Here is a 64409-nt window from a genome sequence, read left to right as displayed (position 1 = left end):
AGAAGGAAGTGTCTAATCAGAGCACGGCCGCCCATGACAGGAACCATGTCATAACAGGAGATCATGTTTAAAAGGGCAGACAGAGCTGCGGAAGACGAGTCCTCATCTCTTCCACTCGGAGACAGAGAGCATCTAAGAGAGTATCAAATTCTCAGCAGGTCCCTCAATCCTCCTCCGCTCGCCTGCCCTTGGAGGTTTGAGTGACTTGTGGTGAAGCTTGATGGGGATTATCGATCTGCCTGGCGCGCGCCTGCGGTTTGGGCGTAAGACTGACGACCTCACCAGAGACAGTTCTTGGCACATACCGGCCCGTCTTAGATCAGTGGTAGAGCAGCGTGGAGGCTGGGTCAGGCCTGTCGTGGCCAAAGTGTGCACTGTTTGAGCTCGGAGCCAGGTGATCAAGACATTTTTCTGTGTATTTAAATAATCTGGCCCAAATTTAGGCAGGAGATAACAATAAACATATCTGATTGTTTTTTTGGAGAGGAGTAGGTGAAATGAGTAACTATGTCTGCAGACAGCAGAGCCCGGGGGTATTTATGCTCTTGGTCAGACTTACTGGTTAGGTTTTCAGTTCCAGTTGCGGACCACATGAAATAATCCATGGTCACTGGAGAAGGATGTGGACACTGTGCTAATTATGTGAGATGATGATGTCAGGTATTGATACCTACTAGTGAGCCAGAACTTTCCCCTCTTTGCTGTGTTCCAATGTACATATATAACCGCACTGCGGTGACCACACTCGCTATACGACCACACTCACATCCACATGTCGGACATGTCTGGATCCTCAGCAGCCCTCACACATCCGCACTGTCAGGCGGGCGCTCACTTTATCATTCATAGTTGTAAATCATTGCTTCGCTTGTAGGAAACACACAGCTTTTTATTTTCCAGTCATAAACCATATAACCTGCCTCTAACACGAGTTATGATCCTTGGAGACTGAGAGGATGAATGTCTAAAGCAGAACCAGACACGATGGCGGGCATCCTTCATCCCCCTTTTTCGCCTGGCATCCCCACATTGTTATCCCACATGGCTATGGTCATGTGGTGGATTTTCCAAAAAGCCCCAACATGATCTAAATGTCACCAGGGTTGTGTGTCATTCAGCAGTGAACTGGATCTCACTGCTCTGAATTACCAGTCCATTAGTTCTCAATTAACACTTGCCTGATAAAATTTTAACAGCCCTTCATCTGACAGGAAGAACACATAAGGCTCCTTCATGCTTGAGTTTCAGGCAAAGATGGGGCCCCTGCCCAAATTTTTGAAATTTTATTGCCTGGCTGAAACCTATGGAAAAGGCCTGTTTTGCATGAATATTTGGCACCGAGCGGAGGTTTATCCTGTCTTATGTTCTGTGCACTCAGTCATGCTGCAACAGTTTGCCATTTTTTGACAGTTGAGATGGTGTATAATTTGAAACATTGACATGAAGCGGAGGCCTTGGACAAAGAGGCCTTTTGTTTGTGTGTTTGGTCGCTGTCCATGGTCCTGACACTCGCATTTTCACAGTAATTCCTTTTTTTTTTTTCAGGCGGTGTGGCCATGTCTCAGATTGCATAATATGAACTGGCAGAACTCATTAAATGTAGGCTTTTTACGTTTCATAAGTGCACTTTTCTCTGAGTTGCGTTTCACTTAGCAGCAAATGGTTTCATGGAATCAAATGTTTTCAAAGCAGGCTAAAGAAAAGGCATGCTTTAATCTAGTGATGAATAGATTCTGGTGCTGGATGTCAGGCCGCCTTACAACCTACCATGTCTGTGAGGTTCTGGGCTGCTGCCTGGATGCAGCTCGCCTGCCAGTTGATCATGTCTTTTATTACAGGTCAAAAGACAAGTCGTCATTTACATCTCCCCCCTCTCTGTGAGGGTGAAGAACTTTTCATATCTGATATTCATTTGTTGAGCGAACCCTTTGGTACAGGCTGGAGACAAAACGTGGGGTTTTGGAACTTTACCACTAACATAAAAAGAGCTAGTTTGGACACATCCAGCCTACCTTTGGCTGTATGGAACACCATATGGGTGGGCCCCTCACCCCGGTCCCTAAAGTTAAATAAAAAAGCCACTAGAGTGCGCCAAAGTACATGGTTATTGTTGTTTGAAATTCTCCTGGAGCAGGAGGGGGATTGCTCAATTACATTCAGATCAAATTAAGATCAATTTTGTGTGTTTTATGGTGGGCATGGCTTGAGCTCAAAGATGGTCTTCCTCTGAGACATTAAGGTGGCCCGTCGTCATTGGTTAAGATCAGATGACATCAGATTAGAAAGGTTCAGGGAGGTCAGCGCTTCAAACTGATTCGACAGGAGAGTTCTCTGCCCTTCCCTGAGTTTATCTAGGTACTAAATGAGAAATCAAGATGCATGAATTCCCGCAGAACACACACACACACACACACACACACACACACACACACACACACACACACACACACACACACACACACACACACACACAGAGCCCTGTGAGTGGAGACGGAAACATAGGCAGAGATATACAGCTCTGTGAGTGGTATGGGACCCTTGAGGATCACTTCCCGCTTGAGCTGCTCCTCTGAAATCATTGTAGAGGTCAAGTAAACAGTTTGCATGGGCTATCAGCAATGGGTTTGTGTGTGTGTGTGTGTGTGTGTGTGCGCACACACAGACATCTGATTGGAGTAGGTTTGTATCCTCATAAACTCCTGTTTGTATTGCTCTCTGTTGAGTGTATAACATAAGGAAGAGAGTGCAGTCTGCTGCTGCTGCAAGACTACTTACGACCTGGTATAAAAATCAAGCGCACATCATCGCTGGCATCATTCCTTAACCACCAAACTCAACGGAGACAAAAACTCTATAGCAAGCCCTCTTAAATGAGTCTGCCTCGGCTCTGCTGTCTCTCCCGTGCATGTAGGACATTATGCTAATTTCTCTGGGTGTCTGGGTCCCGTTGCTCCTCCGGAGTTCATTATTATAATTGCTAGACATGGCTGAGAACGCTGCAAATGTGAACCTGAAACCAGCTGGAGCTTTTTCCATGCAATCTATATTCAGGGAAATCCCGAGAATGCTCCCAATCTGAACCTTAAAAAAACACATGGGATGGTGGGATTCTCTTCTCTCTCTCTATTTCAGCATGTTTACGTGCGTGTGTGAGCACACTTAGATTGGCTCTATTATGTCTTGGAATAATGTAAAACAGCTTCCCTGGGTTCTCCCTGTCTCTGTTCTTGTCTGCATCTCTCTGGTTTCCCAGTGTACCTTTGAAATGAAGCCATGGCAGTGGCAGTGGCAGTAGTAGTCTGGCTGAGCGTGCCGGAGCCTCAGCCCGCCTTAGTCCCCGTCCAAAGACAATGTTGGTGCAGACGGAGCGGCAGACCAGAGATGACACCGCTAAATGTGCTTCCTCCGCACAACACGCTCGGAGATCCACTCGTTTCAAAAAAAAGATTAAACAAGTTATAACACCGCTGAATGTTCTTGGGGAATTACAGTGTGCTCAATGGTGGCCCATAATATTTAAATAGGAATCAGCAGACCGGGAAATCTAATCCAAATATCCAGAAAATATTGTTGATGAGCACGCATAAACTTTTGAAATTAAAGGTCCTGTCCAAAAAAGTTCAATTACCTTGGTTAAATATCCTAAAAGCACGTCTCAGTTGACTTCATAAAAAAAATTACAAATGTATTGTTGATTTGAAATCCTGGACAAAAGATGTCTCCTACTTCACTGAAAAGTAAATTCTCGGGTTTTGTACACTGGAGGCTTCAAGTTTCCACATCACAGTTGTAACACTTAAGTTGCATATTGGAACCACGATTGGATAGTTGTGATGTCACAAAATCCTGCTTGTATGTACACGTCTTAAATAGTTTTTAAGTAAGCAAAGAAACAAATAAATCTTCCCCTTCCAAGCAGATGAACTTGAAAACAGCCTTCTAGTGTCAAACTCTGCACCTACATCATTCATTTAATTCAAGTTCCAAAAAGCAAAACGCATATTTGAGCGCACTGGGGATTTAAATGAAAATTCAGCCGACATAAAAACGTAAACACTCAGAACATTTGGCAGAAAATCTCTATACACATGCATAGTGCCTTTTTTTTTTTTTTTTTAGATCAAACATAGCTGTTATCTCAGTGGAAAGAGGAGATTAAGAGGGAAAATTAAGTTACAAAATTCCTATTTTATTCTTAAAATAAACAAAATGTACAATCACAATGCCAATTTCACTCACTGTTGTCAGGTCTGTTTGTCCCTTTAAAAAACAAAAAAAAAAACTCACTTGATGGTGATATGAAACGTACCAGCAAAATCTAATGGAGTCTCATTAGTTTCAGTTTCCTGACAAGTGTTCATGAGAGAAGAAGCATAACAATAGACATAACAAGTAAACTTTACATAAGAGCAGGGTAAGGTATGGTTCCTGGATATCATACATGTTGATCATTAAATGAAACAAGGTTTTTGGTTGACAGTTTGTACGCAACATGTAACCAAAGGAAAGAAAAAAGGATGAACCTCTTGAAAAACACAACACAAACTAAAGCAGATGAGGACAAAATGGGATGTCAGTGCTGCATTGATGTGTAAACAGTTTTTAAAAGACCAAAAGTTTGGAAAGAAAGAGGCGGATAAAATAAATCCCAACAGATGTGCATAGTTACTATGGAGACATTGAATAAATTTGTAATTGGAAAAAAGCTATAAATCACAACAATCTAAAAGGTTTTTATTTGCTTACTTATGTTACACTGTAACAGCAAAAATACTTTTCGTTTGGGCTGAAGCAGTTGGGGAAATGTACTGTGACATGTTCGATTCCATTAAGTGAGTTCAGAACATCCTCTGCAGAGACTGGAAAAGAGGCACTGCGTGCAAACCTTCAATGAAAGCTTGAAGTCTGATCCTTGGACAGGGCCATGTTTTTCTCAGCTTTTTCAAATTGGGTTATTATATTACCTACATGTACTGAATATCATATTGTATGAAAGCAAGAAAAATGCCTTTTTTCAAACAAATACCGACTGCCTTGTGAGATCAGATTCAACTCTAATGTAAATGGCTTGTTTGGCCAAGTGTTATCCATTCTGAGTGTGTGTATGTGTGCGTGCGTGTGTGACTCCAGTGGCGTTATATCTGCACTGAGGACCAAAACCACGAGCCCTGCTGGCAGGCTGCCGTAAGTGCTGCTAGAAATAAAACAAGAAATAAGTGCTTTATGAAACAAACATACACAAGTCTCCCATATTTTTGGGTTACCAGTTTGCTGCCAGCAGCTGCATCCAATCACCTCGGTTTTTGCACTTTTTCCTTTAACTGCAACAATTATCTTTACTATATTTCACATAGTAATTTCAAATTGGAAAATATCAGACCTCCCCTCATGCCACATGATTTGTGACACCGGTAAGGGAGGACGATACAGATCCAAACCAGGCCGACAAAAGCAGGAAAAAAAAAGAGGAAAATAAATAAATGTCTGAAGGAATGTCACAGTCTCTTTTGTCTCTAAGTTAACTGTGATATTTCCTTTTCAGTCTCAGAGACTGAAGGAGAAAAAAAAGCAAAGAAACAAACAAAAAAAGTACCCGTGTGTGTCACACACTAAGACAAACTTTTTCAAAGCCAACTTTTTGCACATGATATGAAAGTTAGAACAGACTTGGCATGTTTTCCCTATAATCTTGACAGAGGATTCAGCCGGACTAGCTATGAAAAGAAGATTGCAGATTTACCAAATCTGTGGGATTTGAGATCATCCAGAGATTATTCCAGTCCTGAGGAGTTCATGTACCGTAAAAAATAACTGAACCTTAAAGTCTGACCTGCTGGGCGTGGCAGCGCCAGAATGACATGTGGGCTACATGTCAGTTTGTATATAAATGTACCATTTCTTATTTGGACAAGGGAATACATACAGTATGTATCTGGGCGCATGTCAGGCTACACAAACTAAAGAAATCAAGCAGAATTTCCCCAACATGTAATTATTTTTCCCTACTGAAGCTCTCTTTCATGGTATGTTGCCGAGAGGCACAATACGAGTTATTGCTCAATAAATACCAGAGGTTTAATTCCAAGCCAAATGTGTGTCAACGCCTAGCGAGGATGTTGGGCTCTCAACGTGCGGAGCAGTTAAACTGAAAGTTACACCAGAAGAAACATGTTGCAAAACATTTTTGGAAATTACATTTCATATTCGAAACGATTTAAATCTTTGGGTAATACAACAAAATTAAACCTCTCACTCTCTTAAATTACCTATAAAAAAACAATTTAACTTAGTCATATAGATGCATCAAAAATATTCAGATTACACTTCTTTGACTCAAGTTTCAAATATAATACATAATTTATGGCTTTATAAGTTAAAACTAAGAAAACGCCTCAATCTACATCAACGTTTCACCCACAATATACAAGTTAAATTAATTGTTTTAAAGCAAATTTAATGTCCATACCACTTAAGGTAACATATGTGTTACTCTCATCACTTGCTACTCAGTGCCTAACTTGCATCTTGATATTGTCGTAGTACAAAAACATGCTCTGCAAAAAGCCTTATTGAAATACAAACACTATACAAAAGAGGCAGTCTTTTTCAAATATTGTTGAAGCATCCCTTCGCTTGTGGATTATAATAAAAATGAAATAATGTCTCATCCACTTGGGCCGAGTAAACCAAAATTGTCTTTCTCATTATTGCTGTGAGAATGACTCCCTTTGTAGTGCCTTGGTCAAAACACATTCCAGGAAGACAAGTCCATACAAGTCTGATCTGATTTCTTTTTTTCTTTTTTAATCTCAACCTTAATTTCCAAGCAAAAGGTAGAGATAGCTGATGAGAGCTCAAAAATCCCCTTTTCAATAAAAAAAGAAAAAGGTTTTGTGCTTTCAAACCATGACATCAGTTGACTTCTAATCTCCGCCCCCTTGGTGTTCTTCAATATGGCCTCCAGACAGCTTCATCCATGCGGCCTCCAGAGTTGAGAACAGTCGGGGAGTTACTGTGGCTTCCGTCGCCGTCCACCCCTCCCTCCGTCTGGCTGGGCAGGTTGGGGTTCACCAGGGAGGTGCCCGTGGAGGCGCTAGTGCAAGGAGGGATCATCCGGGAGGGCGAACGATCCCCGCCGGGAACCATGGAGAACTGGTAGGAGCCGGACGAAGCGCCGTAGTAGAGATAGGGCGTGCTGCTGGTCTGGAAGGGTCCGCTCTGGCTCTGGGTGGAGCCCGGGTAAGGAGGGGGAAGGTAGGTGTGGTAGTGGGCGCTGCCCAGCGACATGGCGGAGGTGACGGGCGGGGTGTAGGTGAATGTGGCCGGGTAGTGCATCCGAGGGCTGGAGAAACGACTCTCTGTGAGGGACGAGAGGCCCGGGAACTGACGCTCAAACTGACCAGGGAATGGGCTCAGGTCAGAAGAACCTATTGACACATAGACACATTCATTTCTTTAGGATTCAACAGCACGCCAGATACCATCATACAAGCAGAAATAATGACACGTCTTCTCACCAGTTTGTCAGTTTTGATCATGTGAAGTGTTGCTTTGGACTCAAACTATTAAAGGGGAATTCCGGTCGGTTTCAACGCGTAGCTCTGTTGTTTGTAAATTTGGAGTGCTGTCAGTAGCGAGAAAAACGAAAACAATCTGTGCTGCCTACACCGTGTTATCCTCCTGCTACAGTTTGCACCCAGGAGGCTGAAACAGGGCAAGTTTTAAACGTGCTTTTAGCCTCTTAACATGTTCGAAATGTCATTAAAAGTGCCTACCCATGTGAAGTGATTCCTCCCGAGTGAACACAGTGAATCTGACTGCAGTAGATGTGAAAGAAATGCATGAAAGTTCTGCTAATTCAGCTCTGTTTAGTTCCGGTGTTGAGACAGCAAAACGAGTGCTTCGGGACCGTCTACAAAGTACAACACCGAAGAGAGATACAAAAATATTTTCAAAAATAGGCATAGGCTTATTTTTTAAAAGTAAGTGCTGTAGTACAACTAGCAGAAGACAAGTTATAATTGAGGTACGTTTTGAGACACTACCTTATTTAATCATTAAATTAATAAATATTTTTGTATCTCTTTTCGGTGTTGTAGTTTGTAGACGGTCCCTAAGTCTTGCCGTCTCAACAGCCTCTTGGGCGCTAACTGTAGCAGGAGGATAACACGGTGTAGGCAACACCGAGAAATTAAACACTAGTGAACGGAATTGTATGCAATCAAATATTCCGAGTCAGATATGTGTATTATATAATTTAGAACAGTGATTCTCAACTGATGGGTCGGGACCCAAAAGTGGTTCGCGGACACTTTCTGGGTGGGTCGCGGACAGCTGTTCAATAAAAAAATAAATAATATTTAATACACATCTGATTTTGGACTTGTCTTTAATTTTGAAAAAAAACTTTTGGACGGAAATGCATCAGATCTGTTCTGCAGTCTAGCGCCGTAGCCATGGTAACCATCATTTGATTAACGTTCACTTTAAGTTTGTGTTGATGTTCAGAGGCAAGATGGCGAAGCGCAAGTATGACCCGGAGAATTTAAAATGTAGATTTTTGTACATTGAGGATAAAATGTATATCTAATGTTGTAGCCTTATTTATTTTGTGCAGTTCTGATATTTAATTTATTTTAGTCACTGTTGTCCATGCAGTTGTCATGTTCCTCCTCAGTTTCCTTTTAATGGCTCTGAAATGCACTTTGCACATGTACGTATGTGTATTTATGTTTAAAAAAAAGATGATGTACATGTGTTTTTATTTAAATATTATAAATATTTTATATTAAAGTGCTCATATTATGCTTTTTCCCTTTTCTTTGTGTTATATATCTTTTTGTGTACGTTACAGGTTTACAAAGTGTAAAAGCCCAAAGTCCACCCCAAAGGGACTTACCATCTCCAACAGAAAACACTGTTCACAAACTGCTCCAAACAGCTCTGTTGTAGTCCAGCCTTTACTTCCGTGACCGTGTGCGTCACTTTGTAACACACGTTATAATGCTCGCCTAGCTGCTAGCGTGGCACGCCCTCATACTCTGCTTCTGACTGGCTAGTAGTCCTTACCTAAGTCCTGCGCATGTGCGACTCCCAACAAAGATGGAACAGAAGTGAGATGTCTCACTCTGTAGCTAAAACAGAGAGCTCAACACACAGGGTGAAAAGAGGAGCCGCAGCAATGTGCAGTACGACAAAAATATGGTGTTTTCTGAAAATTAAACCACATAAACCTATTCTGTTACAACCTCTAAATACAATTATGAACCTGAAAATGAGCATAATATGAGCACTTTAAAAAAAAGAAAGAATTTGCTTGGTTTGACTTCTATAAAAGTGGGTCGTGACTTAATGACCTTGGAAAATGTGGGTCACCGGGTGAGACCAGTTGAGAACCCCTGATTTAGAAGAATAGCATTCATCAACAAATATATTTATATTTATCAACTTCACTGTTTTTCACGTCAACTGTTGAGTTTTGATAAAGTTAACAAACACATCAGAGAAGTCCCACGCATGCATCTGCCTTAACATGTTTACGCCTCTGCATATTTATGTTTCTGTGTGTGTAGGCGCATGTGTATCTATATGACTGTTTATGCATGCAAAACGGTGTGTGTGTGTGTGTGTGTGTGTGTGTGTGTGAGGGTGTGTGTGTTTGTGTGTGTGAATACTGTATGCACATAAAAAAGCAGTTGGGATGAATCAGGAGCTGCACATGTGGAAACACTTTAAGCAGAAACAGTTTCCATGAGATCCATAATGAGGCAGGGCTGAGCTCTGATGTGGCTCCTCTCCTCGCCTCCCATCGGCTCCAGCGTGTGCGTGTATGTGTGTGTATGTGTGTGTCCGTGTGCATGAGCGCAAGAGAGAGAGAGAGAGAGAGAGAGAGAGAGAGAGAGAGAGAGAGAGAGAGAGCAAGAGAGAGAGAGAGCTGAGAAGGAGCTGCTCCATCTCACCATTCGTTCCTCTCTCCGCTTCATCCCTTAAAAAATACCCCAAAACCACTAACTGGCTGCGGCGAGCTTCGCGCTGGGCGCAGAGTTTAAGGAGAATAGGAGGTCCTCCCCCTCTCGCACTCTCTCCCTCCCTCCCTCCTGTCTCCTCTCAGTGGTTTAGTCCAGCCATGGCGCTCTTATCATAAATCACCAGGCGTCTTCCGTGTCACCATGTCTGCTGCGAGAGGACAGGGGGTGGCGGGGAAGAGGAGGGGGACGCAGTGTTTATGTGCAGGGGGGAATTGCGAAGCCGGTTTGTCGCTAGCGTCAGATAGCATATGCTGCCAATTAAGGCCTTTAAACTTCCTCTTTCCACAAGCTCCGTTTGATTCTAATAGAAATAGGAGGTGATTGTCTCCGCTGTAGAGGAGCAGTGTGATCTCAGACGGGACCGGCGCTGTTCAATAAACTCCTGACTCCTGCTTTTAACATTTGGAAATATTTGATTGCTAAAAGGGGCCCTGTGATGATGAGCCAGATTGAACTTTATTAGTTTAAATGTAACCAGAGTGGAACAATGTCTAAATATTTGGAAGGATTTTTACAAACTCTAGAGCATCACTTCCGAATTAGGTGTTTTACTTGACTGATGAACTTTTGCAACCGCTTCTTAGCAACTGTAACATTTCAACACATGAGCTGGATTGTGTGAAGGTGTGTGCGGAAGGGAGAGGGCGGGACGGTGCACAGTTTGCACTGGAGCATCCATATCAGCTTCTGCTTGTACTTGTCGGTATGTTCTGTGGCTGGATACTGTTACAGAGCAGCCTGGCAAGGTGTCAACATGATCTCCATAGATCTGAGAGCCTTAGTCACATCACTTAGAAGGCATTAAGTGCTCGAGGTGTGCAAGTGGGTGAAGGCGGGCGGCGAGGTTTGGGCCTGTGTTTATGTGTGTGCTCGCACATGTGCGCGTGTCACTTTGAGAACAAAGCCTGACGCTCAAAAGATGAAAGCTGAAGGGGAAGACCAAACTAATCAAGGCTGACAAGGCAGCTGGCTGGATTTTAAACCCTTTCTAATGCAGAGTCACACGGCCGCGTCGCGTAATCACTCACCCTCGCTCGGGGCGTTTATACACACACACACACACACACACACACACACACACACACACACACACACACGCACGCGCACACACACGCGCGCACACACACACACACACGCACACACACACACACAGTAGGGTGTAGTACGTTAGCAAAAGAAAACGGAGGAAAAAAACACATGGCAGTGAGTCAAACAGGTGTACGGGGGAGAAACTTGTCTGGCGGCATGTAGGGAGTTTAAAGGAGCTTTCACATTGGGGGAAAAACAAAGACAAATTAGAACACAGGCAAACAAACTGGCTAGACAATTACCCAGAATACCTTGTGAGAGAAGCGTATTGCTATAAAGACACTTTATTTGTCAGTCACGAGTCTGTTATTATCCCGGGCCTGTTATTACCCGTACTCATCTGGGATCAAAGGCTCGGAGCGAGGAAAAAACGGAAACAATCATTTTTTTCCTCTACTGTCATCCACGCCATCCAAACCACTCTCTGGAGAGACAGTCGGACTCTGACTACATGCCTCATTCCTCTCATTTGAAAATGAGCTAATAGCAGCTCGCCGTGTTGTGTAAGTCTCTGGTAAATACTAGCACATAGAGGGATTTTTTTTGGAGTCTTTGTTTATGTTTCTGCTTTTGCGTGTGAGCTTGTGTGCATGCACGTCCGTCTTTCTCTCTCCCTTTCCCCTCATTCTTTTGCATTAGAAAGAAATCTGGATTATTTGTGGCAGTTTAGGCAGTGCTGACGGAACAAGGAGACTGGGTGGTTTCACACAGTGGCAGAGTCGTGGTTCTACCTGGCAATCGTCTAGGCACGTCACTGATGGCAGGCAGGCCCGTGCCTCGGCTGGAGGAGAGGGGGGTGGTGGAGTGGACTGAGGGGGACGCCATGGGACTCAGGTAGGACGGGTACGTCTGTTCATACGACCAGGGAGGAGAGGACTGGGACTGACGAGGGTCTGATGGGGAGAAGGAAAGCAAGGGAAGGAAATGAGGAAGAAGAAAAATAGCCAAGAAAAACATACAAAGACAAAAAACAAAAAAAGAAAGGAAGAATAATTACGAGTGGCCCATCTGATGGTTCAAATGTTCTTTCATTTTTGCTAAAATGTGTAATAACATTAAAAACAACTGTAACGATTACTAGTGTCTCTGTTTCACTGTGCTTAGATTTTGAGGTAAGTATCAGTTGGACTAGTTATGCAACATCCTCCTTAATGACACATCTAATGTTTACCTCCGAAGAGAAGATCTTCCTGTTTGCCTTATAAAACATTGTGCTTGCAGCTGAGGCACAGAGAGCCTTGCTGGCACACAACCAGGGTGTAAACACACCAGCAGACAACCAAGAAAATAACCAAAGCACAGACACTTTATTGTGTTGCAACACTATTGTAGAGCATGAAAGTTGGCTTGTTGAACGCTATGTGTGGCGGTTGAGAGTTCACGAAAAGTAGTTAGCAACCGAGCAGAAGGATCAAAACAGTTGGCAAAAAAAAAAAAAAAAGGATAAATGGTTAAAAAAGTAAGCCAGAAGTATTGGATGAATGTTTAAAAAGTAAGCTTAAAGTAATGAAAAAACATTTGAAAAAGTTAGCTAAAAGTAATGGTTGAACGTCCAGCAGTCACTCCAAGCAGTACGTAGTAAGAATGCGAACGTGACCAAAACGACCTAATCATTGCCAGTTCAATTATATAAAAAAAATTATTATCTACTTTGATATAACTTATAGTCTTAAATAACATCCAATTTAAAATCCATTCAAAACCATTTGGAATGTGTCGGGTGGTAAAGGGGTACTTGGGTTTCTGTGACAGGGCTCTGGGGGGTACGTCAGACAACAAGGGTTGTGAACCACTGCTCTAATTAAAGCTGTACTTAGATATACAGTTCAAGCTTCACCTCAAAATATTTACACTTGAGAATCAGTTTGCTCACATGCAATTAATTAATGTACCAATCCAGTGGATAATACTCTCGCTCGTGGCCACACTGCTATGCTGTTTAGCCATCCCTAAGTAACACCTCAAAGCCATGCCAGAGAGTAACTAAGAACTAAAAGACGACCTGTGACGAGCCTCCAGAGGTGTGGGAGCGATCAGGTAGCAGCCGTGAGAGATGGTGTTACCTTCTAGGATGTGGATTGATATAGTGACGGAGTAGAAAAAGACAGATGATCTCGGAGGCAATGTAACATACTGCACTGGGCGTTCTGTGGTCCCATCAGGATATGCACATGGCTCCAATTGGGGTTTGATATTTCACCTTACATACAGTAAATGCTGCTTAGTTTGTGCCTGCTTGCTTATTCAGTGATGCCCTTTAGGATATTGTTCAGAAAAAGTGTGGTGCATATTTGTGCAGATGTTCCTACTTTATCAATGAATTCTATATTTGCATTTTCTTGTAATAAAATTGACGTAAATGGTAAGGCTGGCAGTCTGTCTGAAATACTATTAAGAATATGTTTTGATAATAATTAATTGCATATCAAATAATCAAATTGATGTTCAAAGCAATAAAGTGTGTTCCAATTTACAATTTTCTTGAAATTGTAAATTTTGCATCATATCATAATACAATAATAACGAAAGTCGATATATGTTGATCGCCAGCCTTAATTAAATGCCATGTATCATTGGAACCAGGCCATAAAAACATGATTTCATATATTGAAAGAAACCCAAGATAAGATAGGAGCACAGAAAAGCTATCCCAACAGATAAAGCCTAAAATGATTTTTATTCTAGATAAAAAATAGGTTTCATTGTTCAGTACAGGGATATAAGGTAAGACACCTCTGATGCTAACTACCTGCAAAGGTTTTGCAATAAAAATATGTTGTATTATAAAGTTACTTCAACGACAAAAGACACTTGAAACCCTGTCGACCCCTGACCATGTAATCCCAGAGGATCTTTTCACAGCGGGGTCAGAGCTTTAAAATCATCTACAGAGCAGTAAGATCCTGCTCTTTGACATTTCACCGGGGTGGCTGCTTGCTTTAATGGTGCTTAAAATCAATCTTTTCTGAGTCTGAGGTAAAAGTTGAGAATCACCTGTTATCTGCGTCTGTCCCTGCGGGTTGAAGGAGTTGGCCCCTGTGTTGAGATTTGGCCGGGGGCCTTGAATGGGAACAGCCACCCTCACCCTCATCCTCTCAAGCTCACTAAGGCGGTCTGAGAAGAGACCAGTCTTGGGAGGGTCCTCAAGTTTCTGACGATGTCCTGTGGACACACAAAAACAGTGTTTTATTGGTAAAGACGTTACAGGCTGCAGTAAGAAAGGATTTTATTTGATAATAATTATTTATTACTGCAGTGATGTTGCAAGCAAATGATCTCAATTTGTATGTTTGTTCTCTTGGCATGCAGCCTGTCAGTTATCCTTGACAATGTTTTAATGATTCAGTTCTTCCGTGTGCCATGCTTAACTTGGTAAACATAGTTTGTGCTCCTAAACAAAGAGGGGGTAAAGAGAGGCTTTTGGGAATGGGATGCTACATCCTGCTAATTAAGAAGGCAATTATCTCCGATCACCTTGCATGAAAGAAAAGGTTCGGCGTGAGAGTGAGAAGGTGCATGTATGTTTAGTTTTAACCTGAGGCTTCTTCCTCAGGTAAACACAAGCTCTCATGCCATCGCCCAATTATCCCCACAGGAGTTGTAACTCATGCCAAATATATTATATATTTTCCTGCATTCCTCTGCCAATACCTTAACAACCTTTATATCCTGATTTTATTCTCATCGCTCTTTCGGGCTGGTAACTCTAGACCCAACCAATATACAAATACAGTACACACACACTGCAAACACATCAATCGTGACCACAAACACAACACAATGTGTCAACTGCTCTATCTGAGCCAGCCCATCTCTATCCCTATTGGCCCTGCAGCTAAACCAGCTAAACAGGTCTCTGTCAGTACGTCTGTCTGGTCTCGCACTAGTTCTCCTGTAAAGGTGGTAAAGTAAATATCAAGAGTAGAGTAGAAACTCCTGCTGTGCTTGGCAGAGCTCCAGTTGGCTCAGGCAGAAACAATAAGCTACTTCAAAATTCTGCCCAACCTGCCTGTGCTGGGAACAAAGGCCTGGCATTACATCTACAGGACTGTGTGGGTGTTATGGAGGGAGAGGAGATCTTCAGAAAAATCAGCATTTCAAAGATCAAAGACCACAGAAAATTGCCTCACTGGGGGTCCTTGTGGACAAATTGTATAAAGGTGCTGACACACCAAGGAGATCGTCAAACCTCCTCCGCTTCTTTTCGGAGACGTCAGTGAGAGGAATCCATCTGATTGGCTATTCAGCTTAAGCCATTTCGTACATGAGAAGAAAAAAGTGAGGAAAGCAAGCAAACGACTTTCGAGAGGCCACACACAGAAGGCTCCTTTCATTTTGCATCTTCATCTCATCTTCATCAATCTGACGTTCCAATGTTCTTTCTAAAAAAACACAGCTTTAATATAATTGGAATATCTATTTTTGCCCATTATGTCCATAATACGTCAAACGTACAACAAGATACATAACTACTTGTGTAGGTATATTTATTTTTACATGTCTATATACCTACACATTACAAAATAAACTAATAAATAATGTCCTATAGGCAACTGCAAAACTTAAGTTAAAGACCATAGACCTCTCTCCCTCTGCACCACGGTTTTGTGCGAGACCCAGAGCAAGCAAGCCAGCTAACTAGCCAGCTAACTAGCCAGCCGGCTGGCTGGCCACTAGAGTAGAAAAATGTAACAACTTAATGTTTCATTTACACACTCTTGTCACAAGGTAGGCAAGCACATTGCTATGGCCAGATGAGTGACAACTATGTTTGGCATACTGTACTGTAACCAGTGTAACCAGTGTAGCATGAAGGCATGTTGGGTGGAATTAGCAAAAAAGCTAACCTGCCAGCCAGAATGGATGACAGCCCCTCAGATGGACAATCTGGTTAGCTGTGGGTTCTGTCTCTTGTCGTCCCGGTGGGGAGTGAAGCAGAGTTGGCTCTGTAAATATCCAGTTTCCCTTTTTAGATGACAAATAGATTACCGCCGCCTGCTGGTGTGAGCGTTATTTCCTGAACATACGTGCCAGTTGGTCGTTGACCGTTATCTTTGCTGTGTGTTCAAGTTCAACTTTTTGGCCAAGACACAGGCGATGAGAGGTGATGCCCCAGTCGGCCTTCATCGCCACTAGTTCTTGGCTGTCTGCCTGGTGTCAGCACCTTAAAATATGTACCAATGACCTTCCGGCTGAGGAGCTTTGTCACAGGCCATCCACACCTTTGTCTCTCTCGCTGCAGATTTTATGTCACTTTCACCATCAAACAAACACCAAATGACAACAAAATAATCTCTCAAAAATGGTCTCATCTTAAGTGTGTCATTTTTCCATTACTGCAAGTTTTTAAAAAAATATTTCAGCCACATAAATGCTTTTATGAAACCATCTGACTCTTCACCTCAAATTAATTTATTCTGGAACAACAATTTGAAAATGACAGGAGTGAAAATGCAGCCAGACCGACCATGATTTTTATTACAATGACGTTACTGGACTGGCATTGTCCAGTTCAAAACAAACAGACAATCTCATCATCCGCTTCTTTGCATAGTTGCTTTGGAACGCAAATAATATAGTCCACTTGAAAACCTCATCATACTGAAGTTTTTTGCTTTCTAACATAATTCATGGCCATATTTCATTAAAAATATTTCTCCATCGTTCCTGCGGATAATTTGTGCCTCTTGCTGGCATTCCTCATCTCTCTGTGCAAGCTGTGCCCAGTCAATCATAGCGTTTCCATTTTCAACAGACCGAATTTCTATTCTAAAAAAGCCTCGGGATACAGTGCGGGCTTTGTGCATAGCCCGTCTCCTAGTGATGGGAATAAATAGCAATGGGAGACCGAGGGGAGATGAGGGGAGACAGAGGGGGACAGACACGAGGGGGAGGAGGCACATGGAGAGGAGGAGACCCTGATGACCAGTAAATTAAGATCACTGGATCAGTCAGGAGCACAGAGCACAGCGAATGGTGAAATAGTTAGAGAGGGTTTAGGATTTCGACATCTTTAAGGAAGATCCCAAAATACAGACATATATTAACATGTATATTTAAGGAGATAAAGCTAATTCTGATCGACATGACAAGCCAGCTCTCTGTCACTGGTAACTTAGATTTGTTGTCGCAATTTCAGTAGCTCTCAGCTTTCACCCACGGCCATATTGTCAAGAAACCTATGGATGCAACCCAGTTAAAAGGAAAGCAATGTATCTTTTCCTCCTATAGTAATGCAGCATGTCAACCACCACATTAAGGTCCAATTTACACTCCAAACAGCCAGACCTCAAGTCTATTAGTTTAGCCTGCCTTGACAGTAAATACAGTTTATTTCACAAGTTAATTACACCTTTTAGACGACAACTGTTGCCAAACACAAGACGTCTCAGCTGTTTTATCGGAACCCTAGCAGGGCGGAGGAATGAGCTGGGGGTATTTAAAGGAGCGGGAAAGGCGGATGATTTCACTGCCGTAGGGAAAGTCCCTGAGATTCCCATCATCTCTGTGAAAACAGCGGAGATTTTCGATAGCGCCTGCCACTTCCCTGCCCAGCCAGCGGCCGGAAACATAGACAGATTCAGACCAGATGTGAGCAACTTGCGCACGCGCGTGCACACACACACACACACACACACACACACACACACACACACACACGCAAGAATATATGCAAACACACATCTGTGCATGCAATAATGCACATTTGAACACATGCATAATGCATGTGTTCAAATGTGCATTACACCCTTGCCCATACACGTACAGTACATGCTCACACATGCTCATACACACACACAGGCTAAAAAAGATTAATAATGATTAGATATCACCGCTATAGATAGTATATCTAATCACATAGTTGCACACTGATCCTAGAATAGTATTATTTCAGCCGTCCCAGATACATAAGTCTGGATTCAACTCTCCCCTGCTGATCTGATAACAGTTAGTAAGAGCAAGTAGGCAAACAGAATATAAGTCCTCTGTAATTAATGGCAGCATTAGATTGGATCTGAGCCTGAGCACAGAGATCTTTGACGAATAGTTAGCTGTTCCCTCATATGTCCTGACTGAAAATATTCCTCAAAAACCCAAGTTTTCATTTGTTTTCTTCCAAATGCTCAAAATATTATTGGGATAGTTTTTGGGAAATACACTCATTTGCTTTCTCGTTAAGAGTTAGAATAAGAAGATTAAGAGAAGATTGTTACCACTTTCTTGTCAGTAAGGTAAATATGTTGCTACAGCCAGCAGTCTTAGCTTAGCATAAAGACTGGAAACAACTAGCCTGGCTCCACCTAAAGGTAATAGAATTAGTTAAGAACAATATATAAAGTGTCAATGAGTGAGCTTTAGAGGTGCTGGTAGGGATTTTGTAACATTCGGACAAAGCCTTTTCCCAAAGTTTCCCCGTTTCCAGTCTTTAACCTAAGATAACGTTTCCTGGCTATAGCTTCATATTTACTGTACAGGCTGGAGAGTGGAATCGATTTTCAGGTCTCGGCGAGAAAATGTTTCCAAAATGTCGATTTATTCCTTTGAAGAACCCCCACCAACGCATCAAGTTTCAGCTATCACTACAGACACATCACTAGCAAATTCTCCTGCCTGCAGACTAACTAAGGAACATGTGAGGAAACTGCTGAGCGCCAGAAAATCCTGAATAAATGGGATAATTTATAAATTTGGTGTCACGTCATGCCCTCTAAGCCCTTCAGGCTGGTTTATGATCACTGGGTGAGCTTGGATGAATGTATCTTTGGGGCCGATTCAGAAAAAACCCATGCTCATGGAGCCTGGGTTGAATCAGCCAGTCTGTGTTTGTGTGTGTGTATGTGTGTCAGTCATCTCACAGTGGAACAGCCAGTAAAGTCGATGAATGAATACACTGGGTCCATATTTCACTTTTTTATTTGGAGCCCTCACAGTGGCCATGTTGTTTTTGTGAGCGGTCAGAAACAATGAATTATTTCAGGTGGCAATCTAAAACTGGCAGAGCGTGGCTCGAAAGGAAAAGCGCTGAGTGGGTGACAGCCAGACGCCCGTCTACCATGGGGGTCTGGTGTACAGGGGGGAGAGGGAGGGAGGGAGGGAGGGAGGGAGGAGAGAAAGAGAAGGGGAAAGAGAGGGGAGATAATAAAAACAGAATTGAGGGTGGGTGGGTGGGTGGGTGGGTGGGGGGAAGAAAAGAAGTGAAAAAGAGAGGAGGTGCGGGAGATGAGGCAGCGAGCGAAGGAGAGAAGGAGACGGAGAGAAAGGGGGAGCCAGGCTGTCGTGGAGCGCTGCCAGCCGTCTGTGTGGTCCATGCGTTCCAGCCTGGAGGAAGCAAGCCAGGCAAGGCAAGGGTGCGCGCACACACACACACACACACACACACACACACACACACACACACACATACAACAATTCCCAAAGGCGAAACATTTATTGAACACAAAAACACATAATATACACACTTGTACGATATTGTACGAAGTTTAAAGAGCACACACACATAGAGACACAGAGTTTGGCTTGTGTGTGCTCCCTCTGCACTTCTCTGCTCACATTAAAGTGTTTTGATTCAGAACAGTGGAGAACAAATCCCTCTGAGATGTTTTTTACTGCAGCTCCGGGCCAACCAACTCCGGACCCTCATTCACAATCTTTATCTCTTTTTATTATTCCCTCTCTGCCTCCATTTCTTACTCTTTATTCTGCTGTCTTCCTCTCTGTCTCTCCCTCCCACTGAATGACTTTGTGTTTTGCGTTGTAAAGGCCTTGGCACCTCTTCAAGGAACTTCATAAGACATTCAACTGAATGCCTCTGGAAAAGCCTGCAGCCGTTTTTTTCTCTTCACCCCCCCTCCTTTCTCCCTCCCTCTTTTCATTCCTTTTCCTCCTGATGTTTTGGTGAGTTTTATTTGTCCGGCTCCCATTGTTAAAAGCTGTTTCGAGTCAAGGCAGCAGCAGATAGGTATGGGTGTGTAACTGTCTTCGAGGGAGAACAGCGTATTGAGTCTTCTGAAATCATCTTTAAGTACCTGGATGCTGTACAAAAGTATATTCTATTTTTTGGACATGTTGCTTGAGGACTTCAATGACAAAGCATTATAATCCCCCAAAAAAATGCCCGAATATACCTATATCTTAAATAGAGTGGTACTATCATATAGCATATAGCATTGGGCATAAACAGCTGTTGTCAGAAACAAAGCCCAAGCCCTAACAGCAGGTAATAGTACCCTACTAGCGCATGTAAAGGCATGTGTGTGTGATGACACTATTTGGAGGCCTTATGGTGTCATCATGACAGACATGTTAATGAAGGTGTCTCACTTACTCATACTGTTTCCAGCCTAGCAGCACCGAAGGTGGCAGTTTTAAAGAGTTTAATGGGACATAGCCTAGCGACCACTCCTACAAGGTTGTTTTGTGTGTGGGTGTTTGTCTGAGTGCATTTAAATGAGAGTGGGTGTTAGTGCTGCATTTAAAGGTACAATATATAACATTTATAAATTAAAATGTCTAACACTGACCATACTTATGTTATATATTTTGTGTTCTTACACTATCCCAAATGTTTCCACCAAATTTCAAATCCAGAGAAATCTGTTATTTTCGGCGTCATATAACCTTTCACCCTCTAGTTACTCGTATCTTGTCACAGAAAGAAATACTCATTTTGTGATTAATTACATGCCACTTTGCAATACAGTAATACAGCAGAGACCTAATTTATTGATACATTTCAATATTGATCCAGCTTAACGTTACTACAATGTGCTGGTTTACAAGTAGCTAACGTTAATGCTAATGCTTGGTGGGTAACATTATAAGGTTACAACATCGTTCAACACGGTCATGAAGTTATTTTTAGTATGATTGTTTTGACCACAGATAACAGCATTGGGCTAACCCACGAATAAGTTCACCAGTAACGTTAACCGTATAGATAGACAACTAATCTAATGCTAATTTAGCCAGCTAGCACACCCCGGTCGGTCGAGACTTCAGTGGGGATGACAGCTGACAACAGCCCCGGGACATATAGAGCTCAACAGTCCCGCCCACAGCGGGTTCCGGAAGTAAAAATACAATGCAATTTCTCCATTGACAAATTGGAGTATAAGCCATAAAATCGTAACCGTCGATGATAGACTTAAAACCAGCATGCTGACATGACTCAGCGATTGTATATGCTCATAAAGACACCACAAATCATGGGGCACTACCCTTGTTTTGAGATAAATGTCTTTTATTCGCAATGTCTTGGATAAGTACTTCATTACCCACAATCCTGAACAATCCCACAATCCCACAGTGATGCCTCTGATTGGTGGAACTCATGCTGGTGAGGAGGAGGGGTGTCAGTACCCAATCTCTGCTGCCTGCACCATCCGTCACGAGGATTTACGACACTGCACGAATCACGATCTGTTCCACGCTTCTGATGTTAGCCTCTGCCTGTTGAGCTCTATAGTTACCGTTAGCCCCTAGCCAGCTAGCAGCAAGCCACTATCATTACAGCAATCCGAACCCGGCCAGCTTTTAACTCCAGTGCCGGGTGCTAACGACGCTAATGAGCTAACGGCAGTTTAATGAAGCGTTGGGAAACAGACCATATCAGACCCAGGCACCGGAGTCAGAACAGCGGCCATCCATAACGCTACGTCTCCATTAGCGCTACCGGTGTTCGTGCCAAAAATCTCCTCCCTGCTGAATTTCTCCCCCCTTCACGTTGAGCTGTCTTTACAGTTATCTAAATTAACCCGACAAAAGGTGGGTTAAGCACCAAAGCGACTAGTTAAGATTACAGCAAAGGGAGCGATAACTCCGGGCAGCTGGGACATCTTCTCCTGCCGACATTGGCCATCGAGCGTCCATGCCATCCCGGAGATTCCCCCTGCAATCCCCAGCCACACCCGTCTCTCATTTTAGGCCTTTATTCATAGGACAGCTAAAGACATGAAAGCGGAGAGGGGGAATGACATGCAGCAAAGGGCCACAGGTTGGAGTCGATCATGTTGCCGCTGCGTCAAGAAGTAAATCTCACCACCAGGTGCCCATCTTTGTTATATTTATGCATTATCTTGTCCTAATATTTGCTCTGTGAGGCACTTTGTAACTTATTTTTTTTAAATGCCATACAAATAAAATAACATTATTATTGAAGCTGTTATTGTAAATGTAGACAGAAGCATATCGGCAAGTATCACACACACACATGCACAATACATCTGAATAAATAAATAAAAAGAAACGAGTTACAAAATACAAATATATGTGTGAGTGTGAGTATGTGTGTGTCACAGGAAGAGTTTGGCTTGGCAAACAGCTCTCCTGAACCACTAATATTGTCTGCAGGCCTGTAAGTAACCAGGGCCTCTTCACCAGACTTGTTAACACCCTGAAAAAAACGGACCAAAACACGACCCTATCCCCAAGCCCAGAACCCCCCAGACCCAGCTGCTTCAAACACCAGAGACGAGCCTGACCGCTAACCTCCACTGCTGACACACAACTGTTACGCACGCACGCATGCACGCACGCACACACACACACACACACACACACACACACACACACGTCACTTACACTCAGTTATGCACCGTAACCACTGCAACATGCCACAGCAAGACCCAGTACGTGTGACGCCACAATGGTTTTTGTCACCTCCTATGTTTGTCTGTCATCAATTACCTATAATGAGAACAGTGGGTTTGGACAGAAAGCCTAGTATATTGTGTTATTACGGCTCGGCTATTATCACTCAGGAAGTTTGTCTCAGCTGGCCGCAGCCAGCGTCAGGAGCAGCTGAAAGGAGACAGAACCACCTATAAAAGCACATTGGTTTAAACAACCACTCCCTGTCTATTAGCTCAAAATGACATTTAATGAGGCCTATTAGCTCTGTTCCAAATCAGCACTGTGACTAATGACACCAGTAACACACTCTCTCTGCAAAACATGTCATGTGGGTACACACATGCAGATGCAGGCGCTAGGAGACAGATATACATGCATTTGCAATCATATCTACATGAGCAAACAGACATGCCTATACACTTGAACACACACAGACACATACATGTGCACACACTTGCTGAGTTGTTGGTGCAGTGGCAAACCACAGGGTAACCAAGAGCTGTCAAGCGATTAAGCACAATGCAAGCCACAGAAACCGAGTTAGCCTCCCGCTAATAACACAGTGGCCAGAGGGACCTGACTAACCACTTACCATACCCACACACATACACTGTAACCTCTGAGGAAATCATACCGCAAATCTTTAAACTAGGCCTCACTGATATTCGTCACTCTGACCACGCAATTAATTAGCTAAAGCTCAGCGCCATAGTTCAGAGATACGAGCCCCGTTTCATTCGTGGGTGGTCCGACTTTATTAACCCATTGATATTGGATGCGGAACCGCTGGGGAAATGACATCCCTCAGGAAGACTCAGATGGCTACCATAAGGCTTATCAAACACGCCGACACAAAATGTCCTTCCTGAATGAGACACCCACAACCAGGCAAGTCATTAACAGGGAGCAACAACTGCCAATAACATCAGGAAAAGTGTAAAAAACATGAATAAAAGCATAGAGTATGGTTACTAATTTTAGCTTTTCAGACCAGTTACCAGCCCACATTGAAATCTAGTTTTATTGTCAGCTTATTTTCCATAAAGAACACAGTTTTTACAGAGGAGGACCACAGAGTGCCAGTCTATGTCAGGCTTAAGGAAGCCCACTGTTCTTTCTCCGTGTGTCTCTGTGTGGAGTGGACCCCTCCCTGTAAGGGCCCGGTGTACCACAGGCCTCCTAATTACCCACTCGTTTAACACAAAATAGAGCTGTAATGGCCGACAAAGCCCCCCATGTGTCAATGAAGCGTTCACAGATAGAATCACAGTTTTGGAGACAGCCGGTGCTCTCAGCTCCGAGTCTCTCCGTGCTGAAAACCTGGAGGAGGGGAGGTGCGGTTGAGAGGGCACATGTGTGTTTTGCCACCCTCCGACCTCGGTTTAATGACCCCTGAGAGGGAAACGTGTTCTGGCTGTAGTTTCTGGGTAAATTACACCGCCACTGCAATTCTGACCACTTAACAGCAAAGTAAAGAAGTTCAGGGGTTACGTATGATGACATACTCTTTATTGCTTGAATGACTGTTCTGAGACTGAAGTTAGAACATGCACACTTTGACTTTAAAGCTTTGTCTCAGACCGCAAATTGAGCAACTAGAAGGGAAGAAAAACAATGGAAGAAAGTGTAAAGTCTCTTCACAATGCCAGAATCCCCTCCTGATATCAGGTAATACTGCCTTTGTCTAGTTTAGTGACTCACTTCACATATGTCCTTACAGTAAGGCTTTCTAGACACAAATCTAAGACTGCAACTTCGTTGAGACCAAACTGGGGCTTTTCTAAACAAAATCTTCTCCGACTCCCATCTGCTCGCCACCAAGTAACAGGACTTGTTTGAAAGTCATCTGACGAGGGACGGCAGATGCACAGGAAATGCTTTTGATCAAACAAGATGGCTTGAGAGCAAGGAGGGATGGAGGGGAAAAAAGTGGGTGTGATTGTGACTACATGTGCGTTTGACGACAAGCATGTGCCTTTGTTTCAGGGTGCGTGTTGATGAACGCTGAATGTCGAGGGTCTGAGGCATTTTTTGGCACCACAGGCAGGTTTCCTACAACGGAGACTGATGGTGGTACTAATCCTACTGTCTCCCGGCTCCTCTGTGTCTCTGTGCACCCTGGTGCCATATGTGACGGGGCAGTCGGGCGGGTGTGTTGTTTGTGATGTGATATTGTTCATTGAGACACCATGAGATGAGAATATGTTTTTTTTCATGAATAGGGAGGAGGGTTGGGGAAACAGCTGCATGCCAGACCAGTTGGCACTGAAGGCTATAGTAAAGTTTTTTTTTTTCCTCCTCAGTTGTTTTTATATGGCCCATTAAAATGAGCTGATGCTAGCATTCTGCTACCCAGTGTACCCTCTCAGGAATATTCTGCCACACTTTATATTTCTCTAAAACTGTCACACAGGAGGCAGAGCTGCTTTCTGAGAGGTCAACTTAATTAAAAGTCTGTTGATTGCTAATTAACACAATCACAACCTTTTCCAGTAAAACTTTTTTTTGTGTTAATTAACTTGTTTTATTACCTCGTCAACATTTTAGGTGGGCATTTGTTGCCATTGGCTGACTCCACAGTCAGCCACACCCACTGCTTAGTTAAAGGGGCACTCTGCCGATTTTGTTTACACATCATGAGGTGCACTACTCAGCCTGTGGAAACAGTATAATGTCTTCTGTGGCTCTGGAGGGAGCTTTGTAAAGTTGTAGTACTGTCTAATTGAAAGATGCTTTTGAGTTGCATTGTGGGAAATGGAGGATCCAGTGCTTGAGGGAGCTTAGGGACTTAAAGTTGGGATAGTTTGGCCTATGCTCCTTCAATTTTGACCATTCTTTTTCTTGTGAATCCCCCATATTTTTAAGTACAATACTAAATCGCTGGTGTACCCGTTCAAAGGCGAATTAAAGGAAGAAGTATGTTGTTTGCTGTGTGTGTAAGCATCTTCCCATACTGTACTGTACTGTATGTGCGTGCCTTTGTACTCACTCCTGGGCTCACGCGGTCCGTCCACGGTGACCTTTATGGCTCGGTGGTAAGTGGCCACTTGTGGTGGGTTGGTGAATACTGTGATTGTCAGCGTGAAGCTCTTGCCTGTTGTGACATCAAACAACATCAAATGACATACCATCTGTAAAGACAATGACCTGCATTCATTGCTAAACCATCCCCAAGTCACAAGTGTGGTTGTGATCACATAATAGCCAATACAAACAGGGAAAAATCTACTTTTAACGACAGACAACATTGGCTGTTTGAGAGGGTCTATTTAGGTTTGTTGGCAGAGCCTAAATGGAAGATTGACTGGAGGAGCCAGTATCTTGTTATCCAGACTTTCTCCCTGTCTAACGCAGTGTGAGTGGGCGAGAGGCATTTTAATAGTCACTTCCTTTCTCGATAATCCCCAGCAGTTGCTGCCTTGGGGGGTGAGTACGTGTGTGTATGCTCCTACAGTATGTGCATGCTTAAGGAACGCTATGAATCAGAGAGCAACAGCCAAGTCAGCAGCAGCACTAAGGTCTGAGGTATGCAGATGCATCACGTAGCCACGGCTACACACAGGAAACAGGAAGTGGGGGGCAGGTTGCTGCAGCGACTCACTGGAGCAGCTGTCCATTCTGTCACAGCCACCGCGCGTGTGTCCTCCACTCCCGTCTCCTGCTCTACACTCTTTCAAAGAAGGGATGAGATCATTTGGGGAGATAGCAGAGCACAGATGCAGCAGGTGTCCCACATACCTGCTCTGAGGTGCATGTGGGTGATCTATGATAAAGTGGGACGCCCACAGCATCACATCCCTGCTTCCTGGCAATCATCGCTGCTGTCATCTGCTACCTGCGATCTAATTCGGGCTTACTGTCTAGGCAATCCTGGACACTGCTATACTAGTAACTCTAATTATGTTATCACAAGTATCTGATTACTCTCTAAATGACCTGCCCTATCTATCCTTACTGTCATCGTACTATGGCACCAATTCAGCCCTGTGACTATCAGTCCTTGTCTATTTCTATTGGCTCTCCCCGCCTCTGTGTGCATGACTTTTAGTTATCTAACATCCTATCACTTCGCCCTGCTTGTACTTATCTTGGGTATTCATTTCAGACACCTCGTAGTCTGATCTCCCCTGGCTCCTATGTCACTTCCTGTGACTAGATTCTGTGTCACATCTGAGGGACGCACGCAAGGTCACTGTGGCAACAGGCCCAGCCCCCATGCCTCCTCTGCTCTCTTTTTCACCCCTCATCTCTCCTGACTGCCTCTGCCTTCTCCCTTTTTGACAGCTACAACACAGAAGGAAACTGAGAAGAAAAGTCACTGGTTGAGCTGCTGACAGGGCTTATCACCATCAACTTATCGTCGACGACCACTTTCTGTGAGACTTGTAGAAAAGAAAAGTCTCTAAGAAAATATTTCCAGTAAGTTTGGAGAGTGTGAGAGCACATCCTCTCTGCCAAATGTCAAATCATAAATGAGACGATTTACCAACAAGACGGTAAATGATGCAAAGAGTCGCCTTGGGGATGCCAAATATTCAGGGTATGCTTTTTGACCCATTAGAAGTGTGCCTCTGCCTCACTGCCTGAGGATATGTGCAGAGTGATCAGCTGTGAGGCTGCAGCACCACCCAACACGTTAATATGCCTGAACTGAGCTGGGTCACGTCAGGTGAACAGGGAAAGGATTAAAATCATCACTTGTTTCTTGTTTTCAGATCAACACTGTGTTATGCAGCTGACTAGACGGATCACACATCCTATTTTTGTCGAAGGCTTCGTTTTTTAAGCTAAAGGACAAAGATCCCAGGAAACAGTTGGTTATACAAGCTTTTTTATGTCCCACCTGGGTTTAAAGATAAAAAACATAAATCAAGGACCCTAATTTTAAAGCAAAACGATTCACCACTCAGACTTTAGGAGACGGGCGGTGGGACTTGAGCCCGGAGTTAGAGATCATTATGTGGTTGCCACGAAGGGAATGTGACCACTAATCCACACCACTGAACCTAATAGCTCCTACTGAGTCGTAGTAGTGTATAGTGAATGGAGCATGGAGTGTTTCAGGCCTCACCTCGGCCACTGCGGCCCACAAAGCGAAGGTCGTTGAAACGGGCTACTTGGTTCTTCATCACACCCGAGGCATTCCGCAGCTCGGCGGAGTAGTTCTCGTCATTGCCTGCCATTACTGTGACAACAGTCCCATCAGGTATGTCTCCCAGGGCAACCACCTGTCGGGGGCACAAAGGGCAGAAATTCAGGAACTGCTATGGAAGTTTTACAGGGATACACACACATTTTACTCCCTTGAGACTCAAAATGGGTTAGATATCCTGTATATATGTACATATAAAGATAGTATAATATATAAAGACATTTTGAAAGATTATTATAGAAAAAAATCTAATAAAGGAATTGCTTCAGTTTAAAAGCCAAAAACTAGAGTGAAATCAAACCTCATTCCCAGTTTCACTGATAAAATCCATCGAGCTAATGAGACAGAACTTGTTTGACATCATACCATCTTCCTTTCAATCATATTGATAAATGGATTTAATTTTCACTTCACTTCTCATATGCAGTCTTTAAAACAAAAGCGGCGAGGCCTCGTGTTATCATTTAGATTCCTGGATGCAGATAAAAGTGCATGAGTAGGCCTACAGAGCAGCAATAATTACAGAGCCGTAGTAATAAGCACGGTTAAATAACACATATATTTTAAAATGTGTCACATTTGATTTGGAGCCAGGGCTACAGCTACAGATTTCCACTTTGGTGTGTCTTTGATCCATCCTTTAAATAATATCTGTCAAGTAATTAATAGTCTTTCCTGTGAAATATCATGGGAGCAAAAAAATGTCAAGACTTATTAAGAGGCCTTAAATGTATAAACAATTAGTCTTTATTCCAAGTTGAATTATACTTTTTTTGCTCAATAAAAGTTCAGTAAAATCAACATGTGAAGACTAATTACAATAATTTAGTATAATCATTAAAATAGTGGTTATAATAGGCCATAATGTGGTTGTAACATAAGTAACATGTTGTAATATAGCTTTTATAATTTTGTAACATATGAAAATAATTGCATAATATAGAAAACTAATTAATCACCATGAAAACAAAGCTTTGATTGTGGAATTATTCTTTGGCTGGGGGAGGGGGGGTGGTGGTGGATCATAATCATTATAGTTTACTACATTCACTTATTATTGTCAACAAATAAAATGTAAATTATGTTTGTTTACAAAATGTGAAAATAAAACAATATATAAACATGTGATTCCTTTCCTTTTTTTTTACATTGAGATTTATTTTACCAAAACCTTTTTTACGATTTCTTTCTGGCCCTTTAAACATCACGTTTCCTAAAAGCTTTATCATTACAATTTTCTGAATATTTTGTTTGTGAAAACATTTAAAAAAAAATCCCAGATCACAGCTTCTGTCTGACTTGTAATGGTAATAGACTACAATTTGTGTCATTTGTGATTAAATGTTTTAGAAACTGTGATCAATATTTGTGATAAAAAGTAAAATGACACATGAGGGAGGAGGATAAACACAACACAAAACTCGGCACCCAACAGTATAAAATGACTATAAGTTGTATAAAGATTGGGGGTTTGAAAGAAACATAATGCACTCACTCTTCTAAAATGATTTTTTTGGGCTTAACTTAGTGGTTGTTTATCACACAGAGAACACTGAATGCCATTGTGGTTTACCCTCCTTTTAATTTAGCAGCACATCACTAAGTCTGAGACGGGGCTCACCTTAAAGGCGACAGGCAGCGTCTTGTTGCACCGCCAGTGGGAGGGCAGGACCGAGCACAGAAAGTTGGGGCTGTCGGTGCGGACCAGCTCGGCCGGGTGGTCGGCGATGATCTCGGCCATGCTGCGGTTTTCGTGCGGGCGCAGTCTTGGCACCGCCGCCGCTGCGTCCGGCTGCCCGCCTGGAGAGTTCACATCGTTCATCTTCCCTGGGACCGGCTGGAGGCTATTGGACGGCGGACTGAACCTCCGACTGGCGCTGGGATCTACGGGAATTCGCATCACAACAGCGTTGATTATCAGAAAAAGGCACCAAAGGCTCTCCAGCTCCTCTCCTTCTTTCTCTCTCTCACACACTCAGGGAGAAACTCCGCCGCTGCTCGCTGAACCTCAGCGCGTCTGCCAATGGAAAATGGGACTTCGTGCGCGCACACCGCGTTTCAAAACCCTTTCCACTACAAACTTTAGTGGGCGCCTTCAAGAGACATAAAATATACTTCTCCGGCAAAGGAAAACAACCCTTGAAAACTTGATGGTGTTTTATATGACGAGCTCTTTTTTCAATCTCCTCGGGGGAAGCGTCCATGCGCCATAACGCAGGCGTAGTTTCTCGTGTGTGGATATAAATAACATCAAATAAAGGTCCGAGCGCGTAATAAGCTATACAATTACAACACAAAAAGTAGGTTTAAAATGGAAGAGTCGACCCAGATGCTCAGAAAAGTTTTTGTCTGTCTTCCTTTAGTGAAAAAGTCAAAGTGCTGCTCCAGGTGCGTCATTGAAGTCTTTGTGCCAAACTGAAAGGCTCTCTGAAAGCCCGCAGGCGATGAACACACACAAAAAAAGTTTTCAAAGTCAAAGGAATACGCTTTAACAATACTATACAGGGCTATTTATAACCCCGCGGCGGCTGCAAAGTGTACATATTTTCGGTATAGTCTCGGCCGGTGTTGTAGCCTATAGGCCTATAGGGTTAAAGTGGTTGATGAAGTCGGAAAAAAAAAAAAATGCATCGTCGGTGAGATGAAGGAGGCGGAAAATAGAATCCCGTTTTTGTAGCCGTAAATGTGGTTAGTGTTTGGAGGCCGGGGTTTCCCGTGCTCAGGCTTTTTGTGGTTTATATAGCTCGAGCGCCCAGCAATTATTGCGCTGATGCGATTCCAACACGTGGTGTCTGGAATCAGATCCATTCCCTCTGCCATAATCTATCACGCCTAAATAGACGACCGGGCAGGTCTCAGTGTAATGTCTATACCTTCGTGAAACACGCACGGGGCTACATTTCACGCCTTTCTCTCCGTCGTTATTCACAAATAGGAGTTCCACATAGCCTGCAGTACATACCGACATGTTAACGCTCCCCTGGACCATCCGCGCGCTCCTAACTCTGCTGGGGCCGTTCATTTCCAGTCACTAACACGCATCAGTCCATCAGTCCGTGTTGTGTTACAACCTATATGTCCCGACACTATGCGGCTCCGAGGAGCGTTCAGAGAGCCGAGCCTGTTGTGAGAAGCGAGCTCCAGTCCATAAGGTATAGGAGTGACTGAGTCACCAGAGAGCGGTGAGTCAGGTAGAGGCGCAGCGCAGGAGTAGAGTTTCACTCGGTCGCAGGGGAGAGCTGTTGAGCAGGTGTACAGGTATTCTCTGGGCTTTCATATAACTTCATCCACCATGTGGCCGTTTCTCTTTTGAGAAAAGTCAGCTGTTTAAAATATAATTTCACAATCTGTTGTGTCTCATACAACGGATTGTATTGTATCTGCAATTTACAATTACATGTAAACTTAACATGGCAGCGCCAAAAGATGAGCCAATAGATGATTTCATAATAGGTAATTATGCACAACTCCTATTCATATATCTTAAAATGACAGCGGTGGTATGCAATTAAGTACTGCACTTTGAGGTAATTGCATTTTACTTGAGTATTTCCATGTCATGCTACTATTTGTCCTCCACTACATTTCAGAGGGAAATTCTGTATACTTCACTACATTTTATTAGACAGCTTCAGTTGCATTGCAGGTAAATATTTTACATACAAAACATGTGATGAGTTGATAAAATATGATGCTTTGTTTTAGAATAAACTGCCCATCAGTATTAAAATTAGCTCCTCCTCAAACAGTAAAATGATACCTACAAATCAGTGCGTGATGATAAGTGATAATACTCCATTAACATTATATATAATAGTATTACACTCGCAGGGGCCTTTTTCCTGCTTTATGAGTACTTAAGTATGTTTTATCATGTCATATTTTCAACGCAGGGCTTTCACAGTGTGGTATTGGTACTTATACTTAAAGGATCTTATTCCACCACTGCAAAATGAAGGATGCAAACATTTCCCAAACCAATGCAAAAACAAAAAAAAAAACATTCTGAGAAAATCCTATTTAAAAAAAAAAAAAAAGAAAAAAACATTAATAGCATCGCTACCATCCATACATAATTACAGCCTTTTTTTTCTCTCTCTTTTTTTTTAAAACAAAAAAATCTGTTAAATAATAAAAAATAAATAAAAATAATTGTATGCTTTCATTTTAGTACTGAAATATGTCATATGTAGTGTGGATGCTGCTCTGAAGGCAGTTACTGAGAAGGCCCGCTTGGCCTGCCCCTCCTGTGTCTACTGTAGAGGGCATCCTCCACCCTCTGTGAGACTCCATATCTCGGCCGGCTCTCGTCACCCACCCCACCCTTTGCCCTGATTACCCATCAGTCTGACAGTCTCCCAACAAGTCTTTTTTGAGTGCCACATCACACAGCAGCATGTGTATTTGCCACTTTGTGCTCCTTTTCCGTTACTCCCAAACAGGCTTTTATTGCAGTCTTTAAGACAAAAGCCTTTGATATTTCAAACTAAAAGGGACCTCTGGTAGGCACAGCTGTCAAGTTATTTGGGTCCTATCAGGGTTTTTGCAGTTTGTTTTTATGCTGTAAAGTTGAATACAGTCTTATACATTTTATAATAAGGTTTCTGTGTTGAGAGAAGAAAGCCTAACGCCTGAGCACTGTAACTTGAAATAACTTGACTTCTTGTGTTTCATAAGTATGTATGTATGTAGGTGTGCACATACATTTATGTCTGTTAGCGTGTGTGTGTGTGTGTGAGGATGTGGGAGGGATATATATAAAGTCTGAAAGCATTGACATGCATCTGGCACCTCGTCATGTGGACGGGGAGGGAAAAAAAAAAAAGAGTGATTGAGTTACACTTCCCCTCCGTGTGCCCCAAACACCAGAAATATGGTTCACATTGTCCAACATTCTCAAAGATCAACTAACAATTCATGGATGGATAAATGTGAATAGTGGTAATTAAATCTGTAATAGTGATAAACATGGCCTTGCAGGAACCGTGGAGCCGGTTATTCCAACAGAGTTAAGTTTCAGCTCCGATAATATCATTTGTTCACCGCTGAATACATTTGGGGTAATGTGGAAAACATCCTTAATGTTGTAGTGGAATTTAATTTAGGAAATGTTAGGGATGAAATAATACCAACCTCTGAGTCAATTTCATGCCATCAATTTAATCAGCCTAATTATTTATAATGCAGATGTGTTTTATGTTATTCTGACTGAAATTTGAACTGGAATTTAATTTTGGAATTGTTTTTTGTATGGTTTATTCCTAAAAGACACATCAATGAGTACATTGTATAAATACAATCCCAATTTTATCAAGACAATCAACTTACACTCATTTTCAGGCCAACTAATCAGTCTTAAATTTGGATTTTCTGCACCCTGTTATTGTCCCATCAGAAGCAGCGACAGGAAGAGCCTCTTGATTTTCCCAGACTGATCCCAGGCCCCAAACGCCACCCCCCCACACACACCCACCCCTGTGTAGTCGTGACTTTAACCCTGACAAGCTCAGCTCATCAAAGAGTGTTTGTCCCATCTGACTCCACTTTGCCTCTCTGCTGTTTGTCCAGCATCTGTCTTCCAGCTCCCTACAGGATACGGCCCGCATGCGTACACTAAGGCCTGCTGTCTGGCTTTCTGTCATTCAGAGGTAGAGCAACCTCTGAGTTTGAAATCTGTTGTTTGAAGTCCCGGAGATGTGAGGGAGACACCAGAGAAGGCGTTAATGTGCCAGAATACACTGTTCAATCAAAAAATACCATTTCCCCGCTTCAGTGTTCTGGATTTAACCCGGCCAAAAATCAACTTCTGATTAAATGTGAATGTTGTAACTTCCACGCAGTATTTTTTGTAGACTTTTAGGATATTTGACCTATCTGTCTCAGTATTAAAAAAAAACGTAATATTATGTAGTAATGAATCTAGCATAAAGCTGTTCAGTCAGTGTGTCTGCTGCTCGCCTGGTGCACAGCTGGATTGTCTCTCTCAGCTCTGGTATTATTCATCTACTGTGTTACACTGGCTTGGAGTCATTGCACAGTAGGAGAAGTCACTAACAGTGAAGAACCACAGTATACCACATTGGGCAGGATGTGCGTTTTATGATTTATGGTAATATTGTATTTCTGCCGCTCAGTTTCAATTATTTGTTTTCAATAAAAATCAAACTCAGCTGACACTCACTGACAAATTTTCCTGTCGAGATATCAAGCTTGTAATAAAAGTTTCTGTTCTCATTCCCACTTGAATGACAAAGACTGTGTGAACCGCTAATATTTACGCACACACGCTTTAATGTTGTCAGCAGACTAACCATGCCTCTCTCATCCCTTGTCTTTTTTAAATGTTTTTACAACTGCGCATCTGTCAACATCTTTACATCTCTCTTGCTGTTTGACATAAGCAGAGACGCAAACAAACACACACTTAATGGCCCATCTATCCTCACTAATAGTCATTAGGATAGACGCGGGACAAACAAAGCTCGGTGTTGATGCTAAAAAGTACATCAGTAGGCAGGACACACCCGCCTCTATGGGTTCATGCACAATAATGCACTTTTATTTTTGACAATAACCATACAGTATATTTGACTATATAATAAAAACAAAAGAGAACAATACTCTTCATCTCTCCTTCGCCTTTAAAAAAACACACTCTCTCATGATTCAAGAGGAAAAGTACAACCACTTAAGACTCAGGATAAAGGCTCCATTTCACAGTGGTGCATTTTTCAAGACACTTAATTATAGCTTTCTAGAGGAGGGCTGTGACGAGGCCCAGGCCTTTTAAGCTCTAACGGGATGTTTCCATGTTTGGCAGGCTACCATCCAACCAGTCTGCCAGCTAACCAATCAGGGAGCCCACCAGGCTAGGCAGCAGAGCAGCCTAAGATCCAGTCTACTAGCCAATCAACTAAACCAACCAGGAGAGCAGAGAAGCCACCACAAAACCAGCCTGCAGGTCACTTAGTCGGGTTGGTAGCTGGCCAACGAGGCAGTCAATTAGCTAACCAGCTAGCCATCCGAAAAGGATGACGGTGGGCAGAAACTTTACTCCTCGTGACCTCATCGACACAACCTCACCGACTCACGCACTCATCCTAGATCACAGCTAAGCCCTTAATGACTGTTTGTCACAGAGCCCGTGACATCACCGTGAACTGTTAAGACAAGGACGGCACGTTCTGCGGTGTGTGTGTGTTTGCATGTTCCCTGAGCGACCATCCAAGTTTTGTATTAGACTTTGAGGTGGCTGGAGTGGCTAGTGCCTACAGAGTTTAATGTATTTATTTCTTAGTGAGAAAGTGCTATGCAGAAAGAGTTTGTCTGATATTTCACTCTGTTCTTGAAATGGCAGAGAGGCGCATGGAAATAGATGGAGACATAGAGGGGGCAGCTGCTCACTGCTTGTGGCAGGAGGGTAGAGGAGGGAGGGAGGGAGGAGGAGGAGGGGTATAAAGACAATTTCCTCTCTGCTCTTATTGCTCTGACTGTCTGCCGCCTACCGCCTTCATGGAGGTCCCTAATTGAGATCACTTGTACTTAAAAATAGGAACAAAAAAGGAACTTCTGTGGGCTGGGAGATGGAGAGGAGAAAATAAAGCAGTAATATGTGACGAAGGCTGCCATTAAAGAGTCCCAATGATAGATCTGAGCGACTGGGGCACAGAGCTGAGAAGTCTTTCTCGGTCTGCCAGGGAACCCTCAGATGTTGACGTGTCACACACCACCTGCTGTCACAGCGCTACACTGTGCATGTGTAAGACTGTATTTGTAGGGTTTTTGTGTGTGTGGGTGGGTGGATGTGTTTCTGGGTCTTTGATGGGGTAGAGTGACAGTGCCCGGGGCTGAGGCCAGACATAAGCCAAAAAGAGGGAGTTCAGTTTTTCCACTTTTGTACATTGTGAGTGTGTGTGTGTGTGCGCGTGTGTGTGTGTGTTACAGTTTGTCTTTACATTGCTGCAACACAATATATGTACAGTGATCAGTCATATTTGGCTGCCCCACTCTATGCAGCCATTGTGTCATTAGCTATGCTATTATTAGTCCTTCACTTTAATTTAGCCGTTCCACCAATCAAACCCTCCCTCGAGCTGCCTTTCCCAGACTTGGTCCCAGAGTGTCCCTTAGGCGCGCTGGTTTCCCCTTCAAAGCATCTATCACTCAATCAGGTCGGATCGTGCTATTAATCAAACAATGAGCCCCCCTCCTCGGAGACCAGTTTGAAGGATTGGCTTGAAGGAAACGCAGCATATCCAAGAGTGGTACCGGACCACGGCTGGGAACAGGAACCCTGTAAAGAGCGTTTTTCTTGGATCGAGACCCTCTGTAGGTGCTAAAGACAATACAGACACTCGGGCTAGGCCAACATTCCACTTTACACTTTTCCCTTCCTCTGTGTATTTCACTGGTCTACTTCCCCTCTGCAAACTAGCCGGCTAGTATCAAAATATTTATAGTACATCTGCAAGACATGCTGTTCTCATGTATCCAGGACCGTTTAGCCCTGTGTTCATTATGCGATGTAAAACTAATACCAGATTTATAGGGGGAGATTTCTCTCTGTTCTCCCCTGTCCATGTAGTGCGATTGAGGATGATTTATGTGAGGCACGGAGGCACAGGCGAGATAAATAGCGTGACTACACGGCGAGAGGCAAACACGCAGCGGCCCAGACTAGCACTCGCAGGGGGGCTATCAGCTATCACTCGTCCCTTTCCACTGCTCCTGTTTCGAGATTGGAGGAAGGCAAGACAGGACGGACAGACGAGGGAGGGAGAGGAAGGAGACAGGCGGTAAGGATGTATGTATGTATATGAATGGAGGCAGGGTGGAGGAATGTCCAGGTGCACCGGGTCCAAATCGATATAAGGAGTTGTAGAGGAGGGCCAGATGGAATGGGGGGGGGTCTGTCATGGATGCTCAATTGCACGCAGACATAAACATAAACGGTGTAAACCCACGCCTTGAAATGTACCACATGCATTTTTTGTCTCGGAGTGTTTCAATGTGTTAAATATACTATCTGTTTTGCTTGGCCATCGTCACAGACTGCATATCATGAATATTGCTGACAGTCAGTGAGCCCATTTCGAAAAGTTTAAGATTAAGTTCTGGCATTGCTTTGCTACTTTATTTCTGGGGGGTAATCAATGTCAAAACTGTCAGTCAGTGTGTCCAGCACTGAGACAACAGCCAATCAGATAAACAGAAAATGAAAAAACAGTACTGGGTAGGCACCGCATGCGGCCACAGCACTGGGCGTGCATCGGGCAACAGCACTCCACTTCCGAGGGTTTGGATCTCGTTCTCCTTTTCTTTTTTTCCCGATCTATTCCTGATCACGGTCCAGCTCGGGACCGCTCCAAAAACACAGAGCCTGAACTCTGCAACCTGGAGCCATACATACTAGATCGGATTCCAAACCATTTAGACGTTGAAATGGCGCGGGAAGCCTTGGCTTGTGAAAATGTTGAGAGGCCACACATGGAGCATCTGATGCTCTGTGTGCTGAACGAGTTAACAAATTAAGTTGAGAGTGTCACCGCTGATGCAGCACACTCAGAGATGGATGGGCCTTTGCCAAAAACCTTAGCCTGTAATTACACTGAGCCTATTAAGCTACTGGTCAAAAATGACTCACAACAAGGTGGGGGTGTGGAGGGGCAGAAAGGGAAGGGTGGATGGAGTTCACTTTCGTAGCTTCCAGCCTGAGATGCCCTCAGACAAAATCAATTGCACTCATCTTTGGAAAAGCGGGATCAATGAAAGAAAAAAGTATGGGGGGAATTCATGATTTCACAGAAGATAAAAGACTAGAGATTATGTGACCTATGACCCTGTATTTTCCACATTCACTCAGAAGTTGCCGGTTATTCCAGGACAGGGCCTTTTCATGTTGTGTCGGCTCTGCCCCTAGCTGACACTCAGATGACGCCAGCTTTATAGCGCCTAAATCGAGTCCTGAGCAGGGAGACTCATCGACTGCTGGGTCCCACGGGGAACATCAATTACGTTGTGAAATGCTGTCCTTCAAACACAATCTATTCTGTGGTGTTGCATTATAGCAAAGCTAAGAAATTGAACGTCACACTCATAAAAAAAAAATCGCTCTTTGGCAATAGGGTTGTTGGGATGTGGTCTCAGGCTGACAATTAAATTGTCCGCTTGGAATATACTGTCACTCTGAAAGCGCAAGATTGATGGCGAATAATTTCGCAGGAAATGATCATCTTAAATGTTTTTTCATGGCGTCATAGATCACTCTGATATGTTCTTGTGTCCTCGGGAGACTGAAAACTGTCCCCGGTAGTTGCAGAACTTATTTGCAGATAATTAAAGAAGCTCTAAACAATCCAACCTCCTCTCACTGAACTATCTAGCTGAAAAGAGTCCTCCACCAAACTCATGCTCTCAAGCAGCTTTCCTGCAAAATGGGCAAACATTTAAAACTTCACAAACCACAACGCATTATCACATAGCTCTCTGAACATCTTTCAGGCTAAGCAAAGCAGCTTCTACGAGTAAAGAAAGCCTCTAAATCATAATACAGGTATAAAGGTTATAAGCTGTAAACATTAAACCCGTGTTTACATTGCAAGGGATTCTTTTTCATTAGTAATTGCTTCACACTGTGAGCCTGACGATTTGGTAATATTTATGATAGGCCCTTAGGGCCTGCTTCCCTCTCAGTCTCTCTTATGTCTATAAAATCTTTTACTCTTGGCTCAACTGCAGCACAGACAAGGTCCCATTAGAACCTGACTGTATATGTGCTTTTAAAGTGTGCCTCTATGCTGCCTTTAATGTGCATAGGTCATGTGCTTATGTGCGGATATGCATGTGATGTGTATAGCAGTATGTGCAGCAGTCAAGGGGCTGGCTCTGAGACTTTGGTTAACCGGACTATAATTTGGAGGCCCAGTGAAGACTCTGTGTGTTTACCAACTCGACTGTTTCTGCTGCATCTGCAGGGTCCTGCAGGAAAAGGGCGTGTGTGTATCCATCTGGCTGCGTGTGCATATGTGTGTGTAGGTGTAATCATGTGTGTAATGTAGTATTCATGTGAAAGTGACATTTTGTAGAATAGGTAAAGATACATTTGTCTGTGGGCATTGTAAAGATCGTTTGGACCATACATTTCCCTTAAAGTAACATATTTTCCAACCACTGCTTCCAATTAAGCTAAAGAACGTCTGACATCCCTCATTCTTCTTTTTCCTCCTACACTTTTAAGCTACAGTAAATCAAGGCTACGATACACATACGCCATCCTGAAATGGTAGCTTTGTCATAAATAAGAAAACAAAAAGAGCTCAACATCACAAAAAAAAAACACCCTCACAATAAAAAAAGTGTTTGTCAGCAAAAAGAATGACTGCTATTTTTGTTTTTGCCGAGAGTAATTCTCCAGAGACTAAACTGTGCGCTTTCTGTCTCAATTGGGCTCTTTCTTTTTTCTACCAATCCTCCTCCCAAGCAGGAATAAAAAGAAAACAATGCAATTCAAAAGGCCGGAGCTCCCAGCCTGTCATTTAGCTGTAACTTTGAATTGTCTTTGCTCTGCGTGAGCTGTTTTCTTTCTCTCTCTCTCTCACACACACACACACATACACACACACACACACACACACAAAATTGTTGCAGCATCCTAAAATTCCACCACGAGAGAGGAAGAAAGACAGAGGAGGAGAGGAACTTTCAAAATATCACTCTAATAAAATATTCCTGCTCCTCTGGGATACTCCTTTGCTCATTCAGCATCAGGAGAAGTGAAGTGGAAAACGCCTGTTATTGGTCTCCGTCCAAAAAGGAGAAAGAGAGAAAAGAGAGAGAGACCTATTTCCTTTGGGGAAAAAATAGAACGAACAGCGCAACAGTTGACGGAAAACTTTTAACTGCGACAACAAAATGAACTACAGACGACTGTAAGAGGGCAGCTGTCTGGGTGAGTGACAGGATTCGACTCCAGACTGAAAGCCTGCTGCAGTGAGGATCAGACAATGTGTGTGCATATAGACTTCGATCACACAGAGCTGCTTGTCGGAGCGCTATGATTGGATTGAATATGTGTAAACTGGAACAGCTCGGGGATCAGCATAAAACACACCAGCTACAAGTTCTCAAGAGATGCCAGCCTCAGTCACAGGAAAGAGCTTTGAAACAACCTGAAATGTAACATAGGGGATTTTGCAGTTTTGTAACACTGCTGTACAAGCAGAAATCGTTCAAAACTTCTTTTTTTTTCTTTTCACAGCAAGAGTCGTGCAGACTTCTGGAAATTTGCAGCAAAAAACCCAACCAGCAGCCCTTTATTGTAACCTCCTATTTAGCCTTTATAAGCAGTAATTAACACTCAATAAACAACTTATAACACAATATAATGTTGTTTTAAACAGATATAAGTACATTCTTAAGTGTCTTTTAATGTATTTGTCAACAACTATAACTCGTCCTTTGAAGCATTCAGCTTGACAATACAAGATAACACAATTGTTATCACCTAAAATACATCTTTATATGAAATATTTGAAAGTATTTGTTTGTCTTTATAAATGAAGTAATTATTTAACGTTCCCTTTGGTTCAGTCAGCCTTCAGTTTCAAATTTTAAACCCCATAATACTTGCTTGCCAGTCTAGTTTAGTATGTATAAGTGTATAACTGTATGCATTAATTTACAAATACCTCTCCGTCACTCTCCACAACAACTGAGCAAACTCAGCCCGCTGATGAAGGCCATGAAATGCGGTTGAAAGCCCTAGGAGAAATCTGGCAAATGAACGGAATGCTTATGGATGCTTTATCGGAGGAGTTATAATTGTTCACAAATACATTAATAAAGCCTTAAAATATCCTAATATCTGCTTACGACTCCATTATAGTGGGTTCTAAACAATTTTTCTATTCAAGTTTAGGTCTACATACTGCTTATACAGGCTAACTAAGGGGGTTAAAGTAAAGTGTTACTACATAACCTCATAATGTTTTAGTTCTTAAACTCAACTATCTGCGTGCTTGTTTCCTTTCTTTCTTTCTTATTCTCTCTCTCTCTCTCTGGAGGCCACTTTACAAATGAGAGCTTCCATTTCTAGCTTCTCTCTTCTCCCCAGAGACATGTCAATATCAGCTACACACACTATTCAAAGTTCAAAGACTAGCATCCCACTACACACACCTACACACACACTCTTCTGGCCCCTTTTCGTATCTCTGGGGCATATTTAATTTCAGTGTCTGTGTACACATTTGATTATGTCTCCATGTGTGTGTGTGTGTGTGTACCACAGGTGGTACGGTGCTGGTGACTCTGCTCTGATTATTGCGGTGACCAAAGCATTGCCGCCCTGTCACATTTGTCATCGCCCTTTTCCTGAAAGCGTGGGTGGGAGGGGAAGGATTGAGGGAGCACATAAGGAGAAGGAGGAAGGAAAGGGAAGAAGGGAGAAGAGGAGGTAGATGATGGTAAATGGCCACCCCCGTGGCGCCATATGGGAGGTGGTTTGAAAGAGTCAGTCTTGTGTTGCTCTTACTGTATGCCTCATGAGTGCAAACCGATCCTTTCCTTTGTATCATATCTCTGTCTCACTTACCCTTTTTCTTCCTTTTAATGTTTCTTTCTCACTCTCTAATTTTCACACTTTTTATACCTCACTCTCACATTAAAAGAACAAACATGGAACCCCTCTCTTCCACCCACACACACACACACACACACACACACACACACACACACACACACACACACAGGCCATCAGAGTTGTCAGATCGCCATTAATGGCTTGCGTGGGCGTTGCCGAGTAGGTGGGCACTCTGATTTTCAGGTGTATTTGATCTGTTGTGTTCACACCTCGGCCCTGGCGGTGGGCCAACTGTGTGGGCAGGTAATTTGAGCAAATTAGGAGATGGGGCCTGTGTGTTATTAATGACACCCCACACCCTCCACTGCACGCCCACCTATTGTTCCCTCCTCTGCAAGCACCTTTCTTTTCTTCCGCTCCGAGTCCCTTGGTCCCATCTGTGCCCCCTGCTCAACACCCACCTTCAGCCCCTCTGAAGGCACAGTGTATGGAATGCATACATACACACACACACACACACACACACACACACACGCACACACACAGTGCACATTGAACGGTGCACATTGGACGGGGGCGGCAGAAGGGGGGATTGGTTCCAGGTGCCAGTTTGAGTGAGAGCATTAATCAAGCGGAAAGATCTTCCTGTCACTGACACCTTTAGTGTGCACACACAACACACACACACACACACACACACACACACACACACACACACACACACACACACTCTTTATACTACACAAAAGTAACTTCAAACCCCTTTTTTCCATGACATTGATACCAAACTCCCATTTAAAAATACAATTTTTTTTAAATTTGTGCTGAGTGACAAATGATTATGACTTGTGAGAAAGTGAGCAGTGATACCAACGTCTGAAGACACGTTGTAACAAGGTGTACTTATCTCCTCAGACAGCCCCACTGATCTGCTGCCAAGCTATTGATCACAGTTAGAGCTGTAAGTCTTTGATACACCTTTATTCATCTTGTGTTACCTTTTCAAAAACTTGAGCAGAATCCTGCCCTTGTATGTTTACGCTCTGGCAGTTTACAGTGTGGGTTACCTGATAATAATCTGAATTTCCTAAAGAATATGGCTAACACATCCAACCCTTGCTGCTCTTTTCATGACCTGCTGGTAAGTAGGTTTATGTATTTGGGAGTTTGGCCTGAGTCAGAGGGAATACCGCATTCCTTTAAGATTAAACTAACAAGGGGAAAAATCTGCCCTTTTCTCCGATCTGGGGCAGAACAGGTATGGCCTTGTGTAGGTGCTGCGGCCACGCTCACACTCACATCGTTACAGGCTGAACCCAAACATCCAGGAGACTCGACACTCCATATTTCGCCCTTACAGAAACACGGAGTGTGGAAGCGAAGCCGCCTCGGCCGTTTCGCAGGAAAGCGAGGGGATACGCAAAACAATGCTGTTCAGGTTTCTGTGGTTTGCTGTATCAGCTCTGCTTAAAGCCATCTTCTGACTTAAATAACTCAAATAAAACATGGAAGAGAGAAAAAGAGAGGACATGAAACAGACAGGGCAATGTGAAAGAGGTATATGAATCTGGGTTATAATACTGGGGTTCTGTTTCATTAGAGTGAATCGGTTCCAAGATAGACCAATTTTCAAAGTGTTAGGTAGTTACTTCCTCTCTGAGGGCTTATATCGGATAACGGTAATTCGCCCAGCATGATGCAATTGAAATGGATGAAGGGCTGCAGGATCTTGTTAAGTGTGAAAATAGCACAGCGCTGCATTAAAAGCCTCGCTGGCTAACGCAATGGCATTAAACTACCTGGTAATTATGGTGCATTCAAGAATCATAGCTTTGCGTACTGTAGGGTGAGTTTGCAGAGCTATCCAAAAAACACACACCAATTTGGCATGTAGCTAGAGTAAACACAGCTAACATATTAAATGTTTGCAATGATTTGTGAGAAAAAAAAGCAGAGATGTTAGCACTCATAGCGTTTAACAAATAGGCTTTATCGCTCCATCGGGAAAAATGTTTTTCACTCTATTATCAACACAGGCAGAAACCTACAATAAGCAACGTCAATTGGCAGGTTGCCTTATCATAACAGTGTAATTAGCCCCCCAGCTACTGAATATGGGGATAAAAGAAGAGATAACACACAGTTCCTTGTGAGTATTTGCACTGAACGCTCTGTTTGTTGTTGCAGTCTCCATTATACAGGAGTGAATTTGATCTGCCTCTGCCGTAAGACTCCATTTATTCCATGTTTCAATAACTCCTCACTGCTTCGTTTGGAAGGAGGAGAAGCAGATATTGTTCATGTCTCTACAGTTCAGAGTTGTGGACGAGACAACAACGTGTGGCAGTGGATACTACAGAAAAAAAGTGCCTCACAATCAGGCTTTCTCTCGTTTTCTTGGAAAAGGCAACACTCATTGCCATTCATTTCAGATATAATTTTTCAGATATAATGGATTCGAAATACACTCTTATGACCATGCAAATACCTTTACAAATGAAAAGAAAAACAAACTTGAGTTGAAGTGTTTCCATGACTCTCTCATTTAGACCTTAATAAGTGCCTACAGCCTATTTAGGGCCATAATTAATCCACCATTCACTGTTGGTACATATGAGTGAAAATACAGACCAATTAATCTATCTTTGATTAAACACTGATCACATTAACACTCGGCACCTCCCTGATTACCCTCAGGAATTTTGTAGACTAATGTGAACCTCCAGCGCTAATAAGTCCTAATAGCTGGTGCAAAGACACACAGCACCATTTTACTCCATCCATATGACCCTGCCGGGATTAAATAACATGTTTGCCTCAGAGGTACAATTAACCATTGCTAAATAGAGTTCCTTTGAGCATGGAGTTAAGGGAAGAGTCTTCTCTGCACAGTAGCAGCCAGTGAAGCGCTCAGATTTTCCCCCCTGGCTTTTTCAAATTACCTATTGATGAGTGGGCTTCACGTCTCTCCCTGGCTGTGGGGGTGGGGGTGGGGGTGGGGATGTCTGGTTCACTTTTAAGATGTCTCCAAGAAGCAGGCATGTGGTTAGATCTAAGGCAACACTTATGCAACAGAAGCTGCCTTTCTCAAATACATATACGGTTTCCCTGCAAATTATCTGACATTTTCTTAGGGGAAAGTTTTCCGCCCAGAGTCTTCAGATATTTACCCACATCGCTCCGCTTTTCTTTTGATCGTGTTGATTTGGGTCCGTCTGTGTAAGCACTTTTTTTCTCTTCTCTACTGCGACTGCACAACCTTACTGAACGATAATTGCTCCCATGACTTAATTGTCTATATGTAATTAAGTTTGTAATAGAGAAAATAGGCACTTAAATGTTCGCCAGAGAGGCATGGTGGTTGAGTGGGTGCCACACATGTTGAAGATTATTCTGCCCTCCTCATCTGATCTGCCAGTCTGAGAAGTTATAAAAAAAATGTATTTGAGGCAATTAAATGAAACTTGCTTGATGTAAATGCCAAGACAAATTTTAATGAGCCCCCTTTTCTCAATTTGGAATATTTGCTCGCTCATTCAAGTCAGCTCAATTTATCGCTGGGAATGTACACTCAGTCCTAAATTAAAACTGTCCTTAAATACAAACCTACGGATGGGATGGAGTAATGTGGCTTTCTAACTAACAAAACATATTTTGTAACTTGTGTTCTCATAAAACTGGCTGACGCCGGACAAAATGATCCAGGAGAAACATGGGAGCAGGAGAACTCGAAGAAAATATATAAAATCAACAGAAGGCGAGACTCGAGCTCAGTTATTTCATGTTTTAGTCCACTAAATGAATTCAAGTTGCGAGCAATAGACAATTAATCCTAACTCTCCAAAATCAAGATTAAAAGAAATAAGTATATGTATTCATATCTATGAAGCAATTTTATTTGATCAAATGTCACCCTATTTCAGTTGAATGAATATTCCAAATCAAACTCAACTTCAATCAAATTTAGATCCTCTTTTTGTCTGACCTAAACAGAAATGTTTATGGCGCCAATCCTAATTTTGACCAGTTCTGATATACTACAGTACACTCCATTTATTTATTTTATATCATAAATACAACAGAAAGCACTGGTGGTCTTGCAAACCCACATTGTGCTGTCGAGGGGGCTTTTTGTGGTTGTACCGACAGATTTACTACCCAGATGTTCATAAACAGGGGCAACATCAATGAGCCGCAGCACAATATCAATCAGCAATACTTTAAATGAGAGAATCGATCAGTGATTATCTTTCCTCCGAGTCGTTCCACCTGAACATCTGCACACATCTGCTCCTCTCTCCCTCTGCCACAGCATGCTTTCAATTTCCTGCAGCGCTGCTCATCTCCTCTGGTTCTCCCGCGCTCCGACCCCAGAGACACACCGAGAGGTCAGGGGTTAACATGGTAATAGGTGGTGGTGATTGGTAGAAGACGCTCACTCTCTCCCGGCTTTCAGAGTGTATTAGGAGCCACCCTGCTTCTGTGTGGAGCAGGAGCCCAGAACAGCTGTGTCTGACCACGGAGCGGCTTCTTAAAAACATCTTTTAAACATTTGATTTGGACAGAGGAGCTGAGGCTATGGACCGGAGCGGAGAAAGGGGTGGGGTGGGGGGGTGCTATTATACTGTCTATTCCTTGTGTCGCACGGGAATGGAAATGTTTGTTTAAATTCGTCTGGCAAACCTAAAACTGATTAAATTAGATTGTGTAAAGAAGCTGTCACAATAGAATACAGCAAACCCAAAACAGAGGCCGCAAACTGGAGCGTGCAAGTTGGCCTTAACATGTAATTGAAAATCATAAAGTTGACACTGCTACTGTTCACAGGTTTTCAATTTTTGCAGTCTTATTTTTCCTATAGATCCACTTTGGGATCCAAGCAGGATTTAGAATATATGATTAGACAAAGGAAATATAATATATAATATTTTGAATATAAAAAGGGTAATTGTGCAATTATTTGAAAATATTTGAAATGCAAACAAATGTATATTTGATCTTTTCTAGTAATTTGAGGAGAAGCAATAAGTCAGGGTAAATTGATAAGACTTAAGTTCAAATGAAATATTCCAGCACTTAAATTACAAATTCATATCATGGAAGTCGACATGGAGCAACCTCTTGTTCAAAGCGGATTCATGTCTGTCGATTAAATGCTCCCTGGAGGCTGCAGAAATCTACACTGATTAATTCATTAATGACAGCAGCACGACTGAACAGTTTCAGGAAACGATTACAGACCTTTCTTGGCAAACTAATCAATACTTCTTCCATACGCACAACAGAGACACCCAACACACACAATCTAGTAATCCCCACATCTTGTTTCAATGCTCAACTGTAAACTCTCTGGTGCAGTGTCTGTTTACGTTTGTCAAAAATATCACCCATGCTTTTGTTTTTGGTTCCGCAATGGCATCGCTTTGTAAATCTAAGGGTATGTTGCACAAACATGTCATCTTCCTCTTTGAGAAATATTTATAAACATAACGTAGAGTAAATAGTGGAATCTGGGTTTTTTTTGTTTTTGTATTTGCGCACCACAAAAAGCCTTGATGATAGTTGGGTCTTTCTTCTTCTACCACAAAAGCTTGGACCTTGATAGCAGGGTCCTCATTGACCTCAGCTGATCCCACTCCACTCATCTGGACACAAATCCTTCAATCAGATCCAAGTTTGTTACCCCCATTACCCAAACCCCTTCATTCCACTGTATCCAAACCTCAACACCTGACCCCGAGTCCTCCCCGTGACCCGAGCCACTATAACCCAACTCCAGACACAACAGCAACCAACGAAGCAGTACTCACCCCAGAAGAAGTTTTGTTGACATGGTGTCACTGTGCTGAAAAGGCTGTTAGATGCCATAGCTGCCTCTGGTTGCAGAAAGCCCCACTTTTGTTCCTCTGTGGTTTCCGTGACCCTTGACACGTCCTAAACCAAGAGCACGCAGCGTGTCATGAAGAAAAAAAATGGAAAAAGCCATCTACAAGACATGCTTTTACGTATCAACTATTTGGACGACCACAAGTAACAACCAGGTCTGGTTTTATAGAGCAAAAAAAATTGCAGAGGCAAATATCGCCTTTGCGGATACATCAGATGGTGTCGGACTTGCTTGCTTGGCGAGTGTGGTTGGAACGTACTTACTCGCTTAGCGCCGTCCTTGTGACTGGTGCTGGCCCGCGACGATTAACCATTTACACTCCAGGTTTCGCCCTCAAACACCAACCCCGAGCCGCACGTCTGTGGTTCTGTGGTTGTTTGGGAGGCGAGCAGAGCCCTCACACAACCCAAAAGGCACCAGCTTTAAAACTCGTCTCTTTCCTGCCCTCCATGTGCCGTCACTGGAGAGCCTGGGTCACATGCCCTCTGACGTCATCACGGCACAGCAGTTGAGTGGGACAGCCTACCGTTGTGGCTTTCTTCCCTTGTCTCTCCTCTCCTCTGACTTTTTTCTCTCCTCTCTGGCTCCCCTCCTTCTCTCTTACGCGTGGTTCAACAGCGTTTCCAGGCTCTCTGGGGGATTGGGGTCTGACGCTCCCATGAGTCAGTAGGCTTCAGTGGGGGCAGCTTGTTCAACCGCCCATGCCTCCTCAGCATATGGGGAACAGCGCTCTCTCTGCTTTGCTCTCTCCTTCACTCTTTCATCCCCCTCCCTCTCTCTTTATATGTCTCTCTCTGAATCTGCTGCTCCTTCCCTCAACTCCTTTAACAGTGCTGCTGTGCTGCTCCTGTCTGCCTCTGAGCAGGGAGAGCTGAGCTTGGTAAGATTTGAGGGTGTGAGTGAGGAGCGAATGGCTGGCTGGCTGGCTGGCTCGCGTTGTGAGACTGGGTGTGTATGTGTGTGTGTTTGTCTGTGTATACATGTGCAGCAGAGAGAATGGGGAAAGAGAGAGACAGAAAGGCTGGGTGAGTGTGTGTGTGTATAGAGAAAGCGGAGGTGGTGTGAAACTGCTTATTTACAGAGGAGTGTGCGAGAGCTGCTTCAGTGTCACTTTTCAGCCTGAATTTTAAAGCTTTTATCTTCCGTTTCACACTTTTTCTGTTGCTGTGTCACAAACAGTAGTCATATTATTGTGTCATTACTGTAATAACTGTGTATGTGTGTGCATGTATGCATGCAAACCTGTACTGACCTTTAATTGGCTCTCATAGAAGCGACAGACATGGGCGATTCCTGTAAGAGGCTGTAAATCATGGCCACCTGTCTCTTTTCTGAAAGAGATGCCTTCTCACACTCTCGCTAACACTCGAGGACACACACAAACACACACACACACACACACACACACACACACACACACACACACACACACACACACACACACACACACACACACCCTGCAAGAATGGCCTGCCAACATGTAGTGCAGTGCAGGCAGCTCATGACAATTAACGGTGAATCATCACACACACACACACACACACACGCAAACACAAACACACACACACACACACACACACACACACACACACACACACACACAGACAGACATGCGGTACACACCCATCACACGTCACGGCTCGTCTTTGATCAGGTACCATAGGTGTTTTGTTTCAACAGATCAAAAACACAGACGGGGTGTTCGTACAGAAGCATAGGAATGTGTGGAATGAAGCTGGGGGTTCAGTCAGGTTCGAAAGTATATCAGTCGTCGTGTCACTGGACAGTATGACTAAGCAGTAAAGAAAAGAACAATGCCTCGGGCACTTTTCTTATGATTTGTTATTGCTAGTGGAAACTACCTTTTAATCAGTCATTTGCATCTATCACGATTTAATCATAGCCTGTAATTTAAAGGGCTGATCCATCCAAATAAGGAATGGCATGTTTTATGTGCCATGTTTTCGAGATATCCCTCTTGAACAGAGGTGAACAGAATTTTTTCTAGAAACAATGTCACCAGTACTATGGATGGTGCACAGGTTTAATTGGAACTACTTTCTATCATAGAAATAGTCAATAATAAGAAAACTGTTGCTGCGTTTTTTTTGTTTTTTTTTAATGTATTTCTTTATTGCTGTGAGCATCACAAATAAACTTACTTGTACCTCTATTGCATTGGGGTGGCAGCTGAAATCTCAGAGACATATCTCAAAACCGAAACCTTTTCAAGGCTAGATACCACAAGAGGTAAGTGATAAAATGTTTTGTTTTGTCATTTGTTTGAACTGTTAAAGGGTCCACTGGTACATTATGAAAACAAGCAAGAATAAGGACATTGTTTGGTTGTATAGCGTGTCTAAAATTAACATTTGATCATTTGTCTTAAAGTATGTGGTAAAGAAACATTACAGTAATTCTAAATTGTTTAAGAAGCAAGTACTTCATCACAGCCCTGATATACCATATTAAATCAATGTAAATCAATGAGTTTTGATTTTATTGCATTACATCCAAGTGAGGTCAATGAACAAATTAGTAACTCTACCTCAAGTCTGCACAATGTAAAGACATTTGAGCTAAACATATGACTAATAAAAACATCTGTGTGAGTAATAAAGTGAATCAAGGATTAATATTTACTTAAAATCTAAATTACCTTAATAAAGTAGTGAACAAAAATGAAATACAAACAATCCCCACAAATTCTACAGCACAACAGCAGTTCCACAAGTCTTTGCCACTTACCCTATTTTTGTGCAGTGAAACATTTTCCTTGGCTTGGTGCTTTGTAAATATTTGCCGTCTAAAACAAGAACATGCCTCTTGAGTTGCAGCGCATGTTACAGAATCCTTAGGGAAGGCCTATTCAGATGCTGCACACACACACTGACTATGCCAGAACGTACACAGTACCTATTTCCATTTACAGATTTAATCGCTCACATCATGCATGCAGTTTACCTTGATGCCTAATATACTATTCATCAACAGTCTTCCTTAATGATTGTCAGGCTATAGGTTTGGCTCACCAGTGCAATAGCAAAGACAAGCTGTATATAAGGATTAGTTTGGTACTTCATACTTTGATAATAATCTTTCATGTCATGTATAAACCTTTTTAAGGTTATTGTGAATGGATGATTTGCTGTCAGAAGCATTAAACTTTAGGACAGAGTGCAGCACCGCCGTGAGTTCTGCTGAGCCACAGTAAATTACACGCAGTTTGATGGGAATCTAATTTGCACATCATGACTGAATCTAAAATCCTGAATGAAAAAAAAAAAAACATAAATGTCAAACCCAACTCGTATGGCAGAAAAAATAACTTCTTGGGTGGCATGGCATGTGATAAACAACCTTGATGGTGAAAATCTGAACTATGATGATGTCGTCTCAGATATCTCTGCATGAATTCTGCACGAACTGCAAGGATTGGAAGGACAAGGAATGGATGATGTTTTCCCCTGACACAGTAACAAAGTTTAGTTAAAGTCAGCCAAATATTGTTTTACTTGCCCAACTTTTGGTCAGGTCAGCGGTTCACCCACCTTAAGAAAACCACAACAAATCCATTCCGTCACTGAAACCTTAATCACAACCTCTACTTGTCTATAAGCAAGTCTAAAGATTTTAACTCAACTCACCCCTGATCTAATCCACAAAAAATGCAAAAGAAAAAAGTCTTGATTTTGTTTTCAAAAGTATAAGGTTTTTGGACATTTGGAAAATAAGGTATTTATTGAATTTATCCTGCCTGATTGGAAGGATTTTAACAATTGTATTGTAAGAGGAGCCAGTGATCTGTGTTTTAATGGATTTAACATATCTAATCATACTGTGTATGTATAGAAGCAGTGGAGCGGGTTCAATACAAGACACTGCCAGCTTGTCTTCATTTTGCTGTAAAGAAAATTTTGTAATATATGTACTCCTTGCTGTCAAAAAAAAGAAAAGAAACTTTTATGTGAAGGTAATCATGTTAAGGGCTAGAATATGCTGTGGAATATAATATTTCATTCATTACTGGTTCTCCACTGGTGGCCGTATACTACGCTTGCTATACTTGTGTGTGTGCAGAGCAGAAGATCCTGGCCATACTCTGAGCTCTGGCCAAGGTCTGCCCTGAGGACTGTGGTCGATGGCCCACCCTGCCAGACACTTTCTCTCTCCTACCACACAGGACCACACACCTTCAAATGGACTCGCTTTGTTATCACAAGCTCTCACAGAAACATAATAGAGGTATCATGTGTTGGAACATGCTTTAAAATTACACATGCTATTAAGACAGTGTGTGTGTGTGTGTGTGTGTGTGTGTGTGTGTGTGTGTGTGTGTAATGCAGTGTTGTTTCTTTCCTCGCTTTGTCGCAGCAGATGGACATTGCAGTGGGCTGTTTTCATAGCAAATTATTTCTTACAACAGAGTATTTCTGGAAAAATATTGGGGGATAATGATACCTAAGATGAGTTAAAATTAACTCAGACTGAGGCTGTCTGTATTTGTCTCTCGCAAAAGCTAAAAGTGATGTGACATAATTAGCCCAGAGCAGACATTACACACGTGGAGGTATTACAGTATTAGAAAAGGAAGGACTTATTAATAGCCCTTTTGGCTGGTGTTGTGTACTCTCTCTGGCGAGGCATCAGAACGGTCCGTCCGGGCAAACAGGCAGGTACAGTGATTCACTTTAACAGGCGACATCTGTAAAACGCCAAGGTAGTTTACACTGCGGCCAAGCCCGAATTAACGTGCTTTCATTGGAAACAAACACCACTTGCAATCAGCTTCTGTTGGCCGCTGCACCGCTGGTGTGAACGTAAATATCTCCTTACGGCGCTGCTGAGGCGGGACGGTGACCTGGACCCATAGACTGAAGCAAGAGTCACGGAGGGGTTCACTTCAACATGATCCAAAAGTCATGGAAGTGCAGAAACTTAATATACGAAGCGGCGTCGCCAAGAGGATGTTGATGTTCTGTGTGAATTGTTTGGTAAAGTACGGTATAGTATAATCTTAATGAAAAGTAGATGTTTTTCTTTGGGAGTCCAGCAGTGGTATCTACATCTTCCAGTGACTTAAGGCCCTTTATTGTGGTGTCTGGACAGCTGTTTTTGGAGTCACAGCTTTGAGGAAAAATAAAGTCGGCCTTTAAGTAATAAGGGGAAATGTTTAATATCAAATGGCGCACGCACAACCTAAACACACATTAAAAATAGCTCTTGGAGTTGTGATTACATAAAATTGCAAAAAGGGGGTAAGTTAGATCATTGGTAAAGGCTGCAATGAAGAGGCTGTGGCTGACCACCGAGAGACTGGGCCATTTTTTTTTTCCTCCATTCCTCATTTTAATCAAGGGCCTAGTCCAGTATAAACAGCGCCTACCTACACTGCAGTTCAAACAGCGAGGCCCGCTGAGACCCAAGCGATGATTTCTAAATGTTCACTGACAACTTGGTTTAATTTGTGTGCTAAGTAGATGGAGGTGGAATTATATATATATATATATATATATATATATATATATATATATATATATATATATATATATATACATAGCTTTCCCACTTGGCACACATACCACTCTCTCGCTCTCTTTCTCCACCTCTGTGAAACTTTATGGTACTTTATGAAAAGCAATACTGGTCCTCCATGAGTCCTGCTGTCTGGTTTACATATGCCATGCTGTGTTAAAGGTGAGGACAGGTCCAGCCGAGACTTACAGCGGCTTCTTCACACCAAAGACAAGTTGACCATGACTGAGGACCTAGTGATGCTCCTGCTTCTACTCTAACTCCTCTCTGAGGTTGGTACAGTATAGTTGCGGCCACTGGAAACCCTGTCATTGTGTGGTCAGTTGTCAACAGCTGAGAGATTTTACAATAGCTGCGAGGTCGAGGTCGACAGAGTTCAAGCATCTGAACTGCTAAGTCAGCATTATAATTACATTGCACTGATGATACAACTCCACTGCAAGGTCACATGATGCCCGTAGTCACAAGATGCCGTCACTCTAGGCAAATGTCAATAACAGAAATGACTGTGTGTCATGCATACAGCGTGTGTGAGGAGGAATACGTTAACTCTGCGCTGGCCATGACTCAAATCTTGGGGTCACGACAGCCAATCGCAACCTGAATGAGCTTATACATAAGCTGCCCATTATGTGTCTCAGAAACTCAAGTTTACTTGCTGTCGAGAACAAAGTATGCCTGATGAAGGCAGACGGCTCACTGGAGAAACAAGCCATTATGAGGAGGAGTTCGGCACTGTGTCACTGACAATGGGGCAAACAAAAGGCTCTGTTGTCTCCTCCAGTTGGTGGGTTATTTTCTTTTTTTCTGTGAGGCTTTTGTGATGGATAATTGCCCTCCTCACATGATTTCATAATGCTGTGACTCGTCTTTCAGTCCCTGTGTAACACAATAACAAGATAAAAAAGGGGGGATCTAAATCTGAATTTTTGACATTGTTTAGAAGTGGCCGCTTTTCTTCATTGTGGTGTATAATTTTAGAAAGATGTATCAGCAGGACGCTGACTTGAACCAGTCATAATACAGCCTGCAGCACAGGCAAGCAGGCCAGCTTCCAGAGTTCACTGGCTGTATTGTCTTAGGATAATCATTTAAAAGTGCTCACACAACTGTACCATGGTTTATGGCTTCATATCTCATTGCTGTCTTAATATCAAATTCAAATCAGATGGGAATACTCCAGAGCAAACCCAGATTTATACTGGATAAAAAAGGAAGTTACCATACTGTGTAGCATTGTACAGCTATATTACATCTGACATTTATATCTAATTTGTATACCCAGTATATTCAAAGCGGTTTTGTATAAGGATTTATAAGCTCATATTTATCACCTGAAGCTCTTTCAAGATGAATGTTTCTTTCTTGTTGACAGCAATATACTACAGTCTGCAGAATGTAAATGAGAGTCTGTGTTGCTACCCCAAGGACTGGGTTGAACTGTAAAAGTTGTTATCCACACAAAGCCGTCTACACATGTACTGTACGTGCACAGAAGAAACCCTGCGGCATTGTCTATTAGATGCTTGGTAGGTATGCAATCTTTCTTCTGAGTCAGCAGAGATCAATCCGAGACGGGCCAGCCGAGGAATGTATTTACTCCTCATGGGAAAAAACACTTAACTTCAAACAGAGAGCACAAATCACATTATAATGTATGCTGGAATTTGACTAATCCAACAGCATATTGACAGATAGGAATGCATATATTATAGTATGGCTGGGTAAGGGAGCACTTGTAAACACATTCTTAAAATGAACTTGCATTCCAGTATGTGCCGTTAAAACACGCATGCAGATTAAATATGCTTGTAAAAAAAAAAAAGGCTTACTGTGCTACTGGAAGTATTTTTTTAAGTGAAAACAAGAAACTCAAAAGCCCAGTTAAACAGAGGTGGGTGTTCTATGTTGTTATAAAATGTGGCATGGGAGAAAACCGGAGTTTACATGCATACCTAAAATACATTTTCATGCCAATGTGTGGTTTTCCACATCAGGGGTTTCTTTATTGCCGTTAGAAGTATTCAGATCCGTTTTTTTTAAATAAAAGTAGTAATGCCATTGCATAAAAAATACCCCATTGCAAGTAAAAAGTCCAGAACTGAAATGTTTGTAAAGTAAAATAATGTTTTGCTATAATTATCAAAAGTAAAACTACTCATTGTGCAGAAGGATGGTCTGTGTGAGTGGCATATTGTAATATTGGATTACAGATACCAGTGCATCAATGTGTAAGCAGCATTTCACTGTTTGTTTTTTTTATTTGTTTTTTTTATATCAATTTTTTTTTATTGATAATAAACAGGTAAACTTTCAATAATAGTACAGGTTTAGACTTTTAAAAACATCACAAAACCTTATACCTAGCAGCATTTCACCGTTGTAGCTGGTCGAGGTGAAGTTAATTTTATCCGCTTTGTATACTGTTAGATACTTTAACCATATCATATTTTATAAGATGATCATTGGTGCAAACTAACTAGGTTATATTTGTCAAATAACTGTAGCGGAGTAAAATGTAGTAAAATAGAAATATACGGTAGTATAAAACTCAGGTAAAGTACCTGAAATTTGTACTTTATTACACTGCTTGAGTAAAAGTACATTCCAGCACTAGGTTTCTTTGTCTCATCATATTGTCTTTGCACAGTATTGTTTTTTTAATTTTCCAGCTAAATATTAAATACATATGTACTATCACAGTAGCAACAACGCATTACAAAATACAAGTAATCTGTAGATAACATTAAACCAACAGCAGCTTTGTGAAGGTAATCAGTCACTGAATGGAATATATATTTTTAATGTACTCTGCCTACATTCAATGCGATTTATATTTCATGTATTACAGTCAGTCCTAAGGGTTTAATAACACACTCACACTCACACTCACAATCATAACATTGTGAAATAAAATGATTATTCATAAATACTAAAATAAATAAAAATGTGTCATAATTGTCATTGTCATTATAAGTGTTATAATAACTAAAGATAAGAATAAAGAAATGTATCACATATGGTAATATATTTGGTGCACATCTTTAAGCTGGAAAGTTGGGGCCATTTGTGAATGAGGGTGCACTGAACTGTGCTGCAACGCATTTAAATGCAGCAGGAAAACAGCAAAAAAGACTCTCTCTCTGGTCGGAGCCCAGTCTTTTAATAATGAACAGAATGAGATACTTTGGTGCCCTTTTTTATCAAAACAGTCAAACACAACTGTTCCAAATATGAAAGGAGTACAGCTGCACTTAAATGAGGTTTCTAATGTGTCTCAATTTGAACAGCACACATATTGTTCCTCTCCAACATTATTTTACAGATGGTGGTTTTGGGATGTGTATTTGTGAATTACAATGACTCCTTTTTTACTCTCAAAACATTCCTGCAGCCTGCAAGATGAAATGCTGGAATCTGAGGCATGATGCTAATTTGAAGACAGAATAAATCTATAAATCTGACTTAGTCTCTCGCCCGAGGATATACAGCCATGATAATTACAGGTTGTCTTTACAGACATGCAGACATCTCTCATCTGTATTGCTAATAGTATAACCAGCAGGCTACTACGTGCGTATTCAATGTCTGGCAGTAGGGGTGAGCAGAGGTAAGCTGTAACAATGATATCATTATAAGGCAGAAATCTGGTGGCTCAAATTGCATGTTGTTATGATGAAAGATTTACAGCAGTTTAAAAAAGAATTATCTGTTTGTCGTTACACTGTGTGTCAGTTGCGGGATTATCCACCAATTATCAACCATGAATAATTCTGAAATCACAAATGGAAATAACATTTGCAAAAGTGCAAAGCCAGATGTTCAGTTTTTGTCATGGCATTAGCTGGCAGCCTGAATTAAAACATATTTGTGAACATATCGCAAACGCTTTGATTGTCCCTCGCGAACAAACAAACAGGCATCCCCTTTCCCTGGCAGAATGACTATCTAAGGCACATCTAACACAAAGCATAACGGATGATCTGGGAGGACAGTGCATCTGGTTGCAGTTAAATCCTTGTTTTGCTGTGTCCTTCAGACTTGGTGCCATAGGCCCAAATGCTCAAGCAAGAAGAGTTCATATGGACACAAAACCAACATGTGGTGCCTGGAAGACTCCCCACAGGGGTCAGCTTCAGGACTCACCGGCCCAGGAGACAATGGATCAGGACGGGGTGGATTGGATTGAATCACTGGTGCAGGCCATGAAACGAACACTGGAGAGACATTAAATAGACCGTTGGCCACGTGGGGAGCTTTATTGAGCTAGAATTCTAGAGACCAAGCAAAATGCAGGCCTGCTCAGATTTAATCTACACTGTTAAAAAATGTCTCCTTTTCCTGTTTCTCATTTGATTCTTCCATGAAGTTTTGAGTTTTGTCAGCTGACCAGTTGGGCTGGATGCGATCCACACTAGAGACCAATAAGAGCAGGTGAGTTTCCCATCCAAACCAATCAAACCCGCTCGTTCTCTAAGACGTGAGAAATTTCTATGCGCAATGCTAACATGCCCTCGCCGCGGGTCGGCCTTTCTGCCTCTACCTCTGCATTCGTAGGAGTTCATCAGAGGCAGTTATATTGTTTTTGCATGGTCAGACTTTTCCGGGTATTTTTGCGGCCTCCTGTTTGCACACCTGGCGGAATTGTGAAAGTTTGTCTTGGGTCATGTGTGTTTACCCACCCCAGGCCCCAGAGGTGACCCCATCACGCCACCGACAGGGAGGCCAGCACTTGCGTGTGGCGATTTCCAAAGTGGCCAGGCTTGGAGAAGGGCCACGCTGCCTGTGCTGCCTTTCAGCAATCTGGCCCCGCTCTGGCTGCCCTTAGAGGAGAGGGGGGGGGGGGGAGGAACTTGTTGGCAGGGCCCTGCAATGTTTTCAGAAGCAGAGACTTCTGGCAGCATCGCTCAATATGATGGAGAAAAATGCCTGCTGCTAATGAAAGCCAGCAGTGTCTCTTGAATTGGACTACAACCCGAAAGGCATTATGTAACTGAGATACCGTAAACATTTCAAAATTGTCTCTCAACAAATTATCAGTGTTTATTTTTTCCACATTATATCTGATATTTTTGAAACAGTTTGTAATTGAAGGAACTGCTCTGAATGTAGACGACATTTCTTTTGAAACCAAGAACGTTTTGCCTGCAATTATTTTTCTATTTGATTAAAAATGTGTCCTTTGGCCAACAGATTTCAAGAGGGCAAGTAACAGGCATAGTTTTTGGATGTTAGTATGTTATTTGCAAGGAACTAATTTGTATCCATAAATAGTAAAAATACAAAGATTGACTTTGTGGCTTTAGGTCAATTTTAGATGTTGTATTTAGGATGTGCAATTTTGATTTGAATCACTGTGACAAAAACAAGACCTTGGCTTATCAGAGATGTGCAAACGCTGCCTCTGCAATAATCAGCGACTTGTGAATGCTCCTCTTTCACTCGTGTTTTGATAGTGGTGTTTTTGACCCGAGCTCAGTCCTGCACCTACAGTATGTATTAGTCAAATATTTATCTTGTTCAGAAATACGTGGCTATATTGAGATGGGAATAGGGTAAGATGATTTAATGGGCACACCAGAGAGCCCTCTTGGGTGCCAAAATTTTGCAATTTTGGTGGTCTTCTCTCAGAGATCAGACACCTGAAGGGTCGTTTAGGAGACCACGGGATGCCATGATTCAAGACCCAATGAGGGGACATGAAAGTGTGCAGAAGATGGAAGGGCCTGGATGGCAATTACTGCTCATCAAGGCACGTTTCAAAGGGTGACTAAATTGTTGAGAGTCTTGCATATGACAGATTTACAGTTTTTCCCATTGGTGTCTTCCCTAAAGAGTCAGGGTCGGGAAGCAACATGTTTATGTCTGCACAGATATCATCACTACACAATAAACTGTAAGTTTGTCTTCACTGGAGGAGATTTTTCAGGAGTAAGAAGTTAATCAAAACTTACATTTAAAATTCAGAAGTATTCCATCCTGTCCAACTTACATATTTGCTGTACTGTTTACTGACTGCTGCTTAAGCAAAGTACAGTATAACCATTTGATCCAACTGAAATAACAGAAAACGAGACATTAAAGAAAACATCTGTCTCAGTCTTTATTTGGAATTCTAAATCTTCCGCTCTTCGACTTTTATACTGCGACCAGCATAGAAAATGTAATTTTCCAGTATATTTAATGAACCAACTTTCACTCAAAATAGATTGAAGGAACATTTCATCCTTAAAGCTATTTCCTCTGGACGATTCCTTGCCATATTTAAGAACAGAAAAAGTTTCTAACTTACACATTGCACTTCATATATCACCATTAACGTCAACTGTCATAATCTTAAAAATAACATTTGTCTTGTTGTATTTTTTTCCGTGTCATAAAATTTGATGAAATGTTCTAAAGTGTCCTTTGTGTTGTCCTTTGGATAACCAGCCACAGGAATAGATACTTCCAGAAGGCACTACTAAAGTTACAGCATGAGGGGAATCAATCAATACACCCGACTTCTGCTTTTTCACTTAAAAAAGTCATAACACTTAATCACTATACAATTCCTGGTTTAAAAGCATTAGAAGTACTTGTAAATTCCTTCATGAATAACAAGTTATTCATTAACTAATAATGCAGAGTCAATCTGTAGTAATTTACTGCAGAAAACACATGCACACACTGTAGAAAACACATGTATGTTACTCGTCAACACAGAGTAAACAGAAAACGGGATGTTAAAATATGTTGTCAGTAACATACCGTATTTCTGTGTTGTTCCAAAGAGGACAATGAGCTATGTGGATGTATTTTGAGGGTTATTGTTATGAAAGAAATAAGTTTGAGCGTCAAATGGATCCATAAATAATTTTCTAGGGGGTAATTCCTCCACCAAGGAGGACAATATGCAAAACTGTAATACACCAGTTGAGTGCTATAAAAAATATTAAAATGATATGTGAATTTATGTTTGACATATTACTGTACAATAGACACACACCCCCTAGCCACTATATTAGGTATAACTATTCAATTCAATGCAATCCAATAAAACAGGTCTGCCACCAATTCTACATTTAGTAATATGATAATGTCAGTTTCAGTTTTTGTTGAAGATCCTGATTAAAGTGATTTAAAATGAGCTTAAAAATAACTGAAGTATTCAGACTCCTTTTTATTATCCACTAGCGTTAGCTGTGTCAGAACTCAACTGCTGTCTAGCTACAAAGTATGGAGCTGGAAAATTACATGTGCAGGCACAGTGGCGTAAGGTAGTTATGAGGGGCCCCAGTGCACACTATAATGAGGGGGCCCTATTATGTTTGAAAGGCATGATTGACACTCGGCTTGCAGATGCTGTCTTGACAGATTTTGCGCCCAAACTAGCTACTGTATATTATATCATCTTGTCACATGATCAAATAGAGATGTGACATTGGACAACATCAACATACATATTACTCAGCAATCATCATTGCAAAAATGTAAAATATAAGAAATTATTCATTTAATTGAATATTGTTTTATATTTATGTAGAATAAGCATATCATTTTGTTGAGATTGCTACTGACTATTTTACAAAGAAAACATGTGTTTGCCTCCTTAAGAGAATATATAGCAAATGCCACCGTTTTAAAATTAACTTTGAACAAGGCATATTCCAGACGTGGCAATCTGAATTAGTTTTACATGTCAAAATGAAACATCTTTGCCATACAGTAACCCTATTCATGGAGATGTATTGCTGAATTGACCTGCATATGGAGTGGCATTGATATTCTGGGTTTGCTTGGTTTAGAAAACCAAAAGAGACACTATTACTAACAAATTTAAGAAATGTGTTGTTTTATTCCCTTTAACAGTTCCATTTTTACCATGTCTAGGCTTGTGTATTTGGTCAATAAAATAACTGACTTGGTATTCTGATAATCCTCTGTAAAGGTTCTTAAAGGTTTCATGACACGGGAAACATGTGGGTGGCCATGATAAATGGCATTTGACATGTAGAACTGCTTGCATTCAACACATTACATCAGTTTTCCCTAATGGTGGTTCTTATTTTAATAGGCAGGATTATATGAAACGCTTTGACGTTTATATTGAATCTGTTGCACCTAATTAGAGTGGAATGGTGGATGGAAGGCTCTGCTTATTCACAGGCACAAACCACCAGACCAGATTCACAAATATCCTTTCCTCTAAAGCAACCGCAATACTTTTGTGTTGTTTCAGGTACAGTATCTACTCATTTCATTAATTTTAACAAACCTCAAAATAAATGAGGATATACATGTCGCACTATTCAAGCACAAAGTCAAATTCAACAAGACATGAATTTATTTGAGGCGCTTTATTTCTGCAAAATACTGCAAAGACATTGGGATGTTCAGGTTACATCCTATTAAGGCTCTAAAAATGGACTAACTTTTGTCATGAGAGCTAAAAAGCCGCTGGGGAGCCACCTGAGGCCTAGTGCTGCTTCTACAAAGTATCTAAGCAGCAGCAGTTATCTGCCCTGACCTTCTCTTATAACCAGGGCCAGGTTTCCCTAAAGCATCTCTGTGCTACAGTAAGTTCATCTAGGTTTCACTGTAAGCTGATGTGTCAACATGATCTCAGTGCAAAATGCTTTTAAGAAACTTCACAGGGCCAAGTGTCCTGCCAAACAAGGCTAAATGGTTTACACAGAAAATATATAAACCATAACTACCGCTTCACAAAACTCAGTTTCATCAGATAGCTCACTCTCCATGCAAAAACAAGCCTCAAGGGAATTGGCTGAGTTGTCCCACCCACTCACTCACTTTCTCAGCTGGAGAGAGAAGAAAGACAGACTGTCGCAGATGCTCTGTGTGTGTAATATAACTGGATGAATGTGACTGTGTGATATACAAGTGACTCATCCCTTTCTAACAAATGCCTTCATTTTAACTTCAATTTATTGTCATGACAGCTGTGAGATAAAAAAAATCACCAATGCAGATATCACCGCTCACAGAGCCGAATCAGAAGACACGACGACTACCCACCTATTGAAGGCATGACTGACTCCCAGGGCTGTTGCCAAGAAAGGGATATCCCCTGCTAAACAATATGATATCACTTAATCCTGCTCCTATTCCCTGAGCAGCCAAGCCCACATAGGCTTTCCACTCAGTAGTGATGACTGGGCTCTCTGCTGATGAAAGAGAGCAGAGGCCCATTAAACCTTACGACTCATCGGCTCATCTGAGTAATCTGGAACAGGCACAGAGCTGGGGGAGCGGCTGAAGGAGACAGGAAAATGATAGAGAGACAAACAACCGACAGTTACAGTATAGGGTATTTCATTTTTAATGGTTCAACTTTTAAAGCTGGACTGAAATTGTTATTTTTTCCAAAAAAATATCCTTTGACACATTTTGTCAAAATTATAATTGACACAAAGAGGAAATAAAAATCCTATTAATTTTTCTGCAGTGATAACACCTCCTATAAATATCAATTCCAATGAATGCATAGTACAGGCAATTAACCATCTGGGGAGCCAACATTGTTAGCTGTTGCTTTGAAGTGGAATTTATGAATCACTTCTGATCACTGCTGATTGGATGATTTGTTCAGCTCAGTTCAAAGGTTTATGGTCCCTGACTACTTATCTTGTTAAATTTTCTTCTAACCTGCCTAAAAGTCCCATTCAAATCCAATTTAGTCATCCTTTTTTAGGATAAAAAATGATGTCAATATCAATATTTTTTATCATTAAAAGAGAGAAAAAATGTTTGGGTAAATATTAGTGCTGTCAGTTAAACGCGTTATTAACGGCGTTAATGCAAACCCATTTTAACGGCGTGCATTTTTTTATCGCGAGATTAACGTTATTTTTGGCATAGCAAACACCACAATGGATCTAGCTAGACCGGAAACAAAACAACAGGTACGCCGCACACACTTGTTTGGGCTTGCGTAGTAGTAGGCTAACGTCACGTTTTGAGTGGATGGCGAGTGCGAGACGCCAAAATGGATGCCAATAAGATAATTTTTTGGTCATTTTAGTCCTTTATTTGACAGGACAGATGAAGACATGAAAGGGGCGAGAGAGGGGGACCGACATGCAGCAAAGGGCTGCAGGGCGGAGCCGAACCCTGCACCGCTGCTTTGAGGACCAAACCTCTACATATGTGCGCCCGCTCTACCAACCGACCTATCCGGGCACGCCAATAAGATTGTGAATGGAAAGTTACTTACTTTTAAAAAGTTGCCAAATGGTTCCATTGACAAGACCAAAGTGATCTGTGTGTTTTGTCGTTGTGAACTGAGCTATCATCACAGCACATCCAGTCTGAAATACCACTTGATGGCCAAGCACACAGCTGATGCAAATTCTCCGCCCCCTCATCAAAGCCAGGCGACAAAAGCACAAAGCAAGCCGATCCACTTTTCCATGTTGATAAGAGCGTTAATATTTTAATCGTTTGACAGCACTAGTAAATATCAGAAGTGCTCCTTTTCATCTCAGCTGGCTGAAGAGGCATGTCTATTATTAGGTATTACACTGTAGAACGACAGGGAAAGTAAAGAAACCCGTGGTAAAGACTACATGTCGTAGTTAGACAGCGTGTTGTTAGTGATATTGAAGAGTAAGGAGCACACCAGCGTCTAACCAGACTGAAGTGACATTTGCCGGTACGTTTACATGCTGTTTAATGTGCTGCAGCTGAGCAACTAATTAGCTACCTAGCATGCAAACTGCCATTAGCAGTGCACTTTTACCTAGTTTGTTTGGTTGCTCGTTCAACAAGCGTAGGAGCAGATATGTGCTGTAGCAGACAAATGCAATGTAATTTCAGTTGAATTTAAGATTTGTTTGTTCATATACTCCAGAAGTGATTTCAGCACTTCCTACGTTCACTGACTTTGTAGGCCTACGTTGCTCTGTGTCAAGATGAAAAATCCAGGGATAATGTACAGAGTGCTGAGATTATAGTACATGACTATTGTTACTGTTAGTTTTGACAGTCTTTTGATAGATGTGTAAAGGCTCATTTATGCTCAACGTTAGATACGTATAAAGATACGGACTGAGTCTGTACTCTGCGTTCATTTTGTTCAAATTTGTGCACGTTTTCTGAAAGCTTACGGATACGGACGAAACGAAGCAGTACCACTGGAAATCGCAGGGGCAGCGTAGCTAATGGTTCAAGTGAGACGCGACCATAGGACACAACACATTTTATTTTTAAATGGTGGAACTTTTTGAGGAGATGCTTAGCAAGTTGGTTGGAATTTTTTTTTTTATGTAAAGGGAGTGTAAATTAGCCCTAATTCTCAAAGCACCTGCAAAGGGTAAAATGCACCCCTTACTGCACTGCCAAATAGGATCACGGTGCTCCGTTGCTATTTCCACATATTTAAATGAGGTAACATACATAAAATACATTTGGCACTAAATTCTATGCAAATGAGCCTCATTGCAAAAAATCTGTCCAAATCACAAAGATCAGTGCTAATAGCCACATGCAGTTACAGTGAAATTATTA

The 64409-nt window shown here is 42.1% G+C and overlaps 1 protein-coding gene across 4 annotated transcripts; it reads right to left on the bottom strand.

Annotated features, from left to right (window-relative positions):
- Positions 1–4168: 4168 nt before the first annotated feature.
- On the bottom strand, positions 4169–47928 carry runx2b (RUNX family transcription factor 2b). Of its 4 annotated transcripts, none has more exons than XM_078274137.1 (7): positions 47630–47928; positions 47290–47413; positions 29522–29784; positions 27820–27976; positions 25738–25842; positions 14112–14279; positions 4169–7427 (listed from the first exon to the last, which is right to left on the bottom strand). In XM_078274137.1, the coding sequence occupies exons 2-7, from the start codon at positions 47345–47347 to the stop codon at positions 6949–6951; spliced, it is 1230 nt and encodes a 409-aa protein (XP_078130263.1). In that variant the 5' UTR covers positions 47348–47413; positions 47630–47928; the 3' UTR covers positions 4169–6948. The 4 variants fall into 4 exon arrangements, with proteins under 4 accessions (XP_078130263.1, XP_078130264.1, XP_078130261.1 ...); XM_078274138.1 differs by lacking the exon at positions 14112–14279 and adding an exon at positions 11849–12010; XM_078274135.1 differs by lacking the exon at positions 47630–47928 and adding an exon at positions 11849–12010 and having other exon boundaries at positions 47290–47408.
- Positions 47929–64409: the final 16481 nt, after the last annotated feature.

Source organism: Sander vitreus, chromosome 18, assembly GCF_031162955.1.
Source record: "Sander vitreus isolate 19-12246 chromosome 18, sanVit1, whole genome shotgun sequence".
NCBI lineage: Eukaryota > Metazoa > Chordata > Actinopteri > Perciformes > Percidae > Sander > Sander vitreus.
The sequence above is the reverse complement of the archived record's forward strand: the minus strand, read 5'-3'. Positions and strand labels throughout refer to the sequence as shown.

Coding starts and splice junctions, on each gene's coding strand:
- runx2b (XM_078274135.1), bottom strand. CDS start 47,347: ATGGCATCTAACAGCCTTTTCAGCACAGTGACACCATGTCAACAAAAC. Junction 12,011..14,111: donor GGGACAGACGCAGATAACAG/GTGATTCTCAAC, acceptor TCTCCCCATCAG/ACCCTCGTCAGTCCCAGTCC. Junction 7,428..11,848: donor CGTGCCTAGACGATTGCCAG/GTAGAACCACGA, acceptor ATGTGTCAATAG/GTTCTTCTGACCTGAGCCCA.